Genomic DNA, 72,089 nt, shown 5'->3' on the forward strand with positions numbered 1-72,089 from the left:
TGTTATGTGAGATAGCACAACTTCTACCCAATCTCCCTGGCTCTGGAGAATTTGATAAGTTGATCCTAAAATTCACATGGAAATGCAAGGCACCCAAAATAGGTAAAACAATCATAAAAAGAAAATTGGAGGACTCTTCCCAATTTCAAATCTTACTATAATTTGCAACTTCAAATCTTACTATAAAGATATAATGACCAATGTTGTGTTGTACTGGAATAAGGTTAGACTTATACACAATAGAATTGAGAGTTCAGAAATTTAATAAAAAAATCCCACAGGCAACCTATGCTTGCCACACATACTCTCAAATTCCAATATTACAAATTTTGTAGTTTCTACTTCAAGGACAATGAAATAACCGCCTGTCAGATGACACTCCTGCAAAATGAACTACAAAACCTGGATATGATACAGAAAGTAATTACCAGAAAAAAACTGGAAGGCAAGAGAAGACCACCCCTACTGGAGAGCATGTGTTTCCACGGAGGAGGGGACGATGAGAGTTTTTTCCAGTCTCTGGGAAGTTTATACAGCTTCTTTGGGAGAACGTATGCAAAGCCCATGTTCTGGCCTGGGAACCTGAAGATTGAAAAGTGGAACAATTTACAAATAGCACCCTCTTTTTATCAAGATGCTTGCTTTTGTACCCAAACCTCATGTAAGGATGTCCAAGCTACATGGAGAGGCTGTGAGTTGGTGATTTTGTCAACAGCTACTATGGCCAGTAGATGGCCAGCATCAGTTGTCTGAAATGTGAATGAAGAAACCTGCAGAAGATTCTAGTTCCCAGGCTTCAGATCAACCCAGATGAAACCGAGTGGAGCAGGGATGGACTGTTCTCACTGAAAACTGCCCAAGTTAAAGATCCGTGCTCCAAGTAAATGTTGTTTTAAGTCACTAAGTTTTGGGGTGATCTTTTTTTACACAACAAGGGATAATTGGAATGTTAGACAATAGACTTTGTGGGAAAGAATACTCTGGGGCTCCATAATTCAAACTATCTAACTTCACCAGAAAATTACAAAGTGGTATCTCATTACAATCATATAACACATATTCAATATGTATTATGTCCAAATGCACAATTATAGTGAGAGATCTTAACGTACCACCTTCATTAATTGATTGCTCAAATAGATTTTAAAAAGAACAGTTAGGAGGCACCTGGGTGGCTCAGTCCATTGAGCATCAGACTCAGTTTTGGCTCACGTCATCATCTCATGGGTCATGGGATTAAGCCTCATGTCGGGCTCTGCATTCAGCAGGGAGTCTACTTGGGAATTTTTTCCCTCTGCCCCTCGCCCCACTCTCTCTCTCTCAAATAAATAAATAAATCTTTTAAAAGAACAGTTAGGAATACAAAAGACTTAATCTACAAAACTAGGAAAAGATAGTAAGAATATAGAAAACTCAATCTACACACTTTAAGCTCAATGGACATATATAGACATATCTAACAAATATAAAATGAATTTTATTCTCAACCACACACGAAATACTTACCAAAAATGATGATGTATAAGTCTGTTGTATAACATCAATAAAGTTGATTTTAGCAAGCTTAAATATATTATATGATACAGACCACAATCTCCAGCCTTAATGTAATAATTTGTAAATCACTTACAGGACAAATTTTAACAAATCCAACTTTTCTAAAAAGTTGAAACAGGAGAGTCACAATTTAAACACTCATAAGTAAAGGTGAGATCACGATGCAAATTATAACACATTTAAAACAATAATAAAAATGCTATATGGTTCATTTGTGGGTTACAGGCTAATAGGTACTTGTAGGGGAAATGTAAAATCTCAAATGCTAATCTAGAAAAAGACATTTTTAATTAAAAAAAAGTTTTTAAAAGTCTGCATAATTAGGGGCGCCTGGGTGGCGCAGTCGTTAAGCGTCTGCCTTCGGCTCAGGACGTGATCCCGGCGTTCTGGGATCGAGCCCCACATTGGGCTCCTCGGCTGGGAGCCTGCTTCTTCCTCTCCCTCTCCCCTGCTGTGTTCCCTCTCTCGCTGGCTGTCTCTCTGTCACATAAATAAATAAAATCTTTTAAAAAAAAAGTCTGCATAATTAGTCCAGTAATATAGAAGGAAGAAATTAATAAAAAGGACAAAGATTAATGAAATAAAAAAGAATACAACAAGGAATTCAGCAGTTCAATGCTGGATATTTGATGAATACTAAAATAAACCAAATCTGGAATGGATTCTCAATAATAGAGAAGGAAAAAATAACTGATACTATATTCAGAATGAAAAAAATGAGCATAATTAGAGACATAGCAGAACCTTTTAAAAAAAGGAAGATAATGGAAATATCTTTGCCAATATTTTGGCAAATTGGAATAAAATGGAATTTTTTATGAAAATATAATCAGGAAATGTAAGTATGTCCTAAATTTTTAAAGTATTTGATTCAGTAATTTTTAGAAAAATCTACTCATACTTGTACATACACCATCAGACCGAGGTAATTTTACTAAAAAGTTCTGCCAAATTAATAGTAAACCTGAAATATAATGACAATTGAAATGGCATGGAAATCTGTGAAAATTTTAACATGAAGCATGTTGGAAAAGTGAGTCCCTTGCATGTGGTCTCTTGCCTCTACTCTTCTGCATAAGAATGGGCCTTGGACCTTATCAAAACATAAAGAGCCCACATAGTCTCTGTTGCGCTTATCATCTCGTGTGGGAATATCTTCCCCTATTTTGTCTTCACGGATGCTCTTTTGTCTCTGCCTGAAGTGACTGTGTCATACGGTCCCTGGCCAACCCCACTGTTATATCTCCTCTCTGCAGAGTGGGGACAGGCTCCTTCCACTGTCACACAAGAAGGGTGGGTGTAGGGCAGACCAGCTGTCATGGGGGACCCACACACACCATTGAAGCTGATCTTCCTCTGTCTCTTGTCTATGGACGTAAGCATTGTTCCGTCCACTGCTTGAGTGTGTTGTGGTTTCCTTGACAACTGCGAGAGCAAGATGCCATGGGCAGAGGTGTTTAGAGTCCTGCCTTGAGATTGGTTAACTGGTGCACACCACTCTGCTTCACAAAATAAAAATCTATCAATAAAATTTAAGGACATTTTTATTAATGTGCTGCCTGTTGTTCTTCCCTCTTACCTGGTCTTACTTTCAAAAATTCAACAAATGAACATATTTTAACTCTTAGGTAGATCTTCTAAAATATAAAGGCATCCATGATCACGTGTAAACTAATTACTGTCAGGTGGCAGAATATCACAATCTAAATCTTTTTACTTATAGGTCATGTTATAATACTCGGGACTTCAGTTTTACTTTTCATGTTTACACATTATATTCTATAGAATAGCTAAACATGTTTTAAAAAGTAAAGCTTTCTGCCATTTTCACCCAAGTACAAGTTATAGACAATCTAATATTCCTTTCACACAGCAGAACTAGACCCAGCATCTCAAGGAAATGGAAAGCCAGTTGCCAGAGGGAAGAGGTCCAAATCTTTTCAGCATGGTGATTATGTACTGTCGGCTTGACCCTTTTCCCAAATGGAAAAAAGAAAAGGGGGGGGAAGCCTTGTCTATATGTATTTATATTTCTAAGGAAAATGTGGCTTTGGACATTCATAAATTCAACATGGCCACTCAGTATTAAAATGCTGTTTTAATTTTGTTTTTGTCTTATTCCAGAACCACGTGAAAGGGTTTTACTTTTTTACTTTTGATTTTCCTTTGGAAATAATAGAAAGAAACATATCACCTTCTAATATTTTCATGGGCATGAGGGAAAATGTACCTTTATGATACTCTCCTACATTGGCAGTATATCAAATAATATATTCTCATACATCAAACTGAATGATGAACAGAGGTCTTAAATTTGACGAGGAAAACAGTAAGGAAAATTACCAATGAGAATTTGGGAAGGAAAGTTTGCTAAATACATTTTTCTCTGTCATTTGACTTTAAATGAAATGATGGTTATTTTTATTACTGCTGATATGGTGGTCCTTTTTTAAATTTGATTGTATCACAAGATACTGTAAGTACCCTTCCTTCTCCTCCTGTCCCTTTACAAATAAAATCATTGCCTTAGGAAAGAATTAGCTTTATATATATATATATATATATATATATATATATATATATATATATATATATAAAACTGTTTCTAATATAAATAATTTTCTCTTCATGCATACAAGGAAATATAGATGGAGTTCTGCATTGTTTCTTTCCTAAACCGTATTGTGCATTCAAGCTCCTAAAAATCATAAAATCAAATTGAAGGAATTTCTTTTTGACACAGAAGAGTAAACCATTATTTCCAAACTAAACAAAACAGCTCAGGTGATGAATGTATCAAGCTTTGGAGACCTGGTAAGCATGTGGCGTAGAAGTTAACTTAAGATCCATCACACCCACTACCCACCCCTAGGCAACTTCAATGACTGTAACAGCAAGTGTGCGGATGGCCTGCTGGGGTCTCCGCTATGTAATGATTCTGTGCATGGGACACCATTGTTACCTCATACTTAAACCCCAGTAGGAGTGGTTTGCATTTCTCATGACTTGTTTTAGTGTAATTTTCTATGAGAGAAGATGAGAATACATTGAAAGTATATATTCACATTTGTATTTGTGTGTGTTTGTATAATACAACATTTATATCTACGAAACTCCACATATTCTATCAAGATGTTTTAAAGAAATGAGAATTTCCAGTAGAGAATACCAGAAATGTTTATAAGTTGATTGGAAGGAACTATGCAAGTTGTTGAGTGTGTTTTTTCAACTATTTAACTAATAATCTTCAGTTTTCAAGCTCATTTTTGTTATTTGGTCTATTTACCTGTGATTTTCACTCACATCGTATGCCGTATTCTTCAATTTTAGGTCTGACTTACGCAAAACGTTAACATTATTCTTTAAAAATCTGTAATTTGTAGCACTTTCCAGTACTTGTCAATTAGAAATCATTGCAATAAAAAAAAAAAAGCTCTACCATTTTTGAGTAGTAATTATGTAAAAGTTCTTAATTTCTGTTCAGTTCTTAAATATGAATATATGAATATTAGCATAATATTATATGTATTTGCAAATATTGTATCACACAGAATTCTGATCATTCAATTTGAAAAAAATGCATCTGCCTTTAAATAATAAATGAAGCAGGGGTTTCTCAGATTTGAAAATCTTTTCATGAAGGAAAAGAAAAATTATGATTTATTATTGTTTTCCAATAATGATACAACATATTCAAAAGATAGATTGTGAGAAATTGTATAGTTTATTAGCAAATATCATTCAACATAAAAGTAACTCTTTTCGACCTGCATTTATTCTAAACTTGTCTTTTGCTTAAGTTAGACTGTGAGGTTCCGCACCTGCTCGAAACTCTCAGCAATGATGGGTACTATATAATTGTGTGATTAAAGGAACATCAAAAATTAAAAATAGGAAATTAAGCTGTCCGTATAGACAAAGCAGATCAGCTGGCAATCTCTTGCATTGCTTGTAGGATTGTAAACTGGGACAACTGCTGTGAAAACATAAACTTTTAAAAGCTTTTCTTAAGTATAGGTTTACTTTAAATATCCTTGTTTATAACTCAGATTGCCGCCGTGAAGTCAGAGACTGGAGAGGAGATGGAATGTTTTGAAAACCAAACCAAACAGCAGCACATGGTTGACATCTGCTACCTGAAGCTAGAATGACCAAAAACCCCAGAGGCAAAGTGTCATTATTGGAATCAGAAGATGAGCTGAAAGAAACAGCTGAGCGACTTGTAGTGGCATAAACAATGTTCTGTGCATTGTTCTGATGCAACCTACATAAGCCTGAATCTGAGCTGAGGGATTGGAGCTAATGGAGCAACCTCAAAATCCTTAGATGGGGGGCGGGTGGCGCCTGGGTGGCTCAGTCAGTTGAGCGTCAGACTCTTGATTTCAGCTCAGGTCATGATCTCAGCGTTGTGAGATCCAGCCCTGCATTGAACTCCATGCATTAATATTCTCTCTCCATCTCTGTCTGTGCAACACCCCCCCCCAGCTCACACTTTCTCTCTTCTTAGGTAGGCAGAGTGATATTGAAGAATACATTGACATAAACCAGGCTGGAATGTGTAGTGTTTTGTTGTGTTTTGTTTTCTTTTTCTCTTTTTTCTACTTCCCCCGGGCACATTTCTGCCAGCACAAATCAAACTATTGCTACATCTGTCATCTATACACTTACTATGGCAAGATACCGTTATAGGTACTTTATGAATGTTAACTCATTCAATCCTTTAGTAAGTCATCTGTGGTCCTTGTTACAAATGTGGACCTGAGTAAGGCCGAATTTCTTCTCTTGGACCACCACCCATTCACCTAATTTTTTTTTTTTAACTGACTCTGTAAAAATAATTTTAAAGTGATTCAAAATAAAAGGAATACTTGTATATTATGGTACTATTTTCCTTTTGGTGCCCAGTATACGACATGAGAAAAAATAATGCATCTAGTTTATCCAAGATGTAGCTCTTTGCTGAATTGGTAGAAGGCAAATTTTCCAATAATGATTCACATGTGTTGGCAGGAGAGAGGACTTGGTTTGGGTTGAAAAAAAAAAAAAAGAACTTAAAAATGTGTTTAGTTGTTTAAGTTTTTTTTTTTTTAACCTATTTGAATGTGTGTGTGTGTGTGTGTACAGAAGTCTTGAGAAGAAAGATAGACAAATAAAGAGCATGATATTTCTGCCAGTTTCCAATCTGAGCCTTTTTTTTTTTCTTTGAGCCACATTGAGTAAACTTTTGAATTTAAGATGAGTACATTTGAAACTAGAGGCACAAGCGTTGTTGATTTGAGAGCTGATGACAAGAGCTGGGAATGAGCCCATTCCTTTCCAGCGCCCTGCTCTGGCTCCCTGAGGGCCTGGGTAGTGCTGTGGAAGAGCCACAGCTTCTGGTAGATAGGGGTGAGTAATTACAGCCATCAGAGACTGACACAATTTTTCAAGAGCATTAGAAGTTGTGGAAGCAGGGATGCCTGGGTGGCTCAGTTGGTGAAGCATCTGCCTTCAGCTCAGGTCATGATTCCAGGGTCCTGGGATCAAGTCCCACATCGGGCTCCCCTGCTCAACGGGGAGCCTGCTTCTCCTTCTGCCTGCTCCTCCCTCTGCTTGTGCTCTGTCTCTCTCTGGTAGATAGATAGATAAATAAGTAAGTAAGTAAAAAGAAGTTGTGGAAGCAAAGCAGATCACTCAGGAGGGAAGCACATCTTCAATGAGAAGATTGAGACTAAGTTTCGTGACATCTCCGGTTACACACAAAAATAATTTGGTATAGTTTAGAAATAAAGTTCAGGACGTGGCAAGAGCAAGGTGGGAACAGAGTTTGTTTATAAAATCAATATTGTCTCTTACTCAACAAATAGAAGAAATCGTCTATGGACATTTGGATTATAGGTCTAAGAATTTGACTTGCAATAAGAAGAGGTCATCCAGAGCGCACCCTATATATTCATAATGTATGTCATGTTACATTATGATTTATACCAAAGTTTTGAAGTTAAATTAGAATTAACAGGAAAAATTAATGTAACAGTACAGTTTACCCTTGAACAACTAGGGGTTAGGGGTGCCAACCCCTGCATAGTTGGAAATTTCCCTGTAGCTTTTGATCCCCCAACAACTTAACTAATAACCTACTGTTGACCAGAAGCCTTACCAATAACATAAATAGTTGATTAACACATATTTTGTATGTTACATGTGTTATATACTATATTCTTACAATAAAGTAAGCTAGAGAAAATAAAATGTTATTAAGAAAATCATAAGGAAAATACATTTACAGTACTGTGTACATAAAATATCCAGCTGTACGGGGGCCAGGCCTGGCTGGGAAAGGGGCCCTGGTGGCTGCAGGCCTGGCTGGGGATGGCCACATTCCACAGCATGTGGCCTGGGCTCCGCAGCAGCAGCCCCCAGGTAGGCCTGTGACCAGTGACAGTAGCCTAGAGGCTCGGTACAGCTGCTCCATCCACCCAGAGGTGTACTAGCAGCCCGTGGCCAGTAGCAGCTGTGCCCACATAGGAGTACACCGGCCTCCAGGAGACCGCAGGGCCAGCCGCTGCTATGAAGGAGGATCTGCATTTGGCTCAGAAGCCTGGAGCAGGGCTCATGGAAGACTTGGAGGGCAGGGGCATCAGTGGTGTAGAGCTCCTTATGCAGCGCCATCTCTGCCCTCTGGACATGTTCCTCCAACTCAGTCTAACTGTACCTGCCAGTCCTGGGCCACTCGACCCGACCAGATGGCACCCAGGGCAACTTGTGGCCCTTTTCCTTCCTGTGGCCCTTGGTTGCTGCTGAGAAGCTCTAAGGGCCTCACTGGGTACTCGGGGGCAGCAGGTGTGACCTTTGTTCCAGGTGCCATCTGTCGGGTCCCGGGGGACTGGGGTGGGCCGTTGTACATACATGCCTTGTGGCATTTGCTGTGAGCTTTTAAAATGTGCAGCAAGTGGACATGCATCTTCAAACCCATGTTGTTCAAGGGTCAACTATAGTAAGAAATTCAACACTAGCCTGCTAAATCTCTGAAAGCCCTTCCCTCTCACAACTAAATGGTTTTCTAATGTCCTTTGCATATATTGCAAACAATGTGTTATGTTTCTCCAATTTTCAGGAGGAGGAACTCCATGCAGTACAGCTAATACCTTAAATTGCATTTTTCACTTTGCACTCCATTTCGTAAGGGTTTGCACATTGATATGTTTGTCGGCATCATTCCAGTAAAATTGAAGGTGTTCTTTTTGTGGGTTTTTTAAGAGGGACAGAGTAGATTTTAATATCGCTTGTTTTATTATCCTTCTTTAGAATTTATCAGTACAATGGGTGGCTCAGTCAGTTAAGCGTTTCACTCTTGTTTTCAGCTCAGGTCATGATCTTAGGGTTGTGAGATAGAGCCGTGTCAGGCTCCATGCTCAGAGGATTCTCTCTCTCCCTTTCCCTCTGCCCCTCCCACCCCCTGTGTGTGTGCGCTTGCATACACTCTGTGTGTGTGTGTGTGTGTGTGTGTGTATATATATATTTTTTAAAATAATTTATAAATTCACCACTTGATGAAGCTGACCATAACTCAGCAACCAATTTTTTTAACACTTTTAATCATTATAGATCTTGGAAAGGAAAGCAATAAATATGTATATTTAGGTAGACTATATTAAAACTCACTTTACTTTCCTATTCTTCTATAATGTTAATAAAAATGCTAGCAGATTAATGTAGAGGCAGCAGGGAATATAGAGTATTTAACAATTTCAACAGATTTGTATATTTTTATTGTCTTAGTTTATGAGAAATGTGTTCTGGAACATATTTTCTTTAGGCATATGTACATATGTATATATATTCTTAGTGTTTTGTTTCTTTGTTTTTGTACTTCGGTAAGTTTGTATTTTTTTTAGTAAGATACAATATAAAATAGAATGAATTTAACTGCAATTTTTCTCAGGAATACAACAGCAATGAAAGAAGACCATAAGGGATATTGGCAAAACCATTGCATATTTTTTAATTCCCTTCCTTCATTCATTCATCAAATGTTTATTGAGTACCTCTGAATGCAAAGTGCTGTGCTAAGCACATAGGGGTTACAAAGATGAATTAACCATTACCCCAAACCTCAAAGACTTCAGTTTAATAGGCAGAGTTAGACACAAAATCACTATAGTAAAATGTGATATGCAAAATGCTATGAAAACACATAGGAAAGAGTAATTTATTATGTTATGAATAAGGCAGAAAGAGCTTCCAGGAGAGCAACACTGAAGGATGAATAGGAGGTAACTAGGCATAGGTGAATGGAGAGGGGCATTCCTGCCGTGGAGAACTAAAGGAGAAAGACACAAGGGTCTGAAGGTGAGCCATGTGTGTGGGAGATAAATGCAGCTGAAGTCAGCAAGGAATATTTGTTCAGAGATTGTCAAAACTCTTGCATGCTGGAGTGTATCTCTGCAAATTTTAACTTCCAAAACAAATGTATTCATGTTGCTGTCTCTTATCATCATTGGATTTTTTCTCTTAAAACTATTTAATTTTAAGACTCTTCAAACTATATATCCTACTTGAAATTTGATCCCCTCAAATAGAGAAAATAATTTCCTCCATTGTATCAACTGTCATACCTAGTTTACATTTTAAGGCTCTCATAACATAGCCCCCTTCTCTTTTTTATAACCTTCATAATGTGTAATCCCATTATTCTGAACTGCCATCTAGATTGGGAAAAAATAGCCAATACATTGAGCATAATAGGCACTCAATAAATATCTGTAAAGTGGAGTGATTTCCATTAATTCAGACGTCACGGTCACTCAAGCAATTTTGCAAAGGAGTACAAATTGAAATGCCTAAGCCATGAGACTCATGCTCAAACTCCACTCCTCGGAGTCACTGGCTCAGCATTTGCCCCAAGCTCAAAGCTGCCTTTTGAAGCCCAGCCTTGCGTCTTTCTGCTGTCTTTTCCCCCATGGCATCTCCATTCCTGTTGGCTTTTTAGTGCGGTTATTTCCAGCTGCTACTCTGAGGTACATTTACTTGGGAGCTGATGAGGCTCATCTTTCCAGCGCCCCACTTAAGGCAGCTCCTTCCTGGGCTCTGTGAGGACTTCCAGCAGTGAGCGTACTTGTGTGGTCATGTATTTTTTTAAGTTGTGCCAAAGAATGATGATATTTGCAATCCATTAAAACTGCTTCTCCATACTTTGATTTCCCCTTTGACACACTTTCTTTAATTCCATGTGATATTAGAAAGACTACTTGTTGAAGTTGAGGATTCGTTTCATTTGAATTTTGTGATCATAACTTTATGTGGTTCACTGTCTCTCCGATTTTAGGTTAGCTTATGCTAAACATCCACAAGTGAGAGTAGCCTCCAGGAATACTAGAAACCACTGTTCCAGTCTCCTTGATGTCATGAAGAGAAGGTGCAGGATGGGTGGTCATACAGGACTATGAACATGACCTTCAGAGCCCAGCATCAGAACTATGTAGTGAGTGAGTATTGTCAGCTGTACAAAGGGTATTTAACACCAATAACTTTGCAAGAAAACTTGAAAGGCATTGATATCTTAACATATTTGTAAAACCTAATATAATAAAGTATTCTCTAATATAACAACAGTGCCAAAATTTACCTGTTACTAGAAGATTCTTGAGACATTAGTTTCTCTTTTGTTGTATTAATAAAGCAAATCCTTTTCAAATACCAATACCTCACTAGCATCTTCACTGTTGAAATACATCCCTTCATTAGTCACAAAAGCCCTATAACAATCATATTTAAGGACATGTGATTATAGTGTATTCTACATTGAGATTTTGCTATATTAGAGAAAATTAAGATAAATGGGGTGTTCCCTGTCCTAGAAAGTTTTGAAAAATATGTTTTTTCATCTGTCTTTCTGAAAGCTTAGAGCTCCCTGTACACTAGCCTAAAATATTCTTCTCTGATCTCTTCACAGGACGCCCTAATACAGTTATTGTATTCCACTAGAACCCTTATTAACAGAGTTTTCATTTTGTTTGTTTGTTTTTGACATTTAAAAGCTGTAAATATTTAATATATACAACTCGATGAATTGGGGGATAAGTATACATCTTTGAAACCATCACCACCATTAAGGGCATAGATCTATCCATTGCCTCCCAAAGTTTCCTCCCACCCCTCTTTATTATTATTATTTGTGGTAAGAACACTTAACATAAGATCTAGTCTCTTAGAAAAGTGTAAGTATACAATACAGTACCGTTAGTTATGGACACTATAGTAGGGTAGATCTCTAGAACATGTTTATCCTGCATAACTGAAAATTTGTACCATTTGACCATCACTTCTCCATTTTCCCCTCTACCTGCTCCCTGGCAATTACCATTCTACTCTCTGCTTCTATGAGTTTTACTATTTTAGATTCCACATACAAGTGAGAATATATATCTCATGTCTTTCCATGTCTGGCTTATTTCACTTAGCCTAATGTCCTCTAATTGCCATCACAAATGGTAGACTTTCCTTCTGTTTTAAGGTTTCTGTTGTATGTATATCCCACATCTTCTTTATTCATTCATTCATTCATTAATGGACATTTAGGTTGTTTCCGTATCTTGGTTATTGTGAATAATGGTAAAATAAACATTGGGGCTCAAATATCACTTCAAAATCCTGATTTCAATTCCTTTGAATAACCAGAAATGGGATTACTAGATCATAGAGTGGTTCTATTTTTAATTTTTTGAGGAACCTCCACACTATTTAGCACAATGCTGTACCAATTTACTTTCCCACAAGTACTGGGGTTCCTTTTGCTCCACATCCTCACTAATGTTTTATTTTTTTTAATAGTAGCCATCCTAACAGGTATGAGATATCTTATTATGGTTTTGATTTGCATGTCCCTAATGATTAGTGATACTGATTTCCTTTCCACATCCCTGTTGTCCATTTATTTGGAAAAACGACCATTCAGTTCCTTGCCTATTTTTTAATTGGGTTATTTGTTTTGTTTTGTTTTGCTATTGAGTTGTAGAAATTCCTTATATTTTTAAAATATTAATCTCTTATCAAATATATGGTTTGCTAATATTTTCTCCCATTCTGTAGGTTGTCTCTTCATTTTGTTGATTGATTCCTTTGTTGTGCAGAATCTTTTTAGTTTGATGTAGTCCTACTGGTTTACTTTTGCTTTTGCTGACTGTGCTTTTGGTGTTATACCAAAAAAGATGATTGCTAGACCAATGTCAAGTTTTTTCTTTATGTGTTCTTCTAGATATCTTATGGTTTTAGGTCCTATGTTTAAATCTTTAATCCATTATGGGTTTATTTTTGTGTATCATGAAGATGTAATCCCAGTTTCCCTCCCTCCCTCTCTCCCTTCCTCCCTCCCTCTCTCTCTCTTTCTTTTTTCTTTCTTTCTTTCCCTTTCTTTCTTTCTTTCTTTCTTTCTTTCTTTCTTTCTTTCTTTCTCTGCCTGTGGATATCCAGTTTTCCTGGCACCATTTATTGAAGAAACTATCTTTTCCCCATTTCTAGGTGCTTTTGTTAAAGATTAGTTGACCGTATATATGTGGGATCATTTCTGGGCTCTCAGATCTGTTCTCTTGGTCAATGAATCTGTTTTTAATGCAAGTATCATACAGTTTTGATTACTATAGCTTTGTAATATCATTTGAAATCAGGAAGTGTGATGCCTCCATTTTGATCTTCTTGCTCAATTATTGCTTTGGCTATTTTGAGTCTTTTGTGGTTCTATATGAATTTTAGGATTTTTTTTCTATTTCTGTGAAAAATTACATTGGAACCAAACTTCCTACAATATCTTGACACTCTCCTCTCCATACTGCAACATATTTCATCCCCATGAGAGGTACTACATCTTCTGTTATCCTAGATATTATTTCAATTTAATATTTTTTATTAATTGAATATGTTTGAGTATACATATATAAAACTACTATGAGGGGCACCTGGGTGGCTCAGCTGACTTAAGTGTCTGCCTTCGGCTCAGGTCATGATCTCATAGTCCTTGATGTCAAGTTCCGCATTGGGCTCTCTGCTCAGCAGGGAGTCTGTGTCTCCCTGTCCCTCGACCCCTCCCACTACTCATGCTCTCTCCTTCTCTCTCTCAAATAAATAAATAAAATATTTTTTAAAAAGCATATGAGAGGTACTAACAAGAACAGAAAAAAAAAATCTTCAAAGGCAAATGCAGCATGTTTCTACCAAATAAGCTAGGACTAAAGTAATAAAATAAAAATTAAATGAGAGGTATGCTAAATACAAAGGCAACTTTCTTTGAAAATGCTCAAAAGACAATTCAAACAATATGGATATTTTAAAACAGAATTGTAGGGAATTCTGTGCTGATGAACATTTTTAGCAATAAATGTGTTCAGGAAATCGGTTCAGGACATCTCAAATAATGTATTCTAAGTGTATCATGAAGTAGAAAAAAATAGAATTAAATTGGAGACTAAAAAGACATCTATGTTAGGGTCATACCATAGAGATTCCTAAGTATCTTTCTAAAGTATTTATTAAATGTTTCCTTTTGACGTGTGTGTGTGTGTATGTGTGTGTGTGTGTGTGTGTGTGTGTGTGTAGAGAGAGAGAGTTGACATTAATCTACCAGAGTCTGTTTTTCTACCCTTTATGATATGTCTTTATAAGCTTAAGATAAGAACTTTATGGCATTTTTATACTTCATTTTTGTCCTCGGGCAGGGTTGCAGTGATGTTCTCTTTAATGTTTGGGATTCATGGGATTTTGCATTTATTCATTTTACGTAAGAATGTTTCTAGACCATGAGCAATGGAAACTTCTTACCTCTATCCCGATGAAGTTTAAATAGTATTTCTTCATGTAGACTTATTGTTCTAATATCTGGAAAACTGGGATTTCTGTAGCATTGAATTGCTTCTCATTGTGAAGTTAATCAGTTAAACATCACTTTGCCTTCCCTGATTATGTGCATGCAGACTCACTGCCCTCCATTGCCCCCTACATTTGCCTATCCAGTTCTGTGTTACAGTCAGGATCCCCCCATTTCAGTATATCGTTATTTTTTTTCTTTTCTAGTATATTCTTATTTTTAAAATAAAATCACAGGTTTTATTCTAGTTTTTAGCAATTGCTTAGAGAAATAAAATGATACGTAGAAGAGAAAGATGGGTAACTTGTTCATTTATGCAGTGTGCATGCATGCAGGTTAATATTTCAAATGAATAAAATCTTAAAATTAAAGCCAAGTTATTTTCTACAATTAGTCCTTCTTAAGAAATTGTTTGTGAGTGAACAAGTATATTTTATTGCTACCTTTGAGTATAATTACATTTATTATTTAGTGAGAAAATAGCAAATAAAATTAACTTTGAGTCTGATGAAGGAATTAATGAGGGCTAGTTATCATCCTGTTTTCTCCATGCAATTACATGATGGACAGAAAAAGGGAATTGAAACTTGATATTTAATTCAACAAAACCAAAAAATAATGTAGGATGATATAGGAGCATTGAGAAATCCCCTGAGAGAAAAATGGCCGGTTAATCGTGTACCCAGTGCCTTAGGTTGTAGTCATTTAATTTAAAAAAAGCAATAGGGGGGCGCCTGGGTGGCACAGCGGTTAAGTGTCTGCCTTTGGCTCAGGGCGTGATCCCGGCGTTATGGGATCGAGCCCCACATCAGGCTCCTCCGCTATGAGCCTGCTTCTTCCTCTCCCACTCCTGCTGCTTGTGTTCCCTCTCTCACTGGCTGTCTCTATCTCTGTCAAATAAATAAAATCTTAAAAAAAAAAAAGCAATAGGGTATACTATAAAGAAGTTATAATTAATATTCTAAAATGCCTCAGCTAATTAAGAAAATTAATGGATTACCACCCTTCTTTCTTTATATTTTAAAAAGAGCAGGTTATTTCTGAAATTATTATTATGATTTTTATGTATCAAAATTATTATTCCAGTAAAGGTACACTAAGCAATGCAAAAGCTAAAATTACTTAGTTGCTTTTTTCTCTTTTTCTATGGAAATACAATAAAATATTTTTTAAAAATAATTAAGATATTATATTTTAAAAACTCTAATAGAAAATGGGTAACATTTTACAAGTTTTTGTACTGAAAATTTATCTATGAAATGTCTGTTCCTCTTTCTCAGTCTGTTAAGATGTTAATAACCAAACTAAATATCAAAACAAAGCAAAACTCTATTTTCTTTTTTTTTTCTCTTTTTTAAAAGATTTTATTTATTTATTTGACACAGAGAGAGAGACAGCTAGTGAGAGAGGGAACACAAGCAGGGGCAGTGGGAAAGGAAAAAGCAGGCTCCCAGCAGAGCAGGGAGCCCGATCCCAGGACCCTGGGGTCACACCCTGAGCCAAAGGCAGATGCTTAACCACTGAGTCACCCAGGTACCCCTCTATTTTCATTTATAAATTACTCTTCTTTTTTTTTTTAAGATTTTATTTATTAATTTGACATAGAGAGACAGCCAGCAAGAGAGGGAACACAAGCAGGGGGAGTGGGAGAGGAAGAAGCAGGCTCCTAGTGGAGGAGCCTGATGTGGGGCTCGATACCACAACACCGGGATCATGCCCTGAGCCAAAGGCAGACGCTTAACGACTGCACCACCCAGGCACCCCTATAAATTACTCTTCTACATCTTGTCTTATAAGCTGTGTGCTTGCATTTTTAATTCATCCTTTACTAACTACGGCGTTTGATTCTCCCATGTTCTCGAGTCTTCCTAACTGTTAAACCACCCCTTTTAACTGGATTCTGTTGCCAGGCTCTACCTTCTTGGTTGAATTTTGCTCAGGCACTGAATTAATATCTCTAAAACACAATCCAAATCATGTTTCTCAGCTGCTCAAAATGTAGCTATGGAGTACTATTTTCCAGCTTAAAGGACCACATAATACAATATATACTTTTGATGGATTGTTTACTTAATTTTTACTTGAGGAAACCTTTTCTCACCATTTTTTATTATGGCCATGAAAATTTTCTCTTCTCTTTTTAAAAATCTTCCCTTTTTTACTTATAGCATTTTAATGAGTGTATCTATTATTGCACTTTTGATATTTAATTTTTATACTTAAAATGATAGAAATGAATAACACAAAGTCATTTTTATTTTTATTTTATTTTTTAAAAAGATTTTATTTATTTATTTATTTGACAGAGAGTGAGACGGTGAGAGAGGGAACACAAGCAGGGGGAGTGGAAGAGGGAGAAGCAGGCTTCCTGCTGAGCAAGGAGCCCGATGAGGGGCTCGATCCCAGGACCCTGGGATCATGACCTGAGCCGAAGGCAGACGCTTAACGACTGAGCCACCCAGGCGCCCCATGAAGTTGTTTTTAAAAATCATTTTATATTTTAGTTTTATCCTATTTGCAGAAAGTATATCGTAGCATATTTTCAACATCCATTCAATATTCAAGATTCATTTGATAATTCAAAGACAACTATTGGAGAAATTGGACAAATGTTATGTTAATTTTTAAGAATTAAAAAAATACACATATTGACTACTTTTTAAAAAGCCCACATTCTCATAATGCAGTCTAACGTTTAAACATATAATCATACTACCTTGTGATCTATGCTGTAATAGAAGACATAAAAGGTTATTTTGTTCATATTAAATCAGAATGTATCAATGTATAAAAACATGCAAAGACCAGGATTGAAGAATAAGAGTGATTCGCCAGACAGGTGAAAGTCAGGGTATGGAACCTGGAGCCCAAGTACTAACATGACCAATATACTGAGACAGAAAATTGGCCCCCGCGTGAAATTTTCTTCAATATATGGGAATTACAAATTACTAACTTACAAGTATAAACAGAACATGTGGAGTCATTTTATATTCAGCAGATTACCTGGCACAGCTAAATTTCTTTAAAAAGTGTCACTAATTGAATTGTTCACAGTACGTTTATGCTTGCCTAGGTTCAAGTCCTTTGACATAAGTAGCTTCTCCTCTGAAAAAGCAGTGAGATAAGAATTTCCAAAGTGCTGGTTGTCAACTGAAAAAAAAGCCAACCTCAAATAGTTCAGTAAATGCTTTATTCATGGTCTCACTGAGGACTATAGCCTGGTACTTCAGATTGCTGTGAGCGAAGCTGAAATTTATCAGTTTACAGGGAATTTTAGGCCAAAGTAGAAGGCGTATACTGCTTGCCAGTGTAACTGTGCATCGTAAGGTATCATTTGTTCGTAAGAATTAAGGCTTACTGATTTCCGCATAGACACAAGAGAGACTCTTAGGTCATCTTCATATATGGTGTTTCTATCATATCTGATTATTCAAAAATATTGTGTGCATGCCTCCACTGAAGTGCCTTCCCAGTTCTTTTCTTCAGTTCTCCTTGAGGTCGCTGGAGACAGTCACAGGAGGCTGACAGTCAGCTACTGCAGTGTTAGGGCACGTGGTACTCCTTCACAAGCTGGTACAATTGTACCTGACATCTTACTTCTGCCTGCTGGAGTTGTCATCCTAAGAAGCAACCATTGCAGCTTTATCATCTTGAAATGGCACGTTGACAATCTCTTTCTAGCTCATTCTCCCCTTTCTTCTGCTGATTGGCATTGCAATAGTGAAGATAAGGGAGAGAGTTGGAAGTATATACCTAAGTGAGTAAGAAAGGGCAGGATAGATGAAATCATCTTCAACCAAACCATCATAAATGCTACATTACCGTTTTAGCACTGAGTGATCAAATAAATAGCTTTCATGTACTTTTGTCCACAAAATACCCAGATAAGGCAGAACGTAAATTTTGGTAAGTTAAAAGCAAAACAAAACAGAACAAAACTATATAATATTCCTCCTCCACAAAAGATAGCTTTCATACCATGCCTTATTTCTCTACTAGTCTAATTATTAAAAAAATAAATCATATCTTCTAAGTAGAAATAAGAATATTAAATGAAGCCAACATTGGACCAAACTAATAAGTAGCAAAAATTGACCATGGATATGTAAAAGTGCTGTATTTACTTTTTTTTCCCCTGGGAAATTAAGTTCTATTGTTTTGTTTTGTTTTGTTTTGTTTTGTTTTTAGTAGGCCAACACAGGAATTGAACTCACAACCCTGAGATCAAGACCTGGGCTGAAGAGTCAGACACTTGTGCCGCTATATTTACTTTTACAGATGAATAAACTAGGACGGGTATGTATTATTTATAAGAGAATGCTGAGAATATTTGTCAAGGACATCATACTTAACAGTAAATCTTTTTCATGTAGTTAGTCAAATAACCATACCACTGGATTAAATTCATGTTAATAAGGCAAACTCCAATATGAATAATTATCACTATTTACTAATGTGAAGTAGATACGTGTTTTTACTAAGATATTATTTAATGTTTTCATGATGAGATTCCAGTGACTAGCAGCAGAAACGTGTGGACAAGAGGAATCATATCATAATTGAATTGTATAAAGAGGGATGAATGGACACATAAGTCCCACAATGCCCTTGACCAGTTTATCAGTCAAGCCCTTTTTTTTTTTTTTTTTTTTCTTTTTAGTAGGCTCCACACCCAATGTGGGGCTTGAACTCAGGACCCTGGGATCAAGAGTTGCATGCTCTACTGATTGAGCCAGGCAGGTGCCCCTTACGGTAAGCCTTTTATCAGCATATGCTGTGCAAAGAAATGCCCTAAGTCATACATAAGTCAGCCCTTAGCCTGAACAGATGCTAGTAATCCTTGATTATGTTGACTTAGAAAGGCACCTCATATTTTATTACACAATTTCTTTATGCAAAGAGAACATTAGGATTCATTAAAAAGAAAATACTAAAGGGTTATGGAAATAAAATCTAGTCATGTGTTGTTATGTATTTTGCCTAAATGATATGGTATCCAAGTTACTTTGAGAATTTTTTTTTTTAATTTACTAGTCTCAAAAAAAAAATTTCCCCTTGAGATAGCACTGAAGATTTTTATTATTCTAATTGGACTTAGGAACATCCATAATGATGTTCACCTATCTGACAAATAAAAAATGATTATACATGGCAGTATATTTTTCCATGGAATCTATAATATTTTCCAAGAAAAAGAAGATGGAGTTCTGGGTAGCATTTCTTTTTTATAATATTATGATAACAGTTTGAATTCTGCATATATATATATATTTTTTTTTGTTTAAAAACACCTAGACAATTAAAGAATAAATGTACAAAAACAAGAGGTGTTTTAAAGATTTTACAATAGTCCGGGTTGGTTTAGAAATGGTGATTCTTATTTTTATGGTCAAAAGTGAGATAAGTTATACAAATTTAATCACTGCTATTTTGAGACATTAAAGAATCAAAGATAAGAGTGACATAGCGTTTACAAAAAAATGTTCAAGAACTATTTTTACATGTTGCACTTAGCATTTTCCAGTAAAGAAAAACAGCAAAAGCAAAAATCCCTCATCTTTCACAGACTCAGTAGCAATAATGGAATAGTTCATCTTCACCGGTGTGCCTGCTGCTTGCCTTTACAGTGATTTGGGTCATGATGAATACAGTCTAGCAAGTTAGTACCCCTGTAAAAATGAATTAGTTGATTGATACCATTGTAAAACTCATTTCTAGAATGTCAATTGGAAAGAAGCTTTTTACATGTTTTTATTTCTTTTAAGATTTATTTATTTAAAAGATTTATTTAGTTATTTGAGAGAGCATGAACGGCAGGAGCAGAGGGAGAGGTGAGAGAGAATCCCAAGCTGACTCTGCTCTGAGCGCGGAGTCTGACGTGGGGCTCAATATCACGGCCCTGAGATCATGACCTGAGCCGAAACTGAGAGTCAGGTGCTTAACTGACTGTGCCACCCAAGTGCCCCGGAAAGAAGCTTTTTAAAATCAAGTTTCAAAAATAGGAATTTATTCTATCGAGATAAGAGAACATGGTACAAGAAGTTCCTCTTAGATGTTAGTCCTCTTTGTCACCCACTCTTTATAGTGCACGTTTCCTCTCTAGAAGCCATTTGACGATTTTATTTAGATTCTTGGTTTTGTTTATGTGTCTGCTCCTCAAATTTTACCTCAGAGCAGGTAAACTGATGTGCACTCTGTTTTCTGTTTCAACAAATAAATAGGTGAGAATGCAAATGACCTGGAGTGGACTGTGGCGAATATATGGTCATCATGGAGGCAAGGGAAATAGCTACAGAGTTATCTATCTTTCAGATGTCTGTGGAAGGGGCTTTTGGTTGAGTAGCTGAAACAACACAGAGAAAATGAGCAAGAATGTACCTGCTGTGATGACTGACTGTAGCTGTTATGATGATCGAGTCTGTCATGTTGCTATTTTGGTTAAATTGTGCTCAGAAATATTTCTACTCTGACCACAGAGTCACAGAAGCTTAGACTTGAGCCTCCAGAGCCTCTATTAGGCATTGTGTCTGGAAGGAGGGGAAGAGTTAAGAGAAACCTAACAGGGATAGCACCTTGTTTGTTTGCTATGTTCTCTTAGGGGAGTGAAGGAATCTTCTGTCGGAGATGGCTTTCCACTAGTGGTCAGCAGGCTTCCTAGAAACCCAAAGAAATGTGTAGGCGAAGGAAAGAGTGCACTTGGGGAGAAGTTAGTAAAGTGCTTACAAAGACAGAGAGTGAATTAATTTTCAGTTTCTGGATCGATGTTTTCCTTTGAGTGGCAAGTACTGGAGAAACTGAGGTGAGGATTCAGAAGCCCATGGGTAGTAGGAAAAGAGCGGCAGCCAGCATCTTGAGAAATTCAGCTTTGAGAAATTGAGAGATATGAAGGAGATAGAATGTCTACAAAGGGAGATGTGTGTGAGCATGTGTTGTGTGTGTGCACGTGTGTCTGTGTGTTTATATAGATGTGAAGTCCCCAGGGAAAACGAGAGCTCATATTTGGAGCTGTTTGACAACAGCCAGTAAAGAAGAGAAGGAAAAACAAGCAGCGCATGTAATAAAGGGAGTAAGAGAGTGGGCTAAGTACAAAAAGAATTGAATGGGAAAGGATAATAACCAAAATGGATACTTTTATGCGAGAAGGAATATTTGAGTAGAGATTGGGGCTAGCCCTAGAAGCATATAGGCTAAGGCAACTCAAACACTACAGGAACTCAACTGAATGTCCTTGAACAAAGCCCTTATCTTCAACCTGTTTTTACATCTCTTGATATCCCGAAAGACAGAAATTTAAATAGCTTCTTTACCCTATGAAAGAACAAACAAAGATAGATTGTCTTGAGAAATTTAGCTCTGTGAGATTGATGGATATAAGGAAGTAATAGCAGACAGCAGAATGTGGGGGAGGAGAGATGTGGAGAAGAATGAAGGATATAGTCCCATGGACTCTCCCAATAGAAGAATGATCCCCCACTGCAAGATGTGTGTGATGTGTGGGGCATGTAATTTAATAATTAACATGATAAAACTTCCCAGGTGGAGACTACTGAACACGAGCCCATTACACAAAATATCCTCAATGTCTTCAGTGAAAAGAGAGGAGAACTGTTTGGTGATGACTTGATTGCCCAACACTCTGGAATGTGAGCTTATAGAGCTCAGGCCCTGGGGCACCAGTTTCTCTCCACATTGCTTCTGTTTATTTCTTCCAAGTTAGGCCTAACCTTGTGTGATTGAGTATTACATTTTCCTCTCAGCATGTTTCTCCACTGTAGTAAATTGTGAATTTTTAAGTCATCTCTGGGGTGATCCTTATTTATCCCAAAGTTTAAAAAGAAATAACAGTATGAATGATTCATTATCTAGAGACCTGTGTCAAGTTTTAAAATGTTTGCAAAAACAGCAGCATGACATCTTTTAGGGCTTTAGGGAAACAATTCTGCCTGTCTCTGAAATTTCAGTGTTTTTTATTTACCATTTAAAGTGATAAATGAAATATGAATATTTATACTAGCTTCAAATAAAGCTTTATCTCTGGCTCTAGACGGTAAGTTAAAAATTTTTATATAAATGCGAATTATAGAAAGCAATTCTAATAAGGATTCCAGTTTTCAAAATCCACATTTCCAGAAGTATAGTTCCAAACTTTGAGTTACATGGTAAGTTACTATGATTTTTTTTTTCATAGAGCATTATAAAATTAGGAAAAAAGAAAAAGACTTGGACGTAGTTTGTATTCTGGTCTATTTCTCCATTATCAAGCTGACCGAAACTATGTCTGTCCTGATCTTTAAGATTAGCAATAATAGGGAGTCTGAAATCTCCTTTAAAATCTTAATCCAAATTCCACTTGCTTCCACCCAAATCATTTCTATTTATTATAATCCTGGTGAAGATGGAAAACAGTAGTTTTACTGAAGTTTAAACTTCAGTTTAAATCAGGACCAAACATTTTCTCTCCTCTTCATCCTCATGAACACTGCACCAAATGCTTTGGTATTCGTGATCATGCTGTGCCCTTTCTCTTCTCTTTTTCTAGAGAGTGCTTTCTCTCTCTTGCCAATAGTAAAAGTCTTGCTCAACACTAATGACCGAAACTAAAGGTCATGGCTGTGAAAACATTTCTGTCTTATATTGAGAATCTTTCCCTTGTTCTTGCTCATACAGCAGGAGTACCGTGTTGTACTGGAACTGTTTGTTTAGATGTCAATATCCCCTGTTGGTCCATAACAATGGCAAGAGCGTATTTCTCTACCTGGAATCTAGCACCAAGCCTTGCACATTTATGAGTACTTACTTACTAAACAAATAAATAGATACATTCTTCCCAAACAATGGCTTGTCAGCTCCTGCTACATCTGTAACATTTTTCCATAAGTATTATAAGATTGAACATAAGGAGTGTTTTGAACTTTCAGTTGAAGTATAACAAATAAAAGAAGGGTGGAAATCTTGTGACTTTTTAAATATTGTATCTTTGTTAATTGGCTTAATCACTTAAGCGTCTTCACAGGAAGCACTTTGGTGGGCTCTAGATGGCCAGTAATGAACAAAACCAAACCCTGCATTTCAGAAGTTTCGACTGTAGTGGAGAAGGCATATTAAAGAGAAGTGAACAGTAATTATAAAGGATGAAGCACAATAAAGGAATCAAACAGCAAAGTGAAATAAAGAATCATGGAATGGGACCTATTTAGATCCAGTGTCTGGAGAAGATCTCACCGATGAGGTCGCTTTTTAGCTGAGATCCCTCATGGCTCTGCACCAATTTCTTACTTTACATTTTAAAACCATTTTACACATGCACATACACACAGACACAAATACCCATATACCTCAAAATTACGGTTTAACTATTGCGCATTTGCTAATATGCTCCCTAGGAATTATTCCCTTGCTGCCCTTGTGCTGTGTTGATTTATTTCCTTTGGTGAAACATCTTTTTTTTTTTTTTTTTACTTTTTTTGATTCTTCCCAGACATCTGGAAAGTAGCATTTAGTCACTAAAATAAATTTTAAGTGGTTGTTTAAAAAACGAATAAAAATGATATGAGAAGGAATCTGCACCTGAGAATATGATCCAATTAAGAAAATATGCATAGACATTTATGCATTCTCAGGGTTGTATGTGTTGTGTGTATGTGTTGGGAGGGGAGGTACCAGGAGATAAATCCGTGAAAGGAAAGATTAATTAGCTGAACAAGATGAAGCTGAGTATAACCAGGTAGAAATTTGCCCATGAGTCAGGGCAGCAGTATACACGCCTTACTGCTACTCGGTGATTCCCTAGAAATGCCCCTTTGCTTTAGAATAGAGAGTAACAACAATCATTCTACTGAAATGTCACTGTCTGGTCTGTTGTGCAGAGGTCATAAATCTCATTCTCCTTGCTCAGAGAGGGAATCTTCAATAAAGCCTTCCTTAGACACTTTGGTCCTGTGGACTTTATGTGTGGTGGTTTGTCTGCTGAGAATACATCTAGAGCTTCTCAAAAGCCTAGTGGGAGAAGAATTGTACCAAATTGCCCACTCCCAAATTCCCATGTTACTATAACTTGGGGATGTGTTTATAGTAAAATGAGTTAGACTCTGAATTAACAGTCTCCATGGCATACACCCTTAGAATGGAATAACATTACCTGTATTTCTTGGTTATGATAGCATGTTTGTGAACTAAGTGGTCTATTTCTCTATGACATTGTGTCATCTATGGCTATTATTAATGCTGATTACATCATTGTAAAAGAATGAAGAAATGATTTCAGAATGTCTCATAAGTGTCACTTGATGACATTAATTCTCCTGTCTAGTCAGGTATATAAATAAATATTTCTCTACATACTTAGAAAGGCGTCCATCCAAATAAATCAATAAGACCAAGTGTTCCAGAGATCCTAGCATTTAGGTCAAAATACAAACCAGATAGGCCTGTCTTGCCTTATTCCTTGCAAGATATATCATCCTGCAATTATTTCTCCATATGTATAACTGAGGCTTTATGAACGGTCACTTTAATAGCAATGTTTGTCCCCTTTATAAAAAAAAAGTGTCAATCTTTATGACATTATTTATTCTACAAATGTCTCAGAAATAATATTAAATGGTTTGGTGATAGCTTGAGAAATACTGCATGAGATTTTGGAGATATATTCTGTAGATTCTTTGGGGAATGAAAATTCATCAAGTGCTCCTAATCATGATGGCGTGAGAGGAATGGAAGGGAACCAGATGACGTACTCATTCTTTCTGCCTTTCCCTTCCTGCTCCCTTCCTACTTCCACTGACGCTGCTCCCATCTTTGCACTCACTTTGTAAAGCTGTTGACACCTACATTTAAGTGAATTATAAGTTGGACCATCTTAAGGGAATTTATAACCAAAGAAAAGAGTTCAGTTACTCAAATTGGATCCCTGACTGATTAAATATATATATATATATATATATATATCTAAAGTGACCTTATGGAGACGGTCTCTTTTTGCCTAATGCACACAATGTATTTATTTTCTCATGTTTGGCAGCCCCTACCAGGTTTGTCAGGGAGTAAATATAAAGAAATCAGTTTTGATTTTGACCTGTAACTACCTTTATTTATCAAGCACAAATTTTTGTTAGGCCCATCTCTCACTGCTTCTTCAACAAATGTTTATTTAGCACATACTATACACTACGCATGAGGACAACTCTGGGAACATAGTTTCAACAGACAGATGATTCTCTTTTCTCATGGAGTTTATACATGTCCTGAATCTCACATCCCCTCCTCATAAAGCCCTTCTGAAATACATAAGTCATTATTTTTATCCTGTCCACATTTAGAGCTCTGAAAGGGTATGCTTAGGTCATATAAAGTAAGAAAATGATGAATTTCAGTTAAACTTTATACTTGGTTGCTCCGTCAATGTTTTGGTTTGAATGTGTACACCAAAATTAATATACTGAAGTCCTACCCGCAAGTACATCAGAATGTAACTGTATTAGGAGACAGAGTCCTTAAAAGTGAAATGAGATCATATGAATGGACGCTGATCCAATATGACTGGTGTCTTTATAAGAGAAAATGTAGACACAGACAGGCACAGAGAAAAGATCATGTGAAGACATAAGGAAAACTTGGCCATCTGTAAGCCAAGGAGAGAGCCTCTGGAGAAACTAATTCTTCTTACACCTTGATCTCTAATTTTTAGTCTCCAAAACTGTGAGAACATAAGTTTCTGTTGTTTCAGCTACCCAGTCTGCATTGTTTTGTCATGACAACCATGGCAAACTAATATAGTCGCCCTGAAGAAGATATTTCAGTATCCTACTCTCCAGAATCCGAATGTGACTTTACTTGGATTAGGATCTTTGCAGATATACTTTAATTAAGGATCTTAACGTGAGAACATCCTGAATTATCCACATGATCCCTAAATGCAATAAGTGTCTTTAAAAGAGGAGAGACACCTAGGGAAAGGGAGGAGAAAGCTGTGTGAAGACAGAGACGGGCTTTGGAGTTACGTTGCCCCAAACCAAGGAACACCTGGAGCTGTTGGCCGCTGGAAGAGGTAAGGAAGGTTTCTCTCCTAGCGATTTTAGAGGGAGTTTGGCCCTGAAGATAACTTGATGTGGGACTTTTGGTCTCCAGAACCATGACAGAACAATTTTCTGTTGTGTTAAGCCACCTAGTGTGTGGTAATGTCTTACGACGGCCCTAGGATAGGGAAGCTTAGATTCTTTATCTCAAGAATGCTTCTTCTGTATTCCCAAGCCCAAACTTCACTCTAGTGTGCTGCTTTTCACTCCACTGTATCACCATCATGGAAATTTCTGGAGAAGAGACCAGAAGTGAAATGTTAAGCTGCCAAATGTGATTGTTAATTTATATGTGTCTTTAGGCTTTGCCAACAAAAGATCCCTCTTTTAAAAATAATTCGTGGACATTTTATTTCCTAACCTATTTTTTAATGAAATCTGTGCACTGTCATCTGCCTCACTGCTAAATATCTCTAATTTAGTCTGGACACAAGATAAGCCTGTTGTAAATATATTAGATAAAAAGTGAGTTATAACCATTTCTGACTATGTGAACAGTCTTTTCTTCAGTTTTTCCAATTTCTTCCACAACTTTGCCATGCCAACTCAAATATTACTTTATACCCTGACATTAATTGTAATCAATCATAAAGCAAAATATTTCTAATAGATCCTAAATCTAGAGAAGAGATCCTAGGAGCAAAGATACAGGATATGAGAGATGTGAGGAGGTACCCACATGAAACTCTTTAATGACTTTTTAAGGTGCTCTGCAGAGAAATAAGACAGAAATATAGAAGAGAAATCAATCATGCTGAAACCTAGCTCTTTCTCTGCATCATGAAGATAAGAACCTTGATGCCCAAAGATTATAAATGATTAGACCTTGATTGCAAAGCTCTAGGTGAAAGAGCACCTTCAGGAATCCAGTGCTTCCTGGGAAGAAAAAAGCAGGACCTCAAAAGTTAGAGATGAGCAAGCAGATTGAAGGGTGCTAGTCCAACTGTTTGGATGAATTTTGTGGAATTGCTTTATGTGATTCAGGGAGGGCAGTCAGCATTCAGACCTTCCTTACACCACTTCTCCCTCACAGGTCTGCCTTCAGGAGGACTACTTTAGTCAGGATCTTGTTTTATTGAAATGAGTAAGATAAAGAAAGAAACAAGTTATAGGCCTTCAGATAATAATAAAAATCAGTCAAGACCCAGGGAGAGTTAGCTATTTATTTCTTTTTAAGCAAATAGAAAACCGGTAGTAGAAAACACAAATTTTATGTACAAGAAGATACAGGCTGTAATGTCAGCTTTTCCACTAACTAGCTTTGTAACTATGGGCTATTTTTCTGAGTCTCAAATGACTTAATAATACCTTCTTTGAGAGCTTTATATAAGGAGTAGAGATATTCTGAAAGTCAAGCAGAAGGTTTACACATATGCAATGTTATAACATTTTTTAAAAATTCCATAATCTAATTAAGGATTTGCCTAGTGAATAAGCCACTGTCTTAGTCTTAAACTCATGAAAAAACTAACAGGTGGCAGTAGCTGGACTTGCATTTGCCACATCAAGTTTTTAAAGATGTGACATATGGATGGTGATAAAAGGTCTCCCAACTCCAACTAATCTTCCCATAATGACATCTTAAACATTGTGAAATTTTCTGGGTAAGGTAAAGCATACATAACGAGGATCAAACTGGGCATGCCATAGTTTTGATTAACTGGCTACCAATTGCAATGTCAATGGATAGAAAAGTCAATAGGAATACATGCAATCCAAGTTTCCTACCTTAATTATATAAAGAGTCCTTTTACATTAGAACTCGATAAAATAATATTTCTGGAAACTGACAGCACTGAGGCAAGAAGCTGGCCCTAGCAAGTTTCCTGGAGTATGTCAGGATAAGAGAGTAGATCTGAACAGAGAACAGGTCATGTAGCTGTCCCATGTACTCATAAGCTTAAACAGGGATATCACCTAGGATTATTGCAGAATTGTCAGTTGCCATCAATTTGGGCATAGGTCAGTGAAGTATGTTCCCATCATTGATCAAACAGTTTTCAAAAACCTTAAGAAATTTTGATATACTGGGATTCTGATGTCTCTATGATTTAGTAAACTAGTGTGACTCTCTGTATTATCTGTGGGCTCATGTTGAACACACGTGATAAGACATGGCCTAGAAAGAACAACTTGAAGAAAATAAATACATATAATATTGACATGATGTAAAACTCAACTTCAATTTAATTCTTCACTTTGCTGATGATAAAACAGGATTTAGAAAAATAAAATGGCCCAGCTCTGACAGGAACATGGTGACGCTGACTGAGGTTCAATGTTCGTTGTGTCAGCCAACAGCTCACTCATGACCACATTTATTCCACTGAAGCACTCAACTAGTTACAGAGAATGTAATACCTTATTCTAATTGAGTCATGTCTTAAAGCATTACTTATGCCCATTCTTTCAAATCTTGGAAATTTTTCAGAAATTAGCCATTATTTAAAATCAAAAATGTAAGACAATAATCTTTTGTAGTCCCACCAACTAAAACAACTATGACAACTTGAAGTAATGTATGCTAATGTGTATTTTTTTGCTGTTTTGTATTAGATTTTTTTTGTGTGTTCTCTTTTTTTAATTTTATTTTATTTAGAGAGAGAGAGCAGTGAGCAGGGGGAGGGGCAGAGAGAGAGAGAGGAAGAGAGAATCTTAAGCAGACTCTGGCTGAGTGCAGTTTTGACAGGGCTCGATTTCACCACTCTGAGATCATGACCTGAGCCAAAATTGAGTTGGAACGCTTAACTGACTGAGCCACCCAGGTGCCCCTATATTAGTTTTTTTATAACTGAAATATAAACTAAATGCTATCAGTTTAGAATTTTTTTAATGTAAATATATCTTTTTGTAAGAAAATTGGTAAAATTATTTAGAGAGGCAAACATGAAAATAAAGTTAATCTTATTAAATTTTCACAGCTTGATAGGGCAGATATTCTGTTTTTGTATTGTTGTCTGGGTACCATTTACCAAACGTGTATGAAAAAAAATTTCAACAGAATTAAAACAAAGCAGTTATAAAGTTAGAAAAAAATATTTACACAAAATTTCACATTTATCTTTGGTCAAAAGTAGCAGTTGATTGGAATGCTGAAGTGCATACCAAAATTTCAGCAGCCATTTATGCTAAAATGGAAAATATAAATAAGTAAGACTGCTACATGAATATGAATGACATTTTTTACAAACAATTTGTCAAAAAAAAAAGAAACTGTGACCTCTAGAAATTATAATTTGTCATAAATCGTCTTTAAAATTCATATAATGATTTTTAAATATAAATGAATTTGAAAGCTGAACATTTTTCTCCTATAACTACTTTGCTTCAAATAGTAATCATACAGTGAGCTAGTGGACCAGAATCACAGGCAGAGTTGAACATGATCATGACACGAAGAAAATACTACTCATAGCTTCTGCTTGTAAACCTAGGAATAAATCTCAGTAGAATGTCAAAAAGATAAAAGAAAGGAGTCTCGATGGGAAAATAAAATATATTTTTTCTGTTGAAAATAAATTTGCAAGACAAAGAATATTTGAGTAAGGACTGCAAAAAAGCATAAGTGAAAATCCGTGCTTTTTCTTATTTTTACATCTTCAGTGTTCCAGAGTTTCCTGGTCTCTGTAATTTTTATTGCTGTTGTTTTTGCCACAAGGTGTTTTGGCCCCATTTAAGTGATTTCCTGATTGACAGACTTATCTGCGATTTGGAGAACACTGCACAGCACAAGAGCATTAGGGGATTCAGTGAGCAGGTGTTAAACCTATTGCAGAGAATATTTCTCTTTATCAACCTCTAATCTTCCTGACTTCAGAATTTTTAAACAGATGTTTTAGACAGATTTTCTCTACTTTTTGTGTTTCCATGGGGTTGTCTCTCACCTGCTTAATTGCTTCTTTGCCAAATAAAATAACACAAAAGGAACTTGAAGTACACATTTCCACTTCCCCTGTGTGAAGAAAGTTTCCTATTTGTGTTTCTACACTTTTGTTAATTTTCCTTTGAAGGGTGGAGAGTTAGTAATAGAACTGAAATTAATTTCTCTACTGGATTTTAAGATTCAAGTATATTGACTATCTTCACCCCTCCCCAAGTTTGGAATTTTCTGTTTACAGAGTTCCCTGAATACCACAGGTCTTCAGCCAATGACTTTCCTTTGTGCAGACTGATGACTCTAAGGTTTCTTTCTGATCCTAGTTTGATAAGAGACTGGAAACAAGAATAGTTAGTACAAATACAGGGATCCTGAAAGCCTGGATTTAAGAAGTTGATAGGAACAAAGGAATGGAATACATATTTAGGACAAAAGGGGCTATATGTAATGTGTACTTGGGTTCTTGGTATGATATCATATAGAAATTACCTTTCTTTGAATGTCTGGCACACTGCTGGGGTACTCTTGCCAGAGTTTCATGTCTATACATTAACTGTGATATACTTCCTAGGGCAATTATTTAATTTTTTAAATTATCTTTTTAAATTTTATTTATTTATTTGAAAGACAGCACATGTGAGCCGGGGAAGGAGCAAAAGGAGAGGGGGAGAGAGAATCTCAAGCAGACACCATGCTGAGTGTGGAGCCCATTGTGGGGCTTGATCTCACCACACTGAGATCATGACCTGAGCTGAAATCAAAAGTCGTACGCTTAACTGCTGACTGACTGAGCCAACCAAGCATAGGGCAATTATTTTAAGGCAAGAAGTAGCCAAGTATAATGAGCTTGTGTGCACAAGAAAGCCTTAGACATAGAAGTGGAGTGGTGAAGCTGAGTGCATCATGGTATCATCATCAACCTGCATTTCTTGCCCCAACCACAAGGGAGCAGGTTCTTTAACGTTTCTCAGCTGGAACCTAAGGAGGAATATTTGTGAAAAATAATCTGTTCAGATATCAAATACTGGCAAAAATTTTATTTCATTGAGACTTCATTACTGTAAACTTTGTTACCATGTAGGCTTTTATGCATGAGTATCCCCAGCAAGTTGGAAAGAAGCAGTAGCAGAAGGAAGGATTTAGACTACGTGGGGAAAGTAGGCCTGCCAAACAGAGTGGTTATAGAAACACTTTTTGAGGATTTTGATGGTTGATTCTATGTATCAACTTGACTGGACTAAGGGATGCCCAGATAAAGCATATCTGGGGGGGGGGGGGGTCCGTGAGTGTGTCTCTGGAATGAATTAGCATTTGCATCAGTAGACTGAGTAAAGAAGATGGCATCACAAATATGGGTGGGCATTATCCAATCCATGAGGTCCTAAATAGAGCAAAACAATGAAAGGAAGGCAAATTTGCTCTCTACTTGAGCTGAGGGATTCACTTACTTCTGTCCTTGGACATCGGTGTTCTTGGTTCTTGGGCTTTCAGACCCATACTGGGACTTACACTATATCTTCCCATCCCTGCTACCAGGCCTTTGGATGCAGACTGAATTACCTTACCAGCGTTCCTGGTTCGTCAGCTGCAAATGAGATTGTAGGACTTCTTGTCCTCCATGACCGTGTTCTCTAGTTCCTATAATAAATCTTTTCCTATATATCCTATTGGTTCTATTTTTCTGGAGAATCCTGATGAATACAGGGATTTTGTAGAAAATTAGAGATTCTAAAATAGCAATTGAGGGTGAAGTTTTTTGAAATTTATATTGCATTGTAGAGTTGTCCAATATCAATGTCAACCTCCTTCTAATATCTCTTCCTGGAGCAGGCTGGAATACTAAATACTAACTTTCTTGGATCCCTGTGTGCCTGAAGTTATAAATGTAATTTTGATTCCACAGTCAGGTACAGTGAGATGAGAAATGGAATGTGGGGCAGAACTGACCTGGTTATAAAACCAACACCAGTGGTCTTATTTTTCTGGATGAGCTGAGGATTTGTGATTGTTACAGAAAAACCAATATTTTTGTCCAATTTTATAAAGTGGCCTTGGTAGTATGCCTATTGTAGGCTCATCCTTGAATTCATGTCTTTACCTTTCTCATTATTCTATAATCCAATTAATGCCCTGAAAATCACTTTTCACTTAAACTAGTTATAGAGGTAACAATTCTTTGAAACTGAACTCTGACCAATATAATCAATAGGTGTTACTCCATCACTTCCTACAAGTTTCCAAGGGATGAGGAAAATTAAATAATGTATGGCAGAGGGAAGCCAAAGTGGACTGACTTGTCACAATGAGGTAGGTATAAAGAAGTCATTGAGCACAGGCACAGATCACAAGGGGAGCTTACACATACACTAAATATCTCACCTGTTTTCTGCATGGAATATTGTCTGTGGATATTTGGAGCCTTCTGGTATTTCTCCTCACTGGAGGGCATTGACATCACCAGCATCCATCCTTGGTAATATCAACAAGCACAATTAGCCTCCTTGATATCCACAGTTCCCCATGCTTCTAACTTTAGAGACCCCTCTCCGCTCTGTATGCAATGTCCAGTCTCATCACCCATGAGAAACACTTCAATTTAAAATGCACTGTCTCCTTCCCTGTTTTTCTCATAATAATTCCCTACATATATTAAACCTTATCTTTGACAACAATACTGTTTTTGTTTTTCTTTCCCCTCTACCAAGCTCACAGGCTACAATTCCTTGCTGACCTGACTTGTCTTACTTTTCAGCATACATCAGATAATCAGTTATCCTAATTGTGCCCTTTCCTGATGGGATTATAGCATAATTTAGGTCATGAAATTAAGGTTATATTACGCAATTTTAATTAAAGGAGTGATAAGGACATTTTCAATTTGTTGAGGACAAATTGGCCTATCAAATGTTGAATGAGCTCTCATTATTAATCTATATTTGACTTCCCTTATATTTGATATACACTTTAATGTTCTGTTTTATTTTTTACAAGTCCAAGAAAATCCACTGCTGTTCTCTTCGCCCCTAGGAGAACATATGGCCGTCTACCTCCTCAAGATCAGAATAGTCGGTGTGCGCTTCTCCCCTTCCTTTTTATAACAGCTATGTCACACGCTCTCTCCTGCCTAAAGCTCATTTCCCATCAGAGTTCATGATCATGACTCCTTCCTTTTCCTCTGGAAATCTTCTTCTCTGTATCACCTTTCTCACTTATATTTGTAACTGCTCTAATTCTATTTGGTTTTCTCCCCTTTGTAGATATAAATATGCCCAAGCCTTCATTTTCTTAAAAAAAAAAAAAATGAAAAAAGAGAGAAAACAGAAGGATGCATGCTGCTCTCAATTTTATAATAGGAATGTGACAATCCTGAAAGTTTACCCTGTTAACAGCAAGTACAGGAGATGAAAAGGGATGCCAGTGGCACCTGAAAGGTATTTAGGGCTCCAGTAAAAAGCATTTGGAATAATGGCAGGGGCTGGAGTGTGCAGGCAGATCTGAATGAGAAAATGAAAGAATCCTCACTATAGAAACAACAGGATAGCAGAGCTAGAGTGTGGAGAGGGACTGGATTTGATGCTGTGTGGTGCAAAACTTTGGAGGGAGAGAAAGGAACAGAGGTTGTTGAAGAAAGTTTGCTATTATTTTTGTGAGATAATTTCTTTATAAGTAGGCCTTTGTATAAAGCCACAGTAAATATGTCTCTATATTTTTTCCTACTGGACATGGCATATATTTTAGACTAGTAGCAAGTTCTATTCTATTTGAGTTTCAAATACATTATATTTAACACTAACACAGGGATTTTTATTAAAAAATGATTTGGGGAGACTGATAATTTCTCAGAAATTAGCCTAATTCTAATGTAATTAAAATCAATTAATTTTCTGATTAACACATTTCTATAAATATTAATCAATGTAGGCATTTAGAATACAGAAGTGTCATAATTTAGGTGAGGATAGGGAAATGGATGATAGACGCCTCTTGTCTGTACTACTTGGCTATAAAACAGCATGCTTTTATATTTCCATAGGATCATTTGCACAAAGCTGCTGCATCAAAATGGTTGCTTTGTGTCCCAATTCATCAGTTATATGATTTAGGAAGAAATAAATCCACGAAACTCTAGTACCAGAAGCATGGCCAATCCTTAATAAAATTTAATGACTCAAAAAAAATAGCATAATATAGGTCATGAAACTGGGGCTATATTATGCAATTTTAATTAAAGGAATGATTTGCATAGGCAAATAGTAATCATATAAGTTGAAATTCAGTCAAGCCATTAAGGTCAGCTGAAGTGCTGACCTTAATATATATTTACAAACTAAAATGACAGGTGACTTTTTTTTTCACAGAATCCAAAATACCATGTGAAAATTCACATTTGAGATGAACAATATGTAAGGGAATGAAAATCAGATTAGTGCTATTTGTTGGAAAATCTTCCAATTTAAATATTCTATAGCCTTCCTTAAGAATGGTACTATTAACCAAAATAAATCAATAAGTAAAATATTATTAAAAGGAGTTGTTACGAAGTCACTTTGATGATATGAGACATGATGACATGAATGAGAAGAGATAGGTAGTGAAATATGTAGAATTTGTTGTTCTTTGTGCCTAGTAATGAAAAGTATTCCTCTCTTGCAAGAAGGAATAGATGCAACATCTTAAAAATGTTGTTACCGTATCATACCTCAAAAGCCTTTAAAACTATTTTATTTACATATGTTGCTTTGTATAGAATTGCTATTAATGAATTTAAAATGATTTCCTATGTCAGTATTGGGTAATCTTAAGAATGGGTTAATGGAGGCTAGAATGCAAAACTCAGATCTAATTTCATGTAAGTAAATGAAGATTTTCTTTATCTAAAGCCTTTTTAACCCAGAATAATGAGCACAGCAGTCGAGATGGGTTATGAATGAAAATGTAATCAGCTGGCAGCTGAGTTCAGGATATAATTATGTTACTTGTATAAACATGTTATGGTGCCCCAATGTAAACCAGGCTCTGACAAGACAGGTAGTTTATCCAGAAGGGAATCCAGGATTAAAATGCCGTAACAGTTGTAAAAATCATTGTAGGGAACTGTTACTTTTCTTAATTGCAAAGGAAGATTTTCCTAGAATATTATTTGAAGTTAGAATTGATTTGTTTGCGGGGCATTGTTAAATTACTGACATTGGAAAATGCATATATAATCTAAATGGACTGGCTGCACCAGTGTGAATGGTACAATAGAGTCACCGCAGTATTTACACATTGAAACTCTCTGGCTTGCTCTTGTGACCAGCAGCATTTGCTTCAAGGCCAGAGAAGAGGTTGACATCTTCTCTGTAACATTTTAAACATACATGGAAGAAAAAAAATTCTAAAAATAGCAGAGTTGAAAAGTGATTATCAATTATCATTTAAGAATAGACCCACTATTCCATAAACCATTAAATACCATCTTTAAGTCATTAAATAAACTAATAGAAAGTAAATTGCCTCTGGTGGCAATTTTTGGTCTCAGTTCACTTTTGCTGTTGAATCATGCTACTCCTATTATATTGGAAAACCAGCCTCTACTGTGTGCTCCTTGTGTAGACGGCCATAAAGGGGTGCTGTCTGGGCCTGCCTTTCTTTCAGAGATTTTAATCCTATGAACTTTTAACTTTTCTTAATTACTACCTGTTCCTACTGAGTACTTGGCTGAAAAGCAATCTAATAACCCATGCTGTGCCATACCTCAAGTTATCCTTTTGCTCTGTTCACTGATCCTTATACCAGGTCAGTTTTCCTATTCCATCAGAATGAATAATTCCCTTACCCAGGTGTCTAGAAATGTGAAGAACATCCTGTGTGTTTTAACATTTTAAGGAGAATTAGTTCTACATTCTTCTACCAAAAATTAATGCATTCAACCATTTTCTTACTCAAAAACACATCCTCTTTCATTCTCTGAAACTGACCCCCCCACACAAACACTAATTCTTTAGACTCTAGATCCTCATAATTGTATTTGATATTTAATAGAAAAACAGTTACAGCCCAAACTGCAAATGAGCATCCAAAATACAGTAACAAGTTTCCACTCATTATTTTGTTCTTTTCCATTTATGTTAATGGTGGGATTCTGAGTCTCTTTAAATAGTAAAATTGCTTATATCTTTGAGTCAGAATATATTTCTTGACATCTGATACATAATGATCAGATTTCATTTTAACTTGATGATAACAGATATCAAAATAATTCTTGAGAATTTTCCTAAAATAGGTTAATTTGTCTTCTTATGTTTGGGACATTACATTTTTTTAAATTCTGTGAATCTAGACTTTTCACAAATGAACACATTTCTAACACTACAGACAAACGATGTCATGCATACCTCATCAACTGTAAGTACATTATTATATATCAAATTTCACTGGGTCATGAGTCGGAAGAATCAGGTTCTAGTCATTTCAGTTCTCTGGGTCTCATGAGCTCATTGTGACTGTCCTTGATAGTAATAATCTATTTTTACTGTATTTTTTAAGTTTAGTTAGCAAAGGCCGTCATGAAACACCTGGATTAGTCTATAGATACTTGTGAGGTAAGAAACTAAGTATCAAAAGGCAACACATGTGAAAAACAATTATAACTTATTTGGTTTATTAATATTTGTATTCCTTTTCTAGGGCTGCTAGAACAGAGTACCACAGACTTGATGGCTTAAACAACAGAGATTTCTTTTCTCATAATTCTGGAAACTAAGTCTGAGATCAAGGTGTCAGCAGGGTTGGTTTCTTCTGAGGCCTCTCTCCTTGACTTGTAGATAACTGTCTTTTCCTCTTTATCTTCACTTGCTCTTTCCCTTGTATCTATCCCAGTTCCAACCCCTCCTCTTACAAAGATGTCAGTCGTATGGGTGAAGGCCCACTCTGATGACCTCATTTTAACCTTATTACCGTTTTAAGACTTTGTCTCCAAATTCAGTCACGTTCTGCGGTACTGAGGATTAGAACATCAGCATATTAATTTTGGGGGTCACAAGTCAGTCCATTACAATATTAAATAAGACATTAAAATAAATATATAAAAGCACTGTAAAATACATACAGGAAATATAGCAAATATATGTTTGAAAAATGATTTGCAAAGTGTGAAGTCAGAAGACTGGGCTAAAATGTACATTTAATTCATTTCTGCTGTTGAGCTTACGTATGGCCTAAAATACACAATCTCGGCCATCCCCGTACCTCTCTCCAGAGCCCAGAACACAACTCTCACGTCTAAGCTGCAGACCATAATGTCATGAAAGGACAGATGCACAATTCATATTAGTAGCATCTATTTCAAGGGCAGAGATAAAAAGGTTGATATCTTTGCTGTGACATTTTAAGCATACAAGGAAGAAAGAAATTTCTAGAAATAACAATTAGTTGAAAAGTGATTATCGATTACAACTTAGGAATATTTCTACCCTTCCATAAACTACTGAACAACATCTTTATTTTATTTTTTTGAACAACATCTTTAAATTATTCTGTGCACTAAAAGAAAGAAAAATGTCTGTAGGTGGAAGTTTTAAAATTTAATCTCAAGGAAGAAATACAGTATCCTTTAGATGATAAATTGCAAATGAAAAATATTGCCTGACTTTACAGTATCTATAATGGTAGTGTGACTATTTTCAAATATACTTTATTTTGATTACCTACATGCTGCTAGGTTTGTGGTACAATTTTATTCTTTGCTTTCTTTGATCATCCCATATATTTTTTTTAATGTATTTCTCTATTTTTTCATTCACTTGGGAAATTTAGACTCATTTAATTGCATTAAAGTAATAGCTTAGTTGCATAAAGTTTGTGGCTTACAAGATGTTTTGTAAATGTAACAATTCATTAAATAAAACAACTTATAAAAATAATACTTTTATTATAATTCAGATAAGAGCACTAAGGTCTGGGAAATATCAATGTTAACTATCAATGAGTGGCAGGCTTTCTCAATTATAAAACAGATTTTTGAGGCTAGATTGGGAAAAAATGTATTCTCACTCTACTTTCAAAATAAAAAATAATGTTATCTGTCCAAGGTTAAGAAACAGTTTAATTACAGCAGAGGAAACCAATGATTTTGGATTAATAAGGGCATAGACCCAGGATATTGCTTGCTTGTTTCTGGTGGGATAAAGGCTAACTAAAATAGCCATAAGGTGAACAAAATATTTGAGGGTATTTGTCTTTCTTGTGATAGAAGAATTGAATATGAGCAAAAAAATTGTTCAATTTTAAGTGAAGTTGAATGAAATCGAAGTTCATAAAGTCCCATCAACAAGTCACAAATACAAAAATATTTTGTATTTTTAATAATTACCTTCAAATGTAACATTAGGTCTGGAAGATCTATATGAATTGAAAAAAATAATTTCCTTGTTACAGAGTTATTTTATTTCTCCTTTCTTTTCTTAGTCAGTTCCTATTAAATTTTCTTTAATTTACTTCTCAAGTATAATCTTACCCAAAAGCACTATTTTCATCCACAGAATTAAATATATCACAAAAAAGTACAGTTTTCTAGGAATTATGAGAGAATAAAAAGCTTCCATTAAATAGTAATACTAATGTTTCAGTTCTCTTTTCTACAATATATCAAAAATATCTCTCCATTATTAATATATAAGGATTTAACATCAATGCAAAGAGACCAGACTTTATATAAAACCCAAAGTCAATTTCCAACACCTAAGCCTTCATTTGTGTAAATGCAAAAAGGGCCAAGTATTCAGCAGAAGAATAAAATCATTCATATTTTGGATCAAATTATGATGGGGTTAAGTAAAATTAAAATGCATATCCTTGGTAAACATATTAATTCAAATCTAGCCATGTAATTAGAATGCTGAATTATTAGATGGAGATTAGATGAGTTTTTCTTGGGTGAATGAATATTCACTATATATCCCAAGACACATTCCAATTTCATCAACATTCTAAATGTGCACTTCTGTTATCACTGTGGTCTCCCGATTTATAGTATTTTCCTTACCCACACTTTCTATATTTAAAAAAAAACTTTGTATCTATCATTAGTATATTAAAAGTGATGCACTAAGTTTGACATTTTTAATAGATAATTTTAGTCTATATAACATCCCTTGCTTCAATAACTGGCAAGGGAGTTGTTATCCAAATGTTTTAAATATGAGTATGTCGGAATATTCAACTAAAATCAACTATGCAGTTACTTCCTTTAAAAATGATTCAGAAGATTTCTAAAAACTGTTTGCAGTATTCAAACGGGATAATAGAATGATTTAAATTAAGATCTGCTAAACAATTCTATTACACAGTGAAGCAAATCCTGCGTATATGGCAAATTTATAAACATATTCAAACATGCAATTAACAAGTGCTTAAAATCAAACAGTCCATACAATTTATTAATTTTAGAGTAAATAGTTATATTTAATATTTTAACGTATAAATGCCAAGTACCTCATGCAACTTAGAAAATAGTATATTAGGAGAAAACTAGAGTGTCTAAGGTGATCAAAATGAAAAGCAATGTTTCAATTTTCCTTTCAAGTCATCAAGGTGATATCAATCCATTTTAAATGGTTTACTTTTCTCTGGTGGGAATATAGACAAAAAATCCTCTCTGTTGTATTTACATATTAGTTAATTTATTATAGAATAGATTTTAATAGAGTAGATTCTATAGAATAGAATAGAATAGAATAATAGAATGGAATTATCAGAATATATAACTTAGGGATGAGGCACGAAAGTGCTCAGACTCTGGGGTCAGTCAGCCTGGATTCAAATAAACCCTCTCACGCTTAGTAGTGTAAGGACTTGGATCATGTTACTTAAGGATTCTGATCCTCAGTTTCCTCAAATGTAGAGCTAAGTTAATATTAACTAATATGTTGGAGAACTCATATAAGTCATAGTGAATAAAGCACTTGTAACAGCACCTTATACATTGGCACCCTTTATTTTACTTTTTTATTTTATTTTTTAAAGATTTTATTTATTTATTTATTTATTTATTTATTTATTTATTTATTTCAGAGAAGAGAGCACAGCTGGGGTGGGTGCTGGGCAGAGGGAGAAGCAGGCTTCTTGCTGAGTAGAGAGCCCAACATAGGGCTGGATCCCAGGTCCCTGAAATCATGACCTGAGCCAAGGGCAGATGGTTAACCAGCTGAGCCACGCAGGTGCTCCTCACGTTGGTACCCTTTAAATGGAAGCTATTATTAGACATTTTGCAATTTTCTAATCATCCACTTAAAATTGTTGCAGTATATATGCCTGCAGAAGGAAACTTTTCTCATTGCTTTAATATAGAGAAAGAATAAATGTTGAAAACATGTCCAGGATAAAAAATATTTTTGATCTCAGAAAAGAAATTCGTGGTATGTTCAAAAGGGGAGCTCTAGTGCAAAAGAAAGTTAATTTTGAGATATATGTCTAAATGATTGCTATGTTACAGTGTTATATAAACAAATCAATTAAAATACAAGGTTTAATATTTAAGGTAAAAATATTAAATATAACTAAAAATAAATAAATGTGTTTACCTCTGCTGGAATCAGTATTTTTACTCCTTAGTGTATTGAAATATGGTGGTTGGAGAAAAAGTACATATTTTTTTCCTTGACCAATTGAATACTTTATCGGTTACGTTTTATTAGTAGGTTTGGACCACTTTTTTTTTTTTTCATATAAATTAGAACTAAATACCACTTTCCTAACAACTGGATGATCTTGGGGAAATGGTCAAACTCCTGTATTTTTTAAAAAAACAATATAAATAGGTATTTCTTTCAGGAGGTAAATTTGGCATAATGTATGCTCTTGGGAACCAGTCCCAAGAAAATAAGTAGAATCAAAGGTTTACTTGGCAGAACACACATACAGAAAAATATGCCAAAACCTTAATACAGGAAAACCTCACTTTTCATGGTACTCATACATGTGGATTTACATTACCACGACTTAGTGGTTTAATTAAATAACATCAGTCCTCCGACAAAAATGTTCAAATTTCTGTTATCACAGTATGTTAACTGTGAGTAATTCCATGAAATACAAACTATACTGAGAGGTATTTGGTCCCAAAGTCATTATGTCAAAACAGATACACATCATAACGACAGACATGTCATTTCTCTCAAAGTCTGCACGTCTGTTTAGCTCATGCACAAACCTAAAGCATAAAGTTGTTCCTTGTCTCAGTAATAAACCCACATGGTATGGAACAAAAATGATTAATCAAAAGAAGAAATTGGCTGAAAAGTGAAAGTGAACTAAGAAACAAGAACAAAAAAAAATGATCGCTCTGGTAGTAAAACATGAATTGAACGTAAATGGAATTATGGTAGGAATAGCTGACCCTTGGGATTTGACACTGCTGCCATTCGTGGGACTGTGAACATGGATGCAGACAAACTCCATGAAGGCAAACTTACAGACATAAATGAGGAAAGTAGTTGTAATGAAAAGGTTACAGACATTCCAGTGGAAGTGATACCAGTAAAAACTCACATTAAAGACAAAGTAAGAGATATTTTACAACATTGAAACACAAAAAAATCAAAGTTAGAAGCTGATCCAAATTTAGAAAAAGTATGATAATTGGCCAAGGCAGAAGAAAGTTCCTCACTTCATATCAATAGTGTATCAAACAGTAAAGACAAATACCAGTCAAATTATTCTTGATAAGTGTTTTTGCAAAGAAATAAAATACTTTTCAATGTGTCTGATGTTTTATTTAAATAACAGCAAATTAAATATTAGCTTTACTACTTTTATTCCATATATGTTTATAACAAACACTAATAGAATTTTAATATTTTGGGTAAGATTTTTCTTGAAATAATCATAATTTTTCCAGTTAAGATTGCTCTGCATGCTTTAGCCTGTATGGTCTTTCATATAGTCTTGCAACACTGTGATAAATGAGAACTTCCTGTCTTACTATTTGTTATTCATGAGTAAAGAATTGGCATGTGACTTTCATTTATTACAATGAATATCAATTAGCAAACACATGCATATTAATAAAAGCATACAGTATGTATATATATACATATATACATGTATATATAAACTTGATTGTTTTTAAACTTAAGCAAGTTAGATAGAAGCTGTTCTCCTGTTTCTGATAGTACTGATGATAAAAGTATTAAACTAATATGGACTATTATCACTATCTCCAAGCAAACAAATGAGGCCAACAAAATAACAAAAGCAATGACCATATTTCAAAGTTAAGTGCATACCCAGAAAAAAGGTGCAACTACATCAGAGATTCCCATGAAAGGCATATCCAAATACATCACAGTGATTATATGACACATGTCATACTAAATCAGAGGTAAAATATACATGAATTTATATAATACTTTTCATATGATGTGGTTTCCAGTGAATTATTAAGGTATGACAAATGATAAAGAGAAATGTTATAAATCATAATACCATTAAAAGAACAGTCTCCCCCAAAAAAGGACCTTCTGTAAAATCTACTAGAGGAGGATAAACTTTAATACCACATCCACTAGACAATTGGAAACTATTTTTTAAAATATTCATAATAATATTTGTAAAATGTTTGCAAGCCACAAAAATGGCTAAGAAACAAGAATGTGTGATAAAAACAAAAGCAGCTGAAACTACCCATTATTAACAGAATTTTTTGAGAGATCCTCCCTATGGTGAATTAGGCATAAATCTATATGCATACTTTTAAACTTATCCAAATTTCAGCTTCCTTAACTATAAAATGAGTATAAGAGAATACCAAACCCACAGAGAGCACATCAGATGTTCATAATACGGTATAAATAAAATATGATCTGTGAAATAACTTGCAACCTTCCAAGTGTTATGCAAAAAAGTACTATCAAAACTCCTTCCTTTAGTCTAGCCAAGTAAGACATTGCCTTTATTAATAACATCAAGTCTAAAATTCATTGTATAGACACTATTCAGAGAACTGTTTCAAATATATGTTTTGAGGAAGTAAAAGACATTAGCATTTCTTTATAGTTTCATTTTGCTTTTCATTTTCAACGTTAATTTGGATCATAATGAATCACAGAATACGTAGACTCAACAGGCAGTTTTAATATGGGTCAAATATATTAACCCTGTTCTTGGTATTATTGAGATGTCTTGTAGCGAATATTGTCTAGTCAGGAGGGCAATAAAAAAGAGTTTCAACTGCAACGCACTACATACTAAACTGATATGACTTCAACTCATTTGTGATTAACAAGTGGTGACAAAGGACTACCCGTGACTATGTACATGCCGCAAAAGCATTTCAAAACTCATGTCATTCTGAAACCAGTGCTTGTTTTATAATTTATGAAGCATTACATCTCATTATTTTCTGACAAGGTGTGTGAAGGGACCAAATCCTCTAAATCCACTCTGTCGTTAGAACACAAATTTTATTTCCTAGTGGATATCCTGACTTGCTAATTGCTTCAAAATCTGGATTCACGTTTATTTTCTAAGATTATACACATGCTATGATCTTTTTGCTTTCTAATGTCTTCTCTTATATTAAATGATATATAAGATCCTCTCAAGATAAAGTTTTGATAAGACACTATTCAATGGACACTTCTATATACATTATTCATTGTATTTTTGAGGAGATATTGGTGAAAGAATAAGAGGAAGGGAAGAAAGGACTTACATGCATAATTCGAACATTAAGGGTATTTAATAGTTAATCAACAATGTGGAGTTGTATTGCTTGTATTTGAGATTAAACATTTCCCGGATAACACACTGATTAAGCACACAGACACTTGACCTCAACTAACCATGTAAACTTGACCTAGGTATTGATTGAACTCTCTATTCTCTGTTTTCTAATCTGTAAAATGGTGACGAAAATGGTACCTAACTCAGGGCACTTGGATGGCTCAGTTTGTTAAGCATCTGACTTCAGCTTAGGTCATGATCTCAGGGTCCTGGAATCAAGCCTTGCATTGGGCTCCCTGCTCAGAAGGGAGTCTGCTTGTCTCTCACCCTCTGTCGCTCCCCCAACTTGTACACTCGCTCTCGCTCTCTCAAATAAATAAATAAAATCTTTTTTAAAAAATGGTGCCTCACTCAATTAGGAGAAAGAAATGTACCAAGAAGGGTACGATAAGTGCTACATAGGATTTTGAAATTATTATTGCAGAACATGAAGTAACATGGAAAGAAGTGACTTAATAAACATGGCAAAGGAAGTGCTCAAGAGAAAAAAATGGGTGACGACTCTCTTCCTGGCAGGTGGAAATGTGAACAGATGTGGATATTAAATCAACTAGTATTTAATCCATTCAAGCTGCTTTAATATAATACCATAGACTGTGTGGCTTATAGACATCAAAATTCATTTTTTACAGTTCTAGAGGCTGGGAATAACAAGATCAAGGTGATGGCGGATTCTGTGTCTGGTGAGTGTTCACTTCCTGATTCATAGATTCTGTCTTTTTGCTGTGTCTTCACATGTGGGTGGACTAAGGGATTTCTGTTGACACTTGTTTATAAGGATGCAAATCCCATTCATGAGGACTCTGCTCTGGTGACCTAATCACCTCCCAAAGACCCTACCTTCTAATAACACCTTGGGGGTTGTGATTATCACATATGAATTTTGGGGGATACAAACATTTAGATCATAACAAGGGAATATACAGATTTGGGAGCACAAAGATTATAGTTTTGAGGTTCGTCCTATAAGAACATGAATCTGACATTTAAAATACAAACTTAATTGCAGTGGGAAATAATTAATTTGTGATGAGAAACAAATCACCAAAAATTACATTTGAAAATGTAACAGAACCCATAAGTACCATAAATCTAGAGAAACAAAATGCTATTTTCTTGACCCCCTGATACTTTTATTATAATTTTCAACAGATTAATTCTGGATTCTGACAATTCAAGCTGTATATAAAAAATATATATGTACTTAAATATTTACATATATGTAAAAAATGTATATGTACTTATATATTTCTAATGTCAGTTGTCACTGAGCACTTTGCTATGACTATTTGACTTCTGGCTGGCACTTTCATCTCACAACACTAGGTAAGTGGGCCCACTGCCAGGTATGAATAGTTCTAGAAGGCAAAACTTTTCGGAATGAAGGGGAAAAAGCTAACAATTCATGGAATTGGTTTCAAGACCCCTAAGTAAATCCACTAAATAGATACACGAATCAACTTCTTGCTTGGCCAGATCCTATAAAAGCCAGTCACTCAAATACCACCTCACCTGATGGAAAGTGTTTTGCAGACTCTCGTTTTAGAGTTATTATGTTCATGTGTGAAGGGCTGACAAGTCCATATCGGAGAGAATGTGCATGTGAAACATGAAGAAAAGACACGCAAGAGTAAAATATATTTGACTTATCCCCTTTATCTCCACAAAGGTCATAGTTGTGGCAGATTTCAGAGGGATTCAAAGGAACAAAATGTAACTGGAGACATGATGGTTACAGTTCATGAACCAGTGGGTATCAAGACTGTTGAAAGGTGATATCCCCCCAAAAAACCAAAAACCAAAACAAGAGCACAAAATCCTATATTCTAGTGCATGGGCTGAGAACATGAGCAGCAAAGAGAAAAAGAAGTGATATTTGTGGAAAATAATAAAATTTGGTGAGACTTTGACAGGCCAGAATGTGGAATTCATTATCAGATCTTAAAATGTAGAGAGGTTATTTTGACCTTGGTAACTTTGGAATCATATAACAATAGCTCCCTTGTGAAGTCCTACCTGACATTGGGTGAGACCTTGAACTGCCCATGCAAGGGGTGATGAAACTCTTCTCTACCTTGGTGACGGTAGTGTTTATATGTCTGTATGAGTTTATCAAAATCTACAGAATTTTACACTAAAAAGAGTTAATTTAATTCCGTGTAAATGATATCCTAATAAATATATTTTTAAAACCCCTTTTGGCAGTAGTAATAATAATAACAATAACAAAGTAAATGAAAAACAGAGGAAAATGTATTTTCAATTTAAATCATACAGGGCTAAGAGTTACAATCTAAAGTGCTTCTAAAATTTGAAAAGAAAAAATCTGATAATAATTGAACAAAAACTAGAAATAGATACATCATGAAAAATAGAAACACAAAAGGCCCTTCAGTATATAAAATGATATTGAACTTCACTCATTAAAGAAATAAAACTTTAAACTGATTGTGTGTCTAATCAATTATTTTGTTTAAAAATTCTATTTGTGATGACACACTCTACTGGCAAAGCTCTAGGGAAACAAGCTCTCTCATAAATTGCCGATGCATATGTAAAATTCTAAAATACTTATGAAGAAACTGTGACACAGGACTAGAAGTGTTTGCACACAAAATATGATGGCCATAGTCACCAACAGCACTCACCAGAAAAGCAACATTAAAATGCAAACACTGAAGAGCTTAAAAAGGACATATAAAGATTTTAATACACAGGATGAGTGGCTGGAGCCTCCAGCATTTCAAATTTCTAAATTTTGAAGAAAGCGATAGTATACCAAATGCCATTTCCTTAGAAAACGATGTGTAACATAGACAGATACTCTTCCCTTCCACCCCACTCCCCTTCTCAAGTTCTGGTAAATACAATGACAACATTTTCTGAGATTTCTCCTAATTAAGTTTAAGTACACAGGTTAGGTCATGCATTCTGGACAAATAAAAAGCATCCTGGTGAAACAACAATTAAGGTTAGAACTGAATACGGAGAAAAATAATTTCCCCTGAGATACCTGCCCTAGAACCTGGAGACTGTTCTGTTTCCTCAATGTGAGTGTGGAGGTGGAGGTGTTAATAATTCCGTGTGTCTAAGTAACTCATTACAGTCAAATGTGAGACTCACTAGGGAGTTTGTATTGGGAGAGCACTTTTGCTGAGATCCTGAGAAATGATTGCTATTCTTGTAAGAGAGCTCTCTCTCTGTCACTGCTGAGAGACCCCACTCTGCTCTTGCATCAACCACTCCTCTGACTCAGATCCAAAGGAAGAAGAGAGTAGGTAAGGATGAATTTTATAATGCAATTTATTTAGAATATAACTGACAAGGGTCAAATACTTTATTTTGGACTTTAATTCCTTTGAAAATTAACATCATTGGATTTGAATTTGCAGTGGCATTTGGTAGGTGATATTTAATTTCTCCCTAAAAATTTGATGAAAGGAGAGGGTTTGTATTGCATAATGAACAAATGAGTGAATTTTCAGTCTTAGGCACAAAGAGGCCCTAGATTTAGTTCAGTTAATGCACTGTTTGACTTTATAAAGGTAGAAGCAAAATTGTCCTGTAGATAGATGGCATTGTTCCATTCCTACTTGACAATAAACTAGATCTATCTTCAAAGGGAAATAACTGAGTAATGTAAGGGGATCTTGTCTCTTTATTCCTGATTTTTCATTCCATACAAAGGGATATCAAATAGTTTGAGATGACTTCCCTCTCTCTGTCCCTTTCCATCCAGAGTATTTTGAGTGTCATCTGATTCCCTATTTAAGGAAGTAAATTGAACTTTCTTTGCTCAGTTTCTTCATTTTTCCTGTTGGGAATAACTAACTACTGGGAGCAGGGGTTCTCTTCTGTTATTCAAACCATAAATCTTGGCAAAATGCCTACATGAGGTATAAGTGTGTGTTTGTGTGTTTGTGCTTGTCCTGAGTACATAATATAAATAAACATGCACAATCCTGGCAACTTAGTTGTATAAAACAAATCTTTGCTCACATAAAAGTTAAATCTTCAAATATAGCTTTTATCTGTAAACTGATAATTTGGCCTCCACCTGCTACAACTTACTCAGTCTTATTTCTCAACTTAATCAAAACTCAGGTAATTTAAAATGAGACTTCACAAAGACCCTTATAACAACTTTTGGTAATCCTGGGATATAGAGCTGAATCATAGATTCAGCTGCAGAATTCAGCAAGAGAAATATACTATTTCTCCTCCATCTTAATCCAACATAAATGAATTAAAGCTTTTTAAAATATTTTAAATATTTTTAAAATATTTTTAGATCTAATTGCTGTTTTGTAGATATACTTGTTGACTTTTCTTATGTTATTTGCATATTATATTATTATTATTGTTATATAATATGCATATATGCTTTATGACAGATCATGTATGTGATATATATTGTTATATTTAGTGTCTTCAAGTTAAATTTATTATTTTTTGTAACTTGTTATAAAAGTTGTTGGACATCATGCCTGTTCTATATTTCCAATACTCAATGGAGTTGAGCAATAGAATATGTCAGTGGAAGCTCTGTTCTATGGAGAAAAATTGCCGGGAATCCTTTGAAATAAAGACACTTATATTTATTAAAAGTAAGTTAAAATATTGCTTAAATATCTACATCTATGATGTATACTAAATATTCTAGGCCATGGGAATACAATAGTGAACCAGGTAGATAAGGCTTCTCATTTTATAAAGCTTTTATTATACTGAGGAATCTCAGGCAATAAACAGAGTAAAGTAAATATATACCTAAATACATTAATAAACTTGACATTTAAAGATATTAATTGCTTTCATGAAGAATATTTTAAAAACTACATACTGTATATCAGTTATATATTATTATACATCAAACCAATTTAAATCTTAGGAGTTTAAAATTACTGTTATTACTTGCTCATGATTTGCTGGATTAATAATTTGGGCTGGGTTGTTCATTTTGTCTCATCTGTGGTCATTTATGCAACTATACTCAGGTGGTAGCTTGACTGAGGCTGAAAGTTCAAGATGGCTTCATTCACATGCCAAGAAGTTACTGATGGCTTTTGAAAGGGCCTCCCCAATAAGATTGTCAGTTTTTCTTTACATGGTGGTCACAATGCAAAAAGGGGACAAACCCCAGTGTGCAGTGCTTATAAAATCTCTCCTTGTGTCTTTTGCTGATGTCCCATTGGCTTACGCAAGTCATATGATGAAGATCAGAGTCAATATGGGAAGGTGCTACACAAGGGCATGGTTATCAGGTATTGTGTAATCCGGGCCATTAATGTAACAAGCTCCAGAGAGAGTTACTAGGATGCTTGTGTGTATATTGTGTTTTTATGGAAGAGTTGGGAACTTCCAGTGAATTTGGTAGCCATGGAAACCTTCAAATAATAGGAAGTAACATCTGAGTTCAGATCTGAATGTTGAGAAGCAATCAGCCTTTCATTATAGTCTACTAATAAATGGATGAAGTTTTCTATATATTATAATGTCTCTTTTCATTTAATAGGAATAAAAGATATACTGAAAATTAAAGAGAAAAAAATATCAAAATAATAACAATAACACTGCTGATACCAAAACTTGACTCTAAGTATAATCATAACATCCTTTGTTAAATTATGTCTAAACCTTTATTTTTATGCTAGTGTAAATTATTTCACTTAATAGATTTCCTTTTTAAAGTATTTGCTGCTAGCATATTGAAATGTAATTGATTTTAGTATGTTGACTGGTTATCTTGCAATCTTACTCTATTGATTTATTAGATCTAATTGCTGTTTTGTAGATTACTTAAGATTTTCTAAGTACATAATCATGTTTTCTGTAAATAAGTTTGTTTACTTTTTCTTTTCCAATCTGGATGCTTTATATTTTTCTTTTCATACCATATTGCAGTGATTACTTGAAATGATGGGCATTCTTGCTTTGTTTTGAATCTCATGTTTTTTAGGAATTTACTGCAATAATGGGGGTGAGGGGCTTCATGGGGATATGATTCTAAAGGGGATAGATGATAGATAGATAGATAGATAGATAGATAGATAGATAGATAGATAGATAGATGATAGATGTTTTCCTTTACTCAGTGTCAAGGAGAGAGAGGTAGATTGTCTTTGTGTTTTCTTCTAATGTATGTGGATTAATCTCTCATTCATTCTTACCTTAAATACATTTCCCCCAGAATCTCAGTTTTATGTACTATTGTCCTACTAGGTTCCCCAGCTTTTACATCTCTAGATTTTATTCTCCTTTCCCAATTCAGTCAATCAACAGAAGCTTAATATATCCAAGTTTCAGTGAAAATCCTCAGGCTGAGAATTATATTTAGCACATGTGTTTGTCTTCTAGTATTGCCAGTTTGGTTTCATTTGGGGGCATGGTATATCCTTACTTTCAGGCCATCTCATTGATATATTTAAAAAGATGTTTTTAAATTATGCTAATCATTACTCCATACAGTCAGAATGTTTAACCAGGGTCTTAAGGGAAAAAAAGAAAAAAAAGGCTGTTGAAAACTGAAATTCAAACTTGCTCTTCAGAGGAACTGAGATCCCTTTGCTGATCTTATAGGATTTGGGGTATAATTAAATATGTCAATATATGCAAAGTAATTAGAACAGTGCCTTGCACTTAGAAAGTGCTGTATAGCTATTGGCTGTTTTTTTATTTATGGAATAAATAACGTGGCTTTAAAAGACAATTTTATGCTAGTAAGTAGCAAGAACTTCCATACACTAACATAAAAGATTAATACATTCAGTCATTATTAAATAAGCTCATGTTATATAAATAAATGTTTATAGACTAACTTTGTTCTGTGACACTAGTTGGAAAGATGGTATTTGGAGAATTTGAATTCTGCTGTGAGATAAAAATGAAATAGAGAATATGGAAAAAGTGGGCACTGCCTGGGAAAGGAGACCTGCACAGTCGAGCCAAAGGATGAGGATGAGGAGGGAACTTACATTTGCTGAGTGCTTGGTGTGTGCCAGGCACAGCATTATGTGTTCCAAATAAAATTACTTCATGTAATCTGAAAGCTGTTGCTCCAAATTATGAGTATCAATGTAAATACTTATTAGATGAAGAAATTGAAATCAGAATGATTCCATGACAGACATAAAACAGCTTACAGGTGGTTGAAGCTTTATTTTGAAACATAATCATTCTTTTAAATTAATCAATACAGTGTTTATTACAAGTTGGGGTTTAATGATACATCTGTATTATTAATATTTCACCATGAGTATGACAAAACTGAGGTGTTTATTATCGTATCGAAGCAGTCTTTCTCTTGCTCATATCCTCATCTGGGAATAGCCACTTGGTTGTGTAGTTAAAATAAAGAAAGTTGTTACACATTGGTAACTAATTTCAATAATAGTGACCATTCTTTATATATCTTCTTCCATGTACTAGTAATCCTCACCAAATCTATGGTTGTTGAAGAAGTCATATTGAAGTATTGAAGTTGATGAATTTGAGGCGCTGCAAAGTTAAGGGAGAAGTTTGTGAGGTGAAATCTACACCCATATAAACTCTGGCTATAAAGTCTTTCTATGTAAATGATAAACAGTTCAAGTAAAGACATAAAATCAATATATGATTTTAAATTTTATAACAAAAGGGTATATTAACTATATGAAAATTTGCATATACTAAAATAGAAGCCTATCTTGGCCTTTAAGAAAATGATGGTTATCATAAAAATATATAGGTATGTATAGAAATCCAGATAGAGCCTAAGTGAGAAAATGGGCTTCTGTGTTCTATTTTTACTTGAGTTTGTTTCAGTAGTATTCATGAGTTCATGCAGAGGAATAATGAAACATATGTGTTTAGTAACATCTTTAGCAGCAATATCTACTAAATATGGTGCTTGGCATTTTTTTAGTTCAGGGCAGTCTAACTGATGTAACAAAAATCTCAGTGTCTCACCACAATAAAGATTTATGCATTCATGTTAGGTTTATACCAGTTCATAGGGGGCTTTGTTTTAGGCAATCACTGCAAAGTCTATTCGTGGTTCATCCAGTGGGGCTGCCATTGCCTAGGATCACAGAGCCCCTCACTGGCACTCTACATCTCTGCGGGAAGATCAGCAGTGAACATGCAGGCCTGTAAGTCAAATTACATTTGCTGGGTTGGAAAATTGGAAACTGTGCTTCTGTCCACATTCCCATGGCCAGAACTCATGACACGACCATACCTAATTACAAGAGGTATAGTCTACTAGCACTGCCAAGGGGGAATAGGAAGACTTTAGTGAATAGCTGGTCAGAATAGGGGTGCCTGGGTGGCTCAGTTGGTTGAGTATCCAACTCTTGATTTCAGCTGGGGTCGTGAAGTGGGTTCGAGTCCTGTGTCAGGCTCTGTGCTCAGCAGGGAGTCTGCTTGAGATTCTCTCTCTCCCTCTGCCCCTCCCCTCACTCGCATACTCTCTTTCTAAAATAAATAAATAAATCTTTTTAAAAAAATGGTCAGAATAGGTTACAACATTTAAAAACAGGGTAAAATGGTTTTACCATTATTCTCATTTGACTATATCTCAGACAGTAGGACTGACAGGTGTAAGATTACTCAAACTAGAATCAGAAGCCATGAACTTCAGATACAAAGTATAAAATGAGAAACACATGGGAGAGGAAAAGGGCTTGATGTAAAGTTTTGTGAACTAGGTGCATCTTCAAAAGTGCATGTTTAAAAGTTAGGTGGGAAAGGCAATTTGGGAATACAGTTTAAGTCTACGTAAGAATCTACTTTCTAATGCAATCATTCATAGTTGAGAGATTTTTCATAGAAAGTGAATGGTTACACATACCTGTTATGAAGGTAGTTTTCAGTTTGGGGAAAAATTAGGGCAGTAAATATTCTAGGGTCAAGGAAATAGATGAGAAATGTACCCCAGAATTTTATGCCAGAGATCTGAGAGCCTGAATTTCAATGATGCTGTGTGGAGGGAGAAAGACAAACAAATTGGAGATATTTTAGTGATAAAATAGAAAAGATGTGACAATTTATTGAATAAAGAAGAGTTATACTTCAGGATGTAAATTTTAACATTAAAGAGGTCTTTAATTAAGTACAGTCACCCATAAAATGTATCTGGGTATAACTGGAGTTATTTCCCAAGCATCAGGAAAACAATTCAAAATAACTATGAAAAGGCCATGTTATAATAGCATGTGAATAAAAGGAGAGTGACACGATTGCTAATGATTAACATTAGATCTTGACTGTAAGTGTAGTTGATAAAATTGTAGGAAAAGATATTTACCCATGCCTGTATTTAATGATATAATGTTGAGCATAGTGTCATGCTATTAATATTAATTCTTGTGTATGTGGTTATGGATTAAATACATCTCTTAAAATCTCTATCAGCTTAAAATCGTGCAAGTAGACTGACATATAATTATAGCATATTCTATAGCACCATGTAGAATTAAATAAATGTCATTTAGAGATGATTGTGTGCTTGTGAAATATCTTACCTGGGATAAAATAATTGTTGGAACTTGTTCTGTTGGTTTGGTTCATTGTTTGACAATGTTGGAAAATATAGGTTTCCTGGCATAGCTTTTATTTTTCATGTTTTGCAATACTGACTTAAGAAAAAAAATTAAAATTAAATAATTTGTAATAGTCATTTTGAATTTAGAAACTAGGTCTTTACTGTGGAGCTGAAGAGAAAAAGATAATTTCATTTTATAAATAGAGTTTATGAAATGCATTTATGCTCTAAATGGACATTCTAATACTTCTATGATAACCAATGAATCTATTATCTCTTGAACAGTGATCTTTATTTCAAAACACAAGATTTCAAAATATCTTTAAAACATTTCTCCTTCTTTCAAATGCACACTTCTATAGAAACAACAGTGTTCCCCAGTGATTCTTACCAGTTAGTTTTATTTTTTTTGCTGACAATTGAACTGCTTACTTTCAATGAATTTATAACTTCTTAAGACAGACAAGCTCAGTTCTCTGATGCTGCCTGTAGGCCAATGTCTACATAGAAGACCTTTTTGGAAAGGCATAGGTCTTTCTCATTTGCACTTTATAACAAGTTCACTGACTGAGCAAACAACAGGCAAGTCAGATTCTAAAAATATTTTCTATTTGTGCTTTACAATCTCTAGAAAATAATATGGTATCATAAGGAACTTTTGAGGGGACCTTCTTGAATTTAATTTTTAAGCAATATTGCTCAGAGAGAAGAAAATGTTCTGTGTCTATCTCAAAGATAGCTTTAGTTTTTTTAAATTTTTTTCTTTTTTTTTTTTTTAGAGAGAGAGAGAGAGCTCAAGTGTGTGTGAGCATGGGGTCAGGAAGGTGGGGACAGAGGGAGAGGGAGAGAGAGAACCTTAAGCAGTCTCCACTCCTAGCGCAGAGCGTGATGCCAGGCTCAATCTCAGGATCCTGAGATCATAACCTCAGCTGAAACCAAGAGTTGGATGCTTAACTGATTGAGCCGCCCAGGTGGCTGGATGGCTCTAAACCAATGTAATAAGTTTCAACTCAGGGATGATTAAAATAAATTATATGCTTCTCACTTATTGAATTTATAATGAAATGATGGTAAACCATTAAGTATAACAGCTATTAAAAGCAAGTTCAGAATATAATGTTTTTTAAACATATACAGTTGTTTTCCCATTTAATAACTTGTAGTAACCCCGTGAATATTCAATGTCATAGATTATCAGTTTTTATGGTAGTATTTGGGTTTCCCTCCATATATCATACTTAGTTATTAAAATATAAACTATGTTTATAAGAGTAAAAGAAGAGGAAGAAAAATGTTGGAAGTTCTCAGAACTTGGGCCTGATAATCAGGCATTGGGCCTCATTATCAATTAGAAATAAAATAAATAATTCATTCTTGCTAATTCTATTGCATTTATTTATTTTTTTTGGTGTCGAACAAGTATGAATAAGGAATTCTGAAATAACTTCTCATGCACTCAGTTCAAGTAATAAAACTCACTGGGATAGAAACATAGATCTTGAATGAGAAATATGAGCTGATATTTTTTATATGATCTTTAAAACATTTCTAGCTTGATTTCAAAGAGAAATGAAGCCGTTCTTCTAAAGTGATTGATTTTCTAAAGAAAGAAATATATTTTTTTAGACATCCACAAAGTAAGCATTTATATATATTCAACAATAGTAGCAGGGAGAGATACAAACAATTGTTTTTCCATTACTCATTGGGACACATGTGCAATTCTCAGAAAATAGGATCAGAGTCTTAGGAGCCAGCAGGGCAACTTCCTTCATTTGAAAGGTTCAGAATATAGTTCAGAAATGAAGAGTTATATTCAAAAGGCATCGAACTAGTATGCTTTCAATTGGATGTCCCTGAAACTCTACAGTAAAAATGAAAAAGGAAAAAAAACCTGAGAGCCTGTAATGGTATGTAACTTTATTAATCCATGTAAAGTAAGGTTTATAAGCATCATTTCATAAGCCATATAGAAAAGCTGAGTACTTTTCATTTCTTTTTTCTTTTATTTATTTATTTTGTTAGTATTATTTTGTCTATCAAGGGAAGTTTGATCAACTGTTTGACTAGATTTATTATTGCTAGCTGTGTAAGATGGTATCAGGTAGGACTCTCCGGAGAGACAGAACCAACAAGATAGATATGTTAATGGACAGAGATGGAGATTCAAGATAGAGAGGCAGAGACAGAGACAGAGACAGAGAGAGATTTATTTTAAAGAATTGGCTCATGCCATTGTGAAGGCCAGCAAGTCTGAAATTCACAGGATAGGTTAGCAGGCTGGAATTTCCAACAGGATTTCTATATTATAGTCTCAAAGCAGAATTCCTTCTCTACTGGGAAAGTTTAGTTTTTGCTCTTAAGGCTTTAAACTGACTTGAATGAGGTCCACCCACATTATAGAGAATAATCTGCTTTAATTAAAGTCATCTTATTACAAATGTTAATCACATCTACAAAATACCTTCACAGCAATATCTAGAATAGTGTTTTACCAAAAACCTAGGGTAACATTACCTAGCCAAGTTGACACATAAAATTAAGCGTGATGACGATTAAAGGAAAAATGCAAAATATTTATAATGTTAAGCAAAACGGGATGGTCAGGGACGTTAACTCAGTAAAACTATCCTTTGACTGCTTATTAGGGCTTGTAACTTTTGTCAGTGTCCAGTGTGAGTTAATTTCCGTCAATAGGTAAAGCAGAATTATAGCAAGAGACCCTACTATTTTCTTTGTAAAAGTACCATTAATGTTACTTTTCTGTTAAGTCAACAATGGTATGATCATGGCTAAAATAAATAAAATTCCAAGCCAAGAGGTCCAAAAAGCACTACAAATGACTCCCAGTCTAAATGGGAGCATAGAACATGTTGAGAATCAGGCCTTTGTTGAAGCATTAGTGAGAGGCTAAAAACAGGGAACTCAGTTTAGACTACGTAAAATTAAATCCTGCTTTTATCCTTTATGACTCTTTAACTTTGGGAAAGTATAAAACTTCTTGATATAGCAGTATTTTTACCTGTAAAATGAGATTTCTGGCTAAAATATTTGCAATTAGAATTCAATGAAATAATTCTTGCAAAGCCTTTAACCTTATTTCTGACATTTAGTGGCTATTCAGTAAACTCTAGCTGTGATTAAAACTAATACAAGTTATTTGTTTATTTTTAAGAGTGGTAGCATTGGCTTCATGTCATAGATGAAAAAAATGAGACTTACAGAGTAACTGATAAGTAACTTGGAGAAAATCACAACATTGGAGACATTTGGGTATTCACATCAGTAAATAGAAGAGGAAGTATTTTGCATTCAGATTGGAGAATTTCTATCTGTGAGATGGAAAAATATTGCTCCATAATAAAAAATAATCTGAGATAGAGTCAGTTTTTGGTTACGCTGAAGCCATGACACAATGGCAATAGTCTTAAAATAATATATTGAAGAAGCTTTCATGTATGCAATATGAAAAGGACAAAGCCAATAAAATAAATTTTAGGATTTTTGTCCTGGAATTCAGCACAGCATATATACTTCAAAAATTCTGCCAATAAGATAATAAATAAATTTTCATGCAGAAAAAAATGAAATAATCAGTACCTCATCAATCAGAGATTGCCGCTGTCAGCATTTTCTTGCACATACACATATTTTGTTTCTTTTTTTTAACTAAGCAACGTAAACATTTCTAGCATATTGTTTACCTGTTTTTCTGACCCTATTCTAAGAAGCATAATAATTAAAAATTATAAGTATTATAAATATCACAGAAGTAACAATTATATAACAGAGGAATTACATTTATCTTATTGTTCCCAATTTGGTAAGGTAAACTGGTAGTTCATTGTTATTCAATCTAATTTTGTGCTTCTTAGATTTCAAGGGAGATTAAATATTTTTTAAATGTATTGGCCATTTGTATCCCTAATCTTGTGGGTAGGCCGTCCAGATGTTTTAGTCCCAATCAAACTCAAATAATTACAAGTCACACTTTCACCATCCAAGGAAATGACTACATTAATATAACTGCATATTGGAGTAAACTTAATTTAAATGGCCTGCATTTTTTTTCTATTATAAATGTAACTGATTTCACTGTAGAAAATTAAAAGAACATAAAACAGAGTAAAAAAAAGTAATAAAACACAATTACCATTTATCATTGTAATATCTAATAGAATAATAATGGCTAATATACTGCTGTATGCTTACACAGTTAATTATATATCTGCGTATCTCAGAGCAAAAATGAATAAGTAGATAGATGATAGGTAATAGATAAGAGGTAGTATGAGATCATCTCTTACACATACCCCACACAAAAATTCTTCAAAGCAAACTCATCTTAAATTCGTATGTCTTGTTACTTTTCTATTTAAACTCCAATTTTATCTAAAAGTTGTCATGTATGGGTGTGCCTGGGTGGCTCAGTCAGTTAAACATCTAAGTCGTGATTTCAGCTCAGGTCATGACCTCATGGATCATGAGATCGAGACCCCCATCTGGCTTCAAGCTCAGTGGAGAGACTACTGGAGATTCTGTCCTTCTCTCTCTGCCCCTCCCCCCACACACATGCATGCAATCAGGTTCTCTCTCTAAAGTAAATAAATAAATAAATCTTTAAAAAAAAATAATAGTTATCATGTATGGATATACCATATTTTGTTTATCCATCCACCCCTCCACCTGTTAGTAGAGAGTTGGTCCTACATTTTGAAATCTATAATTTCATGTTTTGAAATGGATTTTAAGAAAGTCATCAGATATGTATACAGAGTTTCATAAATAAGTATATTGATGAATTTTTAACAGGTATTTATTGTTTACTATGTGCCAAAACTACATGAGCTAAAGAAATTTGAACAGTGAATGGCACTGAAAAAATCTCTAACTCCACCTTAATTATACTGTAGTGGAAGTGACAGTCAATAAGAACAGATAATTTAATATGATTTAATACATATAATGTACATACATATATATACATATAATAGCATATATTTATATACTAAATAAATATAAAATTATATAGCCATGTCAAATAGTGTTTTGCCTGTATTTACACATAATATACACAAATATACAAGAAAAATGAGTCTATAATACAAATGAATCTCAAAATTATTACACTGAGTAAAAGTAGCCAGACAGCCAAAGAAAATATTCTTTATGGAATCATTTTTATAAAATTATAAAAGTTACAATTTAATCCATAGAGATAAGAAACAGATCAAGAGTCGCCTCTGGCTGGAGAGGAAAGAACAGGTTGTTTGGAAAAGAAACAAGAAAATTTTTAGTTTCCTTATTTTGCAATACATTAATTGAAACCATGTGTATATTGTATTATTTTAGTTTTTCCTTTTTTGGTCATTCATAGGAATGAAAATATTTTTGTCATTTGTTAATAATTCATAAACAATTACTTTGTGCATATTCTTTTTATTTCAACTGAAGTGCTGATTTTTTTCTTATAGATTGGTAAAGACATCCTCATATTAAAGAAAGTAAATTTCTCTAATATATATTGCAAGTATTTTACTATCTCCTACTTTTATTATTTACAATCTCATTGATACAAAGAAGTTTTATGTTTATAGATAGTACACTCATTTATATTCAGTTCAACTTAAGTCAATTTAATTTTTTCATCCATTCAACAAATATTTACAAAGTATCTGTTGGAAACTGAATGAATACATTATTAATTTTCTTAAAGAATCTCAGTTCTTTTAAAAGATAAACCAAGGCACATTAAAAATGTTAAGAGAATAATTGAGCAAAAAATCAACTCCAATAGGGCAGTGCCAAACCAGAAGGTATTGGAGGCAAGCTCCACCCACAGAGATTAAGGGAAAGACTTTTACAGAAAAGAGGTGGAAGCAAAACAAGGAAATTATTTGATTGGCTATAGCATATAGATTGCCTTATTTGGGAAAGCCTAATTGGTTGTCTTTACATTTTGATTACTTAACAGCATTTGAAGACTTAGGTTTGGGTTTGTTTTATGTAGACTACTAAAGGTGTTAGAATAGACCAATGGGCTCTTTGTTTAATTAATTTAACAGTTCCAAATGACATTATCTTGCCTTTTAAAGAAAAGACATAGATTCTAATTATAGACTGTGTTGTATTTTAATGTAGTCTTTTAAAAATTCAAAAAAGATTCTTTGATAGTCTGTTCCGGGAGGAGTGAAAAAATGTAAGCGAAGTGTATGGTACATTTCAGCTATCAGAATTTATCACAACCAATGTAATTTTTAAATAAATATTTTTGTTATTATACCTTTGGTTAAAATAACAGTTTTATCCTCCTTTTGTTCTGCCTTGGAGTTATATTGATCTTTAAAATCTCACTTAGACTTTTATAAAAAGTGAAAGTTATATAATTGGATTCTACTTGAAAGTCACTAGTTCCAGAGACAAGAGTTCCATTTTGAATTATTTTAGAAATGTCAGGGTGTACACAGACTTGTGAGTCCTGTATTGCCTTTGGATTGCTCACTTGCCTAAGAATGAGGAAATTTATAAGTAAATGAACAATCATCTCTCTGTAAATTACCCTTGTGTTCCACCAGCTGAGTGACCACGCAGAATCAATTTGTAGCTGAGAGATTGTTCTTGGTTTCCCAGCAAAAACAGATGGCAATGTTTGAACAAATTCACCAAATTATAAAGAGGACTTGTTATAATTTCAGTCTTCACTTGTCAATCAACAACTATATATTCAAATTTCAAAATTCATCATCTATTTTTATGATGTTAAAATAGAACAAACAAATGAATTATGTGTTTAGGATATAATCATGCGAAGCCTGGGAAAATGAGATCAAACTTGGCTCAGTATCAAATTTGACACCATTGCAACTGAGTGCCAGATTCAAAAATGCTATGAACACAAGAATCAACAATGGCAAAGTCTAAAATAACTAATGTGAATTAGTTGTGTCTCTTAGGTTAACTTTTATCATTTTTTGGTCAGGTTGAAATATGTGCTCGCTTTCCCATGTCCCTAATTTATTACAGCATTTGCTACTTAGTTATTGCAGAGGTGGATACTCCTTAATTTGGAAAAAAAAAGATTATCAAACATGAGTCTATGTTTTCTTGTTCAGCATGTTAATTTCACAGCTTAACACCTAGTAATATTTCCATTCATTTTAGCTTTTCCTTTTCGGAGTCCTAACAAGCACCTTCCAACACACACATACACTCTCAGAAAATGTATCTATCTATTAAAAATATAATGAATTTGTTTAGGGGCAGATTGAGTTATATGAGAATCATCAACTAATTTCCTACATATAATTTAGTGAAAGATTGAGAACTTTAGTCCGAATAAATCAGATGAGGCAAAATTATTACTCTTTAGAAAATATTGGTATAGTTTACATAAAAGGACATAGAAAATTAAGAAATTCTAGTTCTGTTAAGTGACAGACATCTTTTATAAGGTCATATATTCATTTATTCCTTCAGAATATGTTTTTTAAGCATCTTATTTTCCAGTAGTCTTGTTATCTATTAATATCATATGTCTGCACTTTAAAACTGATACAGTTATTGGAAAACTTTTAGGTGTGTTTGAAATATTTTGAGTATAAGAATCTTATTTTTCAAATAAGTTTTATAAAATCTAAGTATGGATTATTTCTCTATGAAAACTTAACATCTCAATTAAAATGTGCTGTGAGTATAAAATACACACTAGATTTCAAAGGTTAAATACAATAATAATATAAAATATCACAATAATGATTTTTGTATTAATTAAATACTAAAATAATAATTTGGATTTATAATTTAAATAAAATATATTCTTAAAACTAATTTCACATTTTGATATAGCTACCAGATTTTTTAAACATTTTGATATATTTACCAGATTTTTTTTAACATTAAACATTTCAATATATCTACCAGATTGTAAAAGGTAGAGAATTAAAAGAGTTAATGTTGGTAAAGTACTTAACGGTTCCCATTACCTAGTTAATTCTTACTGATATTCATGATTTTCACCAGAATCCATCTTCTATCATAGGCAAAAGAGGGATTTTCTTATATAATGTGAAGACTACCAGTGAAAAACCTGCTTAAAAGTATACCTTATTCTGGCCTGATCTGGGACCTAGATTTATTTTTTTAGGCTTGCCTTTAGATAAAAGTGAGAACCTCTTATCAAAATGCATATCCAGAATTAATGTATCAAATGGTTTCAAACTTAGCTAAGAAAGTGTTACTAAAAGCATTTCCGGTATAACTTACATAATTCTTACCACTCAAAATAGTAGGTGTCATTAATAACTCCAGTTGCTTTCCAAGAGAAAGAAAGCAATTATCGTGCCCAACAGACACATGTGGAGTCATTCAACAAATGTCTTCTGAGTATCTCCCTTGTGTGTGGGCGGCTTAAAGGACATGAATGTCACCAATGAACAAAAAGCAACAGTGATCTTCGTCTTTCTGGAGTTTATTTTCTATGTAGAGAATAAGGATTGAAAGGCATTTTCTACCTTCATTAAATTATACTACTAACATTACTTTGGTGACTTTGGGCTAGTTACTTAGTCCCTTTTATCTTGATTTCATGTCTAAAAAAGGATTAGTAACAAAAATAATAATAAAATACAAGCATGCAGAATTGGGGGTTAATAAAGTATCACATGTGAACACTGCTTTACTAACTGTATCTCCCACACATTTACTTTTTTACATCTCATATTATTTTAAAAACTATTCACTGTATGTCATAGCATATTTTCAATACCATTGACTCTTGGATTGTATGAACTTTACATCTTAGTTCTAAGCATATTGTCTGATATTATGAAATTAGTAGAGTATCCTTGAATTTTTTTTTGTAACTTTGACATGAAATAGTGCTATTTCTCATTTTCTTCCAGTTGGACCAGCTCAATACCCAAAATTCTTGAGGATTTTGATTAAAACTAAATAATGTTATCCCAAATAAATGCTAGAATTTTTCCAACTCTCTGGGATGTCTGAGAGGCAAACCACCAGAGGTTTCATACAAATAAATGCTGCAAAGTAGTATTCATTTAATCTGAATCTTGTGAAGTGAAATTCAATAAGTTCATTAAAAATAGTTTTGATTTTTTACCAGAAATGTTTAATCACTTATCCTAGTGTATAAGTATAGTTATATTACAGCATTTATATTATTAAATAATTTATATAAATCCCCAATTTATGACACCAAAGAATGGGAATTCAGAAAGAAACCACAATTTTTTTACATATGAAATATAATATGGAAAGCAGTATAAATTCTAATAGCTAAAAGTATTAAAAGATTCATCAGAAAATTCAGAAATTTTTATTTTCATTTGGGAAGTCAGAAGCACTTTAATTAATTTACTGTCACATATCATCTAAGAAAATCCTTTGGATTTCTACAAAATCTGACATTAAACAAAGGTATGTCATATCTTCAAGGGAGAAGAGCTTTAAAAGAGTCTTCATTTTTCATACCTTCATTTTCTTAATCATATGTTTGACCTATTGAAATACATAGGTTCGAAGTTCTAAATAATACTTGCTTCCTGCAGCCCTTATTTTCAGAAGTAAAAACATTCATGAGAGCCTAGGACTCTTAAAAAAAAAAAAAAGAATATTCTTAGGGCATTCTAAATTAATAGTAGTTAGAAGGGTGCCTGGGTGGCTCATTTGGTTAAACATCTGACTCTTAATTTTAGCTCAGTTCATGATCTCAGGGTTGTTAGATCAAGCCCCTGGTCAGGACTCCGCACTGGGCTTGGAGCTTGTTTAAGATTCTTTCTCTTCCTCTCCTTTTCCTCCCCTCCCTCTCTAAAAAAATAAAATAAAATAAATTAATGGTAGTTAAAATAACTTTTCAGTGAAATCACTGTGCTATTTAAAGGAACTTCATGTTTTTAATTGAGAAGCTAAGAATAGGTTTAAAATATGTATAAAATGACTGTGAATTTTGCAAGTGAAAAGTGTGACCTTTGAAATTTTGCGTATCACCTTACCATTTAAATGCCAAATGCCAAATATTAATCAGCTTGCCAATGTAATGCGAACATGTAATGGATGTTTTTATTAAGCAAAGACATTGGGCTTGGGCCTAGTTGTTGACTAAAATACTGAATGATGGTCAGAATTCAGCTATTCTAACACTTCAAAAAATAAGCTTGAAAACAAGTGATTCACACCACCTCCCATAAGTGACTTTATAGAGGTGATAATTCAAAAAATAAGACACATTGTTTTGTCTATTAATTGAATTCCCGGATTGATTTAGCTTGATCTTATTTGGCTAAAAACAAAACAAAACAAAACATATGACAGATCTGTGGTTAAAATGAAAGTGAGTATGGCTATACAAAACAATCATATTACTTCAGACAGTGACCTGTGATAATTTGTTAAAGATGAAGAAATAAGTAGAAAAAAGGTGCTTTAAGGGCTTTGATATCTTATTGAAACTGATGGTTTTTCTTAAGAAACAAATGGCTCAGAGCAATAAGCCATTAAAAATTGCTACCTATTATTCTCTAGAGAGTTATCTTGCACACAATTATCCACAAGTATCAGAAAATATTATTACTATTTCTAGGAATTTTTTCATCACAACCTCAATAAAAATGATGTGCCCACAAGGTTAATTTTCTATCGTGCTCTCTGAGTTATACATTGGATATTAATGCAGTTCATTAGGTGTGCTAAGCCTTAGCATATCAACTAACATGGGATATGCAAACTGTTAAAAAACAAAAGGGAAGTATATAAATACAAAGAAAATACCAAAAAAAGAAAAAAAAAGGAAGCATAAAAGGAAAACTTACTTCTTTCCTACAGAGAACAAATTTCTGCCATTCAAACAAAATCAGAAACCACTATCTAAAAGAAACTTGAGGATTATATTACAAATGAAAGGTTATTTTGTTAAAAACAAGACTTCTAGGAGATATTAAAATCAGTGCCCACTCTGATAACTGCATAGGGAGTCGTGAAAATTAGCCATTTGTTGGTTGGGTGTGCATAGAATTTCCCCAGCCACAAAATTAATTTGTAAGAGGTTAACATTGTTTCTTCAAAGTCTGCCCTGATGCAGACTTTGAGATAAAACATAAGGGGAAGTATTCATTCGATAGGACAAGATTGGTATTCATTTAACTAGAAAATAGGCAGAATTCCCTGAGAGATGATGTTAAACTGTCTTTTTGTATGTAAAAATGAATATTCAATAAAGCACAGTGAATTAGAGAGAGATGTTTCAGGAGTTCTGAGTTATTCCCAGTTTCATATATGAAATCATTAAATAACTGAGGTATGAATGTGGCTGATGCTCTAAATTATCCTAAGAATATGTATGAATTAAAGGAAAAAGAAAAAAACTGTATTTCTGAATATTTGAACTAGAATGGAAGAAAAAAATGGGAATAGAAGAAAAAATAGATAGAAAATTGGAAAAATTAGAACCTAAATTATAATTTTAAAAAGTTTGTTAGAAGTCAAAAATTAACTCAGTAGTTATACTGATAGAGCTACATTATCCTATAAGAAAGTTAAAGAGATCACCAATATTGCGATCATTTCTAGATAAGCTGGAAGATTAAATGACTTCTCAGAGCTGAATGTCCATTGATAGGAGAGCAAGGATGGAAGTACAGGTGTTGTAATCAAAGTCTTTGCTCTTTTCATAACATCATCTCCACTGATACACTAGTCCTTAAAGGTGCTCAAGGAATCTCTTAAGGATTTTGAATTTCAGTTGCCTGGTGAGATAACGTGGAATGTGATTTGGATCACAGACCCCCTTTGGAAAATTTTGCTTAGCAAACTGGAATGCACCATTACATCTGAGTGTTTGCCCCATTTATCTAGCCCTACAGCATATTCAGGCTGTGTCTGATGTAAGCAAAAAATTAAGCAAACAAATAGTTATCAGGTTTTTGTTCCTATTTAACCTGAAGAATATATTGCATTATACTGATTTTTCCCTCGTGAGTTAAAGACTTTTTTTCATGAAGATGAGTAGTATAAGCATTACTGATCTATTTATAGTCAATCTAAAATTTACCTTCGCATCTCACAAAGGTAAAACATGGATACCTTGGGTGAGGTTAAAGTAATACTTATTAAGCTAAATCCATTTCAAATCTTTGTGACTTAGAAACAAAATAGGGTAGAAGATTATGTCAAACTTAAGAACAATCTTTAAAATTTGTATTCAAATTATTAGGTGATAATTAACTCATCAAACTTTTCAAATAAGATATTTTGTCAGTTTCATTTATTTGTGTTACTAAAAGGGAAAATTTTTTTAATTTAAAAAAGTTTTAAAAATGGCCAAGAGAAGAAAGAGACACTCTGATTTACAGTTGCCATAATATGCAGTGACTGATGCTATGTACTTCTCTTATTCAGTAAGTTGTGAAATTCCTGAGGAAGTTGAAGATGTGTTTTCATACTTTACCCATACCATCTGACATAGTACATCTGAAATAGAGTAGATGCTCAGGAAACTATATTGTAGAGAAAGGGATTGGAAATTATTTGGAAATTTTGAGGCTAAGATTTGAAAAACATACAGTTGGAAAGCTTATACAGAAAATGTCTCTATTGTTTTTAGTTTTTTTTTTTTTTTTTAATTCCAGTCAGTTAACATACAGTGTAACATTAGTTTCAGGTGTATAATACAGTGATTCAGCACTTCCATACATCACCCAGTGTTCATCACAGCAAGTGCACTCCTTAATACCCATCATCTATTTCACCCATCCCCCCCACCTCCCCTCTGGTCACCATCAGTTTGTTCTCTATAAAGAGTCTGTTTCTTGGTTTGCCTCTCTCTCTTTTTTCCCCTTTGATTCTACATCTGAGTGAAATCATATGGTATTTGTCTTTCTCTGACTGACTTATTTTGTTTAGCATAATACTCTCTAGCTCCATCCATGTTGTTACAAATAGCAAGATATTGTTCCTTTTGATGGCTAAGTAATATTCCATTGTGTATATCTACCACATCATCTTTATCTATTCATCAGTCACTGTGGAAAACAGTGCGGAGAGTTCTCAAAAAAGTTAAAAATAGAATTACCCTATGATCCAACAATTGCGCTACTAAGTATTACCCAAAGAACACAATAACACTGATTCAAAGGGATGCATGCACTCCAATGTTTATAGCAGCATTATCTACAATGGCCAAATTATGGAAACAGCCCCAATGTCCATCGTCTGTCTTTATTTTGAAGGAGTTGAATATTCAGGTTTGAATGTGTATTGAAGTTAAGGTCATTGTTAAAACCCGTTCATCAGACCATTCTAATAAACAGTCAAGTAAAAGTTGACTTGAATTTAAAAACTGAATCATAAAATGAATTTATCTTTAAAGTTCTTAACACTGCCTCCCAAATTCCAACATTGATATATTCTGTTATTAGTAATCTTTTCTTTATGCCTAAGAACTTATAGAAAAGCATCTAAGAGGTATGATACCCAGAACCTTGAGCTGTTGAGAATTATGATCTCCATCATGCCATATTTGGCCTGCATGGGACCTTTTGTTTGTTGTCTATTTTCCCCTTCTCTTTGACATACCTATGTACTTACTCTTCAATTTATGGAATATCTTATTTCATCTTGTCACTGATATTTTTCCATCCTGCTTTTTGCTAGAAAAAGACAAATGGTCTTTATGATGATAATAATTAAGAAGTTTGGGATCAAAATATAAATTTTTTATTAAAGAACCAATATAAGTATATCAAAATATGTGACCACTTCCTCTAGGGCTAAGAAAAAAGCAACTCATCAATGTAAATAGAAACATTTGGAGATGTCTTTTTATCTGTCCACTTTATTGACATCTGACTGTAAAGTGTTATTAAATATGGGGTACATGAAATATAGAATACATTTCTTCTTACTTTTTACAATTATTATTTCTGACAGCAATATCAGTTACCAAATAAAAATCAACATTAGTTGGAAACGTCAAATGCCAGATGGATTTTGACTGCCCATCTCTGGTTCCTGTCTCTATTGTTATTTCTGAATCAGGATTTACCTGTCAGTTAGCATTCAAGATGCTTTAGAATTCATATTGGCATTTCAGATGCTCCTTGAAGCATTCACTGTTACCTCCCTGTAATCCTCCGTGTGTTTCTTCAACAAAGAGCTCTCTGATTTGAGGATGCTTTTGGTGTAACATACTGAGTTATGAATTTCCCTTTACTGTTATTGAATCAAATCACTTCACATAACTTGGATATTTAAAATACATTTTCAGAATAAAAATTCTCACGCAGTGAACAGCATTGAAAACTTAGATAAAAATAAGGACAAAATGCCCTACTAAATCTTAAGTGAATGCCCTGGCATTTATTTCCTTTTTTTAAAACTTTGTTTGAATACCAACTCTATGCCACTAAAAATGGTAATGTTGAAGAGTGCTAACCCTGACCAAAAAAAGGCTCATTCTGTCATGGAGACAGGCATAAAAAATTTACCACACTGTACGGTAAATTACATTTTATAGTTGCTGTGTGTAATTGGTAATCGGAAATTCAAAGAGCAATGCCTAATTTGATCTGAAAAAGTTAGAAAAGAACTTCACAGAGAAGGTGACAGCTGAGCCTTTGAAAAAGGAATATGAGTTTGACCAAAATGAAAGACACTGGAGATTAGAAATTCCAAGATTGAATAGCCACTATCAGGTTTAGGAGGTATAAAAATGTACGGTGTGTTTTTGGAATTATAAGCAACTCCCCTCAACTCGATTACCACCTCTTGTATGCAGCCTTCCCTGCTCTGCTCAGCCAAAATAAATCTTTCCTCCAAGTACTCTGTTGTCACCTTTCATGTGGTACAATTTGATTTCTGCCTTATGATTATCCAGGGAATGCGTTTATTGAAGACATAGATTAAGGCAACTGCCTTAAAAATTATAAATTCATAAAATAGTTATTTAGAATTACAAAACAGAAAAAAGAAAAAATATTAAACTCTTTTTAGACCAGTGATATCACTGAATAAAAAATGAAGTTATTCTCTGATATTCTTAATGTAAATTAATATAAATTGAGACTATGATATAGTGTAATATTCTGAAGGTAAAAGATGGAGAAACACATTGGAATTTTTTTATTGTTATAACCAGACACACAAAATGTATATGCTATTGATTCTTTCTGATTCCTATTGTATGTGGAAGGTTCCATTTTTGCACTCATTTTCTATATTTTCAAATATCACCTCTACATTTCCCTTATAAAACCTTTTGTTGTGAAAGAAGTAGAATAATCTGCCAATCAATGCACTAATATTGAAAAGGTCAAAAATTTTTCCATGAAAACATCAGTTATTATATTCTTTGTTCCTCAGATTCTTCTGAGAAACAATTAATTCAATTAAACCAACTCTAAAGCTGTGGATTGTCATAGATCATAACCTTTCAAAATGTCTTTTTGTTCCTTTTCAAATTTACCTTAGTTAGCATATTTTAATGGTATCACACAAAGGAATATTATTAGCAATTCTTGGTGTTAAAAAATGCTATGCTCCTGTCAATTGCATTGTAAGGAGAAATAGAGCAGTGGTATTTCAAGACAAATAGACATCAGCACAATGAATCACATATAAAAGACCAAGAATGACAGGGATAAATATACAAAGTGGCATATCAACCTTAAACATTTATCATGTTGGCATCATAGTTCACCTTTACCTCTTCAGTTATATTCAAAAGGAAAGGAATATTGGTGGGAAAAGCTAAATGCTATTTAATTGTTGCAAACATGAGGGAGAAATATTATCAGGATTTTCACATTCAAAATGGGTCAATTTTCTTAGTGGATTATTTTTCACCAATATATACCGTTTCCTTCACTCTATTAATGAATCCAGTATGTTTCATTAAATGTACTACTAGAGTATTCTGAAATAACTAGAGTTTCAGAGCAATATTGAAATATTTTGAATACAGTGTTATTTCTCTGAAATCTATAGTACTTTATGTTGAATATAATATTTATAACAAAGGTTTATGCAGAAGTTTCATTTCTTCAATTTCTTAGTTATAAAATTTTTAGGCCTGTAAAATATATGCCTGAACTTAATTTTTTCTAATCACATAAATTATAATCCAATGCTACAGAAATTTTGGAAAGTTGAAAAGAAATATATTTGTTTTAAGTAATATCCAAGATTCTAGTTCTGTTTATCACTTCCCCAAATTTTGCATATGCTTGTATATGTTTTTATATGCATAATAAACAAGTAGGTTATGTCATATTTGCTTTATCATACCTTTGTTATAGATTATTTCATGTTTTCACATGAAATATGATGGTAACTCTATAATAAACATACATATTCTTATAGTTTTTTCTCATATTTTGAATTATTTGTGTATTGATCCTCAGAAGTAAGATTTGACAGCAACTGCTATATATCACGGAGTATTACAACTTTTAAAAAGGGGCAATTAGTATTTTCTTTTTCCCTTTTGATCATATCTGTGTATTGATGTATCTGTGATGACAGCTGAATTATTATCTTTTTGTTTTGTATCCATTTATCTTGCCTATCAGACTAGAAGTTACATTGATAATGTCCACATCACCATTCTTTTTATTGAGCATAGTACTTAATATATACAGCATAATCTTTATAATTATTTGAAAAATGAAAGTTATGTTCAACAGAATGGAACAGAAATCAACCGATCTTCATAGCTTTGGGGTGATAAATCAGAAATGTTTACTTGTGCTTTTATGAAAACATTAACTATTGTTGAGAAATCCCTTAAGGGAAATGCTTATAATTTGAATAAAATGCATGAGTCAACTTAATATTCAAAACCACTTTAACTCCTATGTATTTGGAAACTTGGTATATGGGTAAAGACTGAGCTGTTTCTAACACAGTTAAGAGTTATTGCTTAATTACAAATAACAAACCACATTCTGTTTCTATAAAGAGAAATAGCTTTGTAAGTAGGATGGTTATGGGTTGAATTTTTGCCCCCCAAAAGATATGTTGACATCTTAACTCTCATTATCTCATGTTGTGAACTTATTTGGAATAGGATCATTACAGATGTAATTATTTAAATAGAGTCATACAGGGGCACCTGGGTGGCTCAGTAGGTTAAGCACCTGCCTTCGGCTTAGGTCATGATCTCAGGATCCTGGATAGAGCCCCACATCGGGCTTCCTGCTCAGCATGGAGTCTGCTTCTCTCTCTCTCTTCCTTTGCACCTTCCCACTGCTGCTTCTCTCTCTCTCTCTGACAAATAAATAAATAAAATCTTTAAAAAATAAGATAAAATAAGTCATACATATTGGAGGAGGATAGTGTCTTTATGAGAAGAGAAGAAGAAATACAAAAACAGACACACAAAGGCAGAACACCACGTAGTGTCAGAGGCAGAGACTGAAATGTTGCAGCTGCCTGTATGGAATGCCAAAGATACCTGGCAAATCTCAGAAGCAACGAAGAGGCAACGCTCTAGGTTTCGGAGGGAGCATGGCCTTATCGACAAGCTTGACTCTAGACTTCTAGACTCCAGAACTCTGAGATAATAAATTTCTATTGTTTAATCCACTTAGTTTGTGGTACTTTTTATGGTAGCTGTTTTTGTCAGAATTTTGTATACCCCCAAAATTCATATGTTGAAACCTAACCTCCAAGTTTCCAGTAGTGGAAAGTGGGGCCTTTGGGAAATGAGATCACATAGGCAGATCTCTTATGAGTAGGATTAATGCCCTTATAAAAGTGCCTAGGGAAAGCTTCCTTGCCCCTTCCATCAGGTGAGGTTGCAGTGAAAAGATGGCTATGTATAGACCAGGAAGCAGGTCCTCACCAGACACATGTGTCAGCCATGCTGGCACCCTGATCTTGAACTTCAAGTCTTCAGAACTGTAAAAAATACATCTGTTGTTTATAAGCTACCCAGGCTCTGGTATTTTCTTAAGCAGCCTGAATGGACTAAGACAGTAGCTCTAGGACATTAAGATAAAGGTCATCTGTTGTAGCTAATAGAAAATACAGGATGCCCAGTTAAATTTGAATTTCATAAAACCAATGACCATATTTTCAGTATAAATAGGTTCCAACTATTGCATGCATGTGGCAGCTATTAAAAAAGTAGTCTAAGGGGGCATGTGGGTGGCTCAGTTGGTTAAGTGTCTGCCTTTGGCTCAGGCCATGACCTCAGGGTCCTGAGTTTGAGCCCCACATTGGGCTCTCTGTTAAGTGGGGAGTCTGCTTCTCACTCTCCCTCTGCGCTTTCTCTCCCTCTCTATCAAATAAATAAATAAAATCTTTAAAAAAAAGTAGTCTAAGACTTAAGACTAAAAATGCCTGCAGATAGTGTGATAAGATTTTCTGAGTAATACCCATGTCTGACCTATCAACAATGTGAAAAAGTAAAAATATATTCTATTCACCTTTCCAAGTTGC

Source organism: Ursus arctos, unplaced genomic scaffold (genome assembly GCF_023065955.2).
Source record: "Ursus arctos isolate Adak ecotype North America unplaced genomic scaffold, UrsArc2.0 scaffold_4, whole genome shotgun sequence".
NCBI classification, from domain to species: domain Eukaryota; kingdom Metazoa; phylum Chordata; class Mammalia; order Carnivora; family Ursidae; genus Ursus; species Ursus arctos.